This window comes from Ursus americanus, chromosome X, assembly GCF_024610735.1.
Source record: "Ursus americanus isolate L20-20 chromosome X, mUrsAme1.1.p, whole genome shotgun sequence".
In the NCBI taxonomy this organism is placed as follows: domain Eukaryota; kingdom Metazoa; phylum Chordata; class Mammalia; order Carnivora; family Ursidae; genus Ursus; species Ursus americanus.
In genome coordinates, this window is record NC_142164.1 from 16,317,572 (window position 1) to 16,389,660 (window position 72,089).

At 43.3% G+C, this 72,089-nt stretch overlaps 2 pseudogenes; one reads left to right on the forward strand and one right to left on the reverse strand.

Annotated features, from left to right (window-relative positions):
* The first annotated feature begins 20,338 nt into the window (after positions 1 to 20,338).
* Positions 20,339 to 20,592, forward strand: LOC123787080 (small ribosomal subunit protein eS27-like pseudogene; annotated as a pseudogene).
* Positions 20,593 to 38,526: 17,934 nt separating this feature from the next.
* LOC123787079 (large ribosomal subunit protein eL32 pseudogene) lies at positions 38,527 to 38,973 on the reverse strand (annotated as a pseudogene).
* Between the last annotated feature and the right edge of the window lie 33,116 nt (positions 38,974 to 72,089).

The window sequence follows — 72,089 nt, forward strand, 5'->3', positions numbered from 1 at the left end:
AAATCCCAACAAATAGACCACACTGAGTCTCCAGGCAGATGGTGGCAATCTCTCTGCTCCGCCCTGGCGGTGGTAGAGAGCATTTATGAAGGACCAGATGGCACGTGTGCTGGTGCAAGTGGAGGTAGACGAGAAGGCTGAACGCTTTACCCAGTGTTTCTAAAGCTTGATTTGGCTTTCATTTGATTTAAATGTCTCAAAAGTAGAGAAAGGAGCCAATCTTCTGCTGATACAGAAACACACATTTGGGAATCAAATCCGACCGTTGCTCATTTATTCACTTTTTAAAAGCACATACTGAGTGCTCAGTATGTGCCAGGCGCAGGGCTTAATATAGGACAGGCAAGTATGATTATATCCCCATTTTACAGACCAGGAGACTGAGGCTCAGGTACATCAATCCAGGTCCCACAGCTCTGAGGTGTGGTCCTGGAATTAAAACATGGCGCCGCAAAGAGCACGGGTTCTGCAGTCAGACTGCAGGGAACATCCTTTTTTTTTTTTTTTTGAAGATTTTATTTATTCATTTGACAGAGAGAGACAGCCAGTGAGAGAGGGAACACAAGCAGGGGGAGTGGGAGAGGAAGAAGCAGGCTCCCAGCAGAGGAGCCTGACGTGGGGCTCGATCCCCAAACGCCGGGATCACGCCCCGAACCGAAGGCAGACGCTTAACGACTGCGCCACCCAGGCGCCCCTGCAGGGAACATTCTTTGTCTTATAGATGGATGTATGAAATTAAGGGATGTTTATTTTTGCGAGTGTTCTCTGGAGGGGACCCCAGCCCACCGTGGACAACAGCTCTAGCTCAGTGGGGAGGTTTAGTGTAAGGATGTAGGGATGGGAGCCATCAGCATATAGAAGGCAAGTGAGGGCCGGGAGAGAAAGCACCAGCCAGAATGACTTGTTCAAGGTCATACAGCCATCAAGGGCAGAGCCAAGCCCACGGAAGTGCACTCCTCCCCCGCCCCCGCCCGCCATTCCCTGCAGCTGGGTGGAAAAGCATAGGTCTTGGCTGCCACCTCCATAGCAGGAGTTCCTTCCCCCAAACTGTTCCTCAGCCCCCTTCCTCTTGCTTTCAGACAGGCGTTGCTTCCCAGGTAGCGGTAACCGTATGAGCATCCAAGCAACTTGGGTGAGTAGTATCTCAGAGCTAACTGAGGGAATTTCAGGCCAAAGAGACAACCCTGGGGTTTTCATCACCACTTCCCCTGAAGAACCTTGCTGCAAAGGCTCCCACATGAAACTTTCCTTCTCAGAAACTCAGTGCTGTCTGGGAGGATGTTTGCAGAGCAGTGACTGTCATTTGACAAAGGCTGGTCCTCTCCAGAACAGTAACATTTGTCTGTTGCTGGTCTCTACCTTGTTCCTTTCTCTCCCATGGAGCCTCAGGCCCTCATGCTGTTGTGTTTTTCCCTTCTGTGGACATGATAGCATCTTGTGTTGACTGTCTACATGTGCACAATAAAAGCATCTCTCCAGAAAGAATATTACAGTGGCTTATGGGCCCGTTCCTAGGCCTTTGTTTCAGGGGACAGGAACTTCAGCCAAAGGAATAAATCTCTATCAGTGGAATTTCAGGCATTGGCCAGCAAGTTGAGAGAAGGCACCTTTCTGGCATTTCTGAAATCATACTACTGGCTCTGGATGTCAACTCATTTGGGAACTAGTGTCTATAGCTGGAAAATTCGCAGAACACATGTGGTCAAGTGGAGAGGGCATAGGCTCTGGAGTTGGACTGTCTGAAGTCACATTCTGGCTCTGGCATTTACCAGCTGTGGGATCGTGCTTAAATTCTTTAAATGCTTGGTGCCTCAGTTTTCTCATTCTATAAAACAAGATAGTCCTAGCACCTAATCACAGGGTTCTTACATGGATGTAACTAAATAACTTGAATGCATATGAACACTTAGCGTAGTGCCCGGCACGATGGGAAGCACTTAGTGAATGATACTTAGTCTTGCCCTTCCCTCACTAAAGCTGCCTTGTCCTTAGGTCCCTGAACTATGTAGATCACTCTGGGTGATCTCAGTTCAACTGGGATTATGGAGTATCTGCTGAGTGCCTAGCCCTGTGCTGGGGGCACTGTGAGGACTACAATAGAAATCTATGAAGGAGGAGCTATTTTCAAGGACCTTCTTTGGTGGGATGTTTTGAGCTTCTTCCAAAGAGCCCCCTCTGGCAGCTAGGTGGAGAGGCCCAGGGCTCTTCCTTACACAGCGTAGCGAGGGCTTTAAACTCGTGGACTCTGCTAGCAGGAAGGCATGTGTTCAATTTTTGCCTCCGCCTCTGGACAGTGGTATGACCTTGGCAAGGCTCACTATGTCCCCATGCCTCCATTTGGGCATGCCTCGGCTCTTTATCTGTAAAATGAGCATCATAACTCCCTTCTTTTTTTTTTTTTAATGATTTTTTATTATATTATGTTAGTCACCATACAGTACATCCCCGGTTTCCGATGTAAGGCTCGATGATTCATTAGTTGTGTATAACACCCAGTGCACCATGCAATACGTGCCCTCCTTACTACCCATCACTGGTCTATCCCATTCCCCCACCCCCCCTCCCCTCTAAAGTCCTCAGTTTGTTTCTCATAGTCCATAGTCTCTCATGTTTCATTCCCCCTTCTGATTACCCCCCCTTTCTTTATCCCTTTCTTCCCCTACTGATCTTCCTAGTTCTTATGTTCCATAGATGAGAGAAATCATATGATAGTTGTCTTTCTCTGCTTGACTTATTTCACTTAGCATTATCTCCTCCAGTGCTGTCCATGTTGTAGCAAATGTTGAGAACTCGTTCTTTCTGATAGCTGAGTAATATTCCATTGTATATATGGACCACAACTTCTTAATCCAGTCATCTGTTGAAGGGCATCTCGGCTCCTTCCACAATTTAGCTATTGTGGACATTGCTGCTATGAACATTGGGGTGCATATGGCCCTTCTCTTCACTACGTCTGTATCTTTGGGGTAAATACCCAGTAGTGCAATGGCTGGATCATAGGGTAGCTCAATTTTTAACTTTTTAAGGGACCTCCACACTGTTTTCCAGAGTGGCTGTACCAACTTGCATTCCCACCAACAATGTAGGAGGGATCCCCTTTCTCCACATCCTCTCCAACAATTGTTGTTTCTTGCCTTGTCTATTTTTGCCATTCTAACTGGCGTAAGGTGGTATCTCAGTGTGGTTTTGATTTGAATTTCCTTGATGGCTAATGATTTTGAACATTTTTTCATGTGTCTGTTAGCCATTTGTATGTCTTCATTGGAAAAGTGTCTGTTCATATCTTCTGCCCATTTTTTGATTTGTTTATTTGTTTCTCGTGTATTGAGTTTGAGAAGTTCTTTGTAGATCTTGGATACCAGTCCTTTATCTGTAGTGTCATTTGCAAATATATTCTCCCATTCCGTGGGCTGCCTCTTAGTTTTTCTGACTGTTTCCTTGGATGTGCAGAAACTTTTAATCTTGATGAAGTCCCATAAATTCATTTTATCTTTTGTTTCTCTTGCCTTTGGGGATGTGTCATGAAAAAGGTTGCTTTGGCCGATGTCGTAGAGGTTGTTGCCTATGTTCTCCTCTAGAATTTTGATGGATTCCTGTCTCACATCGAGGTCTTTCATCCATTTGGAGTTTATTTTTGTGTATGGTGTGAGATAGTGGTCAAGTTTCATTCTCTTGCATGTAGCTGTCCAATTTTCCCAGCACCATTTATTGAAGAGACTGTCTTTTTCCCACCGGATGTTTTTTCCTGCTTTATCAAATATTAGTTGCCCAAAGAGCCGAGGGTCCATTTCTGGGCTCTCTATTCTGTTCCATTGGTCTATGTGTCTGTTTTTGTGCCAGTACCATGCTGTCTTTGTGATCACAGCTTTGTAGTACAGCTCGAAATCCGGCATTGTGATGCCCCCAGCTTTGTTTTTCCTTTTCAACAGTTCCTTGGCGATTCGGGGCCTTTTCTGTTTCCATACAAATTTAAGGACTGTTTGTTCCAGTTCTTTGAAAAATGTCCTTGGTATTTTGATCGGGATAGCATTGAAAGTGTAGATTGCTCTGGGTAGCATGGACATTTTAACTATGTTAATTCTTCCGATCCATGAGCATGGAATATCTTTCCATCTTTTTATGTCTTCCTCAATGTCTTTTAAGAGTGATTTATAGTTTCTAGAATATAGGTCCTTTACGTCTCTGGTTAAGTTAATTCCAAGGTAACGTATGGTTTTTGGTGCTATTGTAAATGGGATGGATTCCCTAATTTCTCTTTCTTCGGTCTCGTTATTCGTGTATAGAAATGCAACTGATTTCTGAGCATTTATTTTGTATCCTGCCACGTTACTGAATTGCTCTATAACTTCTAATAGTTTGGGAGTGGCTTCTTTTGGGTTTTCCATATAGAGTATCATGTCATCTGCAAAGAGAGACATTTTGACTTCTTCTTTGCCATTTTGAATACCTTTGATCCCTTCTTATCGTCTGATTGCTGTTGCAAGGACTTCTAGTACTATGTTGAATAATAGTGGCGAGAGTGGGCATCCTTGTCGAGTTCCTGATCTTAAGGGAAAGGCTTCCAGCTTTTCCCCATTGAGAATAATATTTGCAGTAGGCTTTTCATAGATGGCTTTTATGAGACTGAGAAATGTACCTTCTATTCCTACACTCTGAAGGGTTTTAATCAGGAAAGGATGCTGTATTTTGTCAAATGCTTTTTCGGCATCGATTGAGAGGATCATATGGTTCCTGAGTCTTTTCTTGTTGATATGATGTATCACGCTGATTGATTTGCGAATATTGAACCACACTTGCATCCCAGGTATGAATCCCACTTGATCGTGATGGATAATCCTTTTAATGTACTGTTGGATTCTATTAGCAAGTATCTTGTTGAGGATTTTGGCGTCCATATTCATTAGGGAAATCGGTCTGTAATTCTCCTTTTTGAGGGGGTCTTTGCCTGGTTTGGGGATCAAGGTAATATTGGCCTCATAGAATGAGTTTGGTAGCTTTCCTTCTGTTTCTATTTTTTGAAATAGCTTTAGGAGAAATAACTCCCTTCTTTTACATGATATGGTCATCAACATAGATCCATACTTACTGCTTTGTTACTGCAGTTACCTTTTCAATCAGATGGAAAAAAAAGGAGTTACAAAAATACATTACGATCTTTAATATTTACCTATAAATATTAATATTATGTGTACTGGTGCTCTTTATTTCTTTGTGTGGATTTGAGTTACTATCTAGTGTCCTTTCATTTCAGCCTGAAGGGACTCCCTTTGCCATTTTCCCCTCTTTTTTTTTTTTTAAGATTTAACTATTTATTTATTTATTTTGAGAGAGAGAGTGCAAAAGGTGGGGAGGGACAGAAGCAGAGGGAGAGAGAGACTCTCCAGCAGGTGCCACGCTGAGTGCAGAGCCCACTGTGGGGCTTGATCCCATGACCCTGAGATCATGACATGAGCCGAAACCAAGAGTTGGACGCTTAACCTACTGAGCCACCCAGGCCCCTCCCCTCTTTTTTTAATTGAGACATAATTGACATATAATATTGTGTTAGTTTCTGGTGTATGTGATGATTCAATATTTGCATGTATTGCAAAATGATCACCACAGTAAGTCTAGTTAACATCTGTCACCGTACATACTTATAAAAAACGTTTTTTCTTGTGACGAAGAATTTTGACATCTGCTCTCTTAGCAACTTTCAAATATGCAATACAGTATTATGAACTATAGTCACCATGCTATACATTCCACCCCCATGACTTACTTATTTTATAACTGGAGGTTTGTATCTTTTGACCCCTTCACCCATCTTGCCCACCCCCAACACCCCCCATCTCTGGCAACCACTAGTCTGTTAGTCTGTTCTCCGTAGATTCAAAGCTTGGGTTAGTGTTTTTGGTTCTACATATAAGTGAGATGATATGATATTTGTCTTTCTCTGACTTAGTTCACTTGGCATAATGCCCTCAAGGTCCATTCACGTTGTTGCAGATGGCAGGATTTCATTCTTTTTTGGTGGCTGAATAATATTTTCCTTCATTTTTAAGGGTAGTTTTGCTGGGTACAGAATTCTCAGCTGACAGCTTCTGCCTTTCAACACGTTAAATATATCATCCCACTGCCTTCATGCCTCCCTAGTTTCTGATAAGAAATCAACCGTTCTTGAGGATCATTTGTGATGAGTGACTTGTCTCTTGCTGTTTTCAAGATTATCTCCTTGCCTTTGGCTTTTGACAGTTTGTTTATGATGTGTCTAGGTGCATACCTTTTTGAGTTTATCCTCCTTGGAGCTAGTTGAACTTTTTGATGTGTAGATTAATATTTTTCATCAGATTTGGGGAGGTTTTTGCTATTATTTCTTCAAATATTCTTCCTGCCTCTTTCTTTCTCTCCTCTCCTTCCGAGACTTCCCTTATGTTAATGTTGTACATTTGAGGATGTCCCATGGGTCTCTCATGCTCTGGTCGTTTTTCTTTATTCTTTTTTCTTTCTCTTTCTCACATTGGATATCAATATCTTCAAATTTGCTGATTTTTTTCTTCTGTCTGTTCAAATCTGCTGTAAATTTTTCTCTAATAAATTTTTCACATCAGTTATTGTACTTTTCAACTCCAGAATTTCTATTTGGTTCTTTTCTTTTTTTATGATTTTATTTATTTATTTGACAGAGAGAGACAGCCAGCGAGTGAGGGAACACAAGCAGGGGGAGTGGGAGAGGAAGAAGCAGGCTCATAGCGGAGGAGCCTGATGCGGGGCTCGATCCCATAACGCCGGGATCACGCCCTGAGCCGAAGGCAGACGCTCAACCGCTGTGCCACCCAGGTGCCCCTCTATTTGGTTCTTTTAAAAAATAATTTCTACCTCTTTTTGATATTCTCTATTTATTGAGACTGCATTCTCACACTTTCCTTTAGTTCTTTAGACATGGTATCCTTTAGCTCTTTGGACATATTTTAAATAGCTGATTTGAGTCTTTGTCTAAAAGTCCAACATTTTGGCTTCCTCAGGGACAGTTTCTAGTGGTTGTTTTGTTTTTTTCCTGGGTATGGTCTACTTTGCAGGTCTCATAATTTTTTGTTAGAAACTGGTCATTCTGAATATTATAAATGTAACTCTGGAAATCAGAATCTTTCTCCTTCCCAGTGTTTGTCATTGCTGCTGCTTGTTGTAGTTGTTGTTTGTTTGTTAAGTGAATCTATTTGAACTTCCACCAGAGCTGGTTGGTCCTACCTCATAGTTACACTTTACAAAGTATAACTCCCCCTATTTTTTGCCTTGGCTGACCCACAACTCTTTTGATGAGACTTGAGGCCAGTCATTGGGAGGAGCAAATTATAAATATTAAACTTGTCTTATGCTTCTTAGATCTCAGCTGAGCTTACGCTTCTTAGATCTTCTCATTTCAAGGAACTCGTAAATCATAGGGCCAACCAGCATTCATTATCTGCCCTCATGTCAGAAAGAGAAAAAAACAATCATGAGAAATGATCCCATTCCATTCTCCTAAGAGGGTGTAAATGACTCCCCTAAAAAGAATCAGCCACAATCTGGAAGGAGAGTTGAGATCCATGTCACCCAGATATATGCCCCCAGCCCTCTCCTTCCATTCCTGATTTTCCCTACGTTTGAGGGGAGAGGAGCGCGCCCCTGCAGACTGGAGTTGGCTAAGTCCTACAGTGTTGCCAGAGATAGGTTCTCTCCCCACAGCAAATGGGGGCAGCCATCATGGCAATCTGGAGGCAATCAGAGACTGGGGCAGAGGGACTGGAAATGTAGGCTGAGGAGCATGGGGCAGAGTATGTCCAATGTTGGATGTGGAGTTGGGGAGGAAGGGAAAGGGTGAAAGGAGACAGGCAATGGGAAAAAGAATGGTTGATCAGTTCTGTGTGACTGGGACAGGTTTACAGCAAGAGGCAGTTTGCTTTTTCTGTTTCTATATTTTCACCAGTTTGTATTATTTATTTATTTTTTAAACTTTTTTTAAGAATCTATTTTTAAGAAATCTCTACACCCAGTGTGGGGCTTGAACTTACAACCCAGAGATCAGGAGTTGCATGTTGTACTGACTGAGCCAGCCAGATGCCCCTCACCAGACAGTTTTTAATATTGTTACTTGGGTTCTGGTGACGTTCCCCAACTATCAACCTTTTACATTCATTTAACAAGCGGTTACCATGTATCAGGTACTGGGAATACTAATATGAATAAAATAGGTCCCTCGGGGTTTATAGGGGAAACCACTGTATAGAAAATTACAGGATAGGGAGAGCAGGAAGGAAGGCCAGAGAACTGGGGGCCCCAAAGAGGCCCCTCACTCCAGCTTGGAGAGGGGCTAGGAAATGGGATTCTGTTAGGTTTCTGGAAGGAGGTAATACTTCAGCTGAATCTCTAACCTTAAAGTCCATGAAGTTAGTTAGGTGTTGGTGGGAGGAGCATGTGAGAGTGCAGGCATCCTAGACAGAAGAAATAGCAAATGCAGACAGAAGCCAGAGAGAGCCTCTGGTACATTCTGAAATGGAAAATAGCTTTGGAGGATGGACATGGGGTGAATGGAGGGTACCAGAAGGAGATGAGATTAGAAAGCTAAAAAAGGCCAGATCACAAAATGCCCTGTGTGTTTTAAGGAGGCATCTGTGTTTTATCTTAAGGTTATGGAGGAGTCAATGAAGGATTTTGCAAGAGGATGACCTGGGTAGTGTAATAAGGTGGTTGACTGCAGAATCATATACTATTGATGTTCAAAACTGTGACCCTTTTACCAACAGCAGCAGTCTCACCGGGAAACTCATTAGAAATAGAAATTCTTGGGCCCCAACCCAGACCTGCTTGATCAGACATTCTGAAGGTGGGACCCAGTCATCTGTGTTTGAACGAGCTCTCCCAGTGATTCCAATGCTTGCTCAGGTCGGAGAACCACTGCCCGAGACAGATCACCTAGGTTGGAATCCTAGCTCTCCCTGTGTATAACCATGGGCAAGTGCAAAATTTTCTGAGCCCATTTCCTCACCTGTAAAATGGGGATTATAAAGCTATTGTGAAGATTAAGTACATTAATATGTGAAAAGTCCCTAGAGTGATACGTGGTCCATAGAATGTGAGCCATTATCACGAATGTTATTGTCACCCAAATTCTTTCTAGATGGCTCAATGTTTTTATCTGACCTGTGGGCCTTAGTTTAGTGTCATGGCTCTTCTCCCTTCCCTTTCCTCCCCTCACGTGTAGAAAAATAACTATTAAATGTCTATTACAAGCGAAGGGGTGCTTAGGGGAATTCACCTGGAGCTAATGTTAGCACCCTAATGAGAATCCAGGTTTGCTGACTATAGAAGAGGTGGAGCTCAGGGTGCGGCCTTGGACAACCCCCCTTCCCGGCTCTTGTCCTCAGTATGCTCATCTGTGGAGTTGAGGGGGTTGGAACAGATGATTTTGGAGGACTTTGACATTCGGTACTTCTACTTACCTTTAAATGTCAGGTTCGGCAAACGTTCATTAAGTGTTATTCTAGTAACTTTTCACAAGCCTGTGAGATAGGTGGTATTATTATCCCCCAATTGAAAATGAGAACATGGAAGCTGAGAGAAGATAAGCTTACCCCAGACTGCGCAGCACCCCGTACACAGGGCTGAGATTTGAGCCAAGCCTGGCTGGTTCTAGGGCGTATGTCTCTTCTGCTTCTCACATTGCCCCCCCCCCCCCGCCGTGGCACACTGTGGCTTCCTTCAGAGAGATAAATGGACTTGCCCAAGGTCACACAACGAAGCAAGGGGCAGAGAAAGGACCAAAACCCAGGTTTTCTGACTCCGGGCCCGTGTTTGGTCTACAAATCACAGCGGCCTCTAACAATGGAGGCTAACAGCGTGCTAAGTGCCGGACAGATTAATGGCCCGCCTCTTGCCTACAGGCTCCAACAATCTAAAGTCAATAGACTGAAACACACCAGCAGTGTAACGAACGACCCTGTGGCACAGAGGTCAGCAGTGTCTGCAGGAGCCAATCTGAAATGCCTAGAGGGGCCCAAGAGGGTTTGAGGTGCACTTCCTGTCTGAGGACGTTTTCAGGAGCTATTTGAAGGTGTTATGACAAGTGACATGCTGTCTTTTTCTGAGCAAATGATGGGTAAAGTTGGAGATCCCTCCATTCACCCCACTCCATCTCCAGAGCGGAGTGTGGACATTGTGGGGCAGGAAGAAAATGTTAGAACTTCTATTCCCATTGCCTCTTTATTTTATCACTTTTAAATTTCTAGGTTCTATATATACTTTATGATGTAAAACAGACACACTAAAATTTAGGGGTGCTTGATTAGAATTTACAAATTTCTCATCCGTAATTTATAAATTTGTGTGTTTGTGTATATTATATAATGTCCATAATTATTTTTTAGTGTGCAGTATATTAATATAATTTGTAAATGAGCAATATATATATATGTACTTAAGTACATGTGCATAAATTAAATATATAAATAAATATATTAAAATTATATGATATTTGGGGATATACTCAAACATTTTTCTGAACAGGGGTTCAGGGAGATAGGCACCACACCTCACCATCATGCACTAGGAAGCAATATTCTGAGGCTTGCAGAAACCCTAGCTTCTTTGGCATTTATTAGCCACAAATGTCTGTCGGTCCACTTGCTTGGTCTAAGTGCCTACCTGGCATGCAGAGAGTCTGGCAGAGGCAGAGCCCCTGGCCCTGTAGGGTTGTAGAGCACAAGATCGGTGATAGGGGGTCAGTAACATCAATTTTGGTGTATCCACACAAAGGAATTTTATCTTGTGATCTAAAAAAAATTTTTATTTAAATTTTACTTAATTAACATTCGTGATTTATTTTTTATTTTATTTTTTATTTTTTAATAATTTTTATTTTGTTATATTAGTATCTTTTAAAAAATAAAATAATATTTTTTATTTTTTTAAAAGATGTTATTTGAGAGAGAGAGTGAGTGAGAGAGAGAGAGAGCACAGCTGGGGGATGGGGGGAGAGGCAGAGGGAGAAGCAGACTCCTTGCTGAGCAGGGAGCTCGATGTGGGGCTCCATCCCAGGACCCCAAGATCATGACCTGAGCTGAAGGCAGATGCTTCACCGACTGAGCCACCCAGGTGCCCCAACGTTCATGATTTAAAATGTAGGAGAAAAATGTCATAATGTGGAGAGATGGTCTTATACTGTAATTGTAAAGAAAAGTAGTTTGCAGTTACATTGGGAATGATTGGTGTTTTTATTAAAAGACCCCGCCCATCCTGTATATGTGCATGGAAAAAGACTAGGAGGAAACAGCCCAAAATACTCACCGTAGTGTGCAATTGCAGGCATTTTTATTTTCTTCTTTGTAGCTATTTTTGTTTTCCAAAATTTCTATAGGAAGTTTATTATTTTTTTTGAGAGAGAGAGAGATTGAGAACGCACGCGAGCAGGGGTGGGTGGGATGGGGAGGGACAGAGGAAGAGGGAGAGTGAATCTTAAGCAGGCTCCGCACTCAGCACAGAGCCCAAGGCGGGGCTCGATCTCACAACCCTAAGATCATGACCTGAGCTGAAATCAAGAGTCGGACACTTAACCGACTGAGCCACCCAGGCGCCCCTCTGTGAGAAGTTTATGTTGCTTTTGTAATCAGGAAGAACACTCTTTTTTAAAAAAAATAAATAGAGCACCTGCACTCGAGAGAGCTTTAAGCATCCTTTCAGTGCACAATGCAGACTTGCAGGAAGAAAAATGAGCCCTGCTTGTTGCTGTTTCCTGTAAAGAGGATGCTAAGGACCTTATCACATCAGTGCGAGATGAGGATACAGGGGGAGAAGTTTCTCTCGGATCTCAGAACCAGGAAGAGTTGCACTGGTTTGCTTTTGTTTCATGGATGTTGTGACTCATGTGACTCAATAATCATCAAACATTTTTGCCTGAGAATCCCCTGTGATTTTCTTAAACGTTTTATTCCGAGGTAATTTTAGATTTATGTGAAAGTTGAAAAAAATAGTACAGGAGAGTTCCAGTATGCCCTTTACCCCGTCTTCTCTGATGTTAACTGACTTAACCCATAGTACAGTGATCCAACCCAGGAAATTAACACTGGTACAATAATACTGACTTAATGTCTTAGTTCAGGCTGCCGTAACTAAGTACCACGGAGCGGGTGGCTGACAAACAACAGAAATTGATTTCTCACAGGACTAGAGGCTGGAAGTCTGAGAAATGGGTGCTAGCATGGTTGCATGAGGGCCTTTTTCTGGGCTGTGGACTGCCATCACATGGCAGAAAGAGGGAGAGAAAGCTCTCTGGGGTCCCCCCCCCTTTTTTTAAAGATTTTATTTCTTTGACAGAGAAAGAGAGAGAATGAAAACAAGCAGGGGGAGCAGCAGGCAGAGGGAGAGGGAGAAGCAGGCTCCCCGCTGAGCAGGGAGCCCGATGCGGGGCTCGATCCCAGGACCCTGGGTTCATGACCTGAGCCAAAGGCAGACATTTAACCGACTGAGCCACCCAGGTGTCCCTGGGGTCCCCTTTATAATGGCACTCATTCCATTCATGAGAGCTCCACCCTTGTGACCTAATTATCCCCCAAAGTCCCTACCTCCTAATGACATTACATTAAGGGTTAGGTTTCAACATAAGAATTTGGGGGGACACATTCAGTCTGTTGCCCTAAACCACAGAGTTTATACACATTTCCCTAGTCCTTCCACTGATTTTTTTTTTTCCTGTCCCGGGATCCAATCCAGGATCCCACGTCGCATTGAGTTGTCATGTTCCCTCAGTCCCTTTAAATCTTTAACAGTCTTTCTCTGCTTTCATGACCTTGATGCTTTTTTAAAGATATTGACCAGCTACTTTGTAGACTGCTCCTCAATGGAGGGTTTTCTGATGTTTTTTCATGATTAGATTGACGTTATCCATTTTTGACAAGAATACCACATAAATGATACTGTGCTATTCTCAGTGTTCTGACCTTTGGTAACTAAGTGTTGCCTTGCACATTTTTATCATACAGTTTTACAGTCTTGAGTGTAAACAGTTGCAAAGATGTTCTTTCCAATCTATTGTAAATATCAGCATTTAAAATAAAAGGGTTCTTCTTTCTTTTAAATGTATTAATGGAATCTAAACACCAAAGTGATTTTACTCACCATCATTTTATTTGAAAACATATAAGCAAGTCTTTTTAAGCACTTAACATTGTACTCCTTCAATCTGTATTTCTAGTTCACTTCCCCCAGAGAATTTTATCTTAAGGTAGTACATTTTTATACACAAAAGTCTAAGGCGCCCCCTCAGACTTTTCTGTAACAAAAATATACTCATAAATTGAAATTAACTTTTACTTTCTGTGTCCACAAAACACTAATTATTTAAAAATATTACAATTACTGTATATAAATGTTAAGAACAGAATAAATATATTAAAAGTTTTTGAAAATAGGGGTGCCTGGGTGGCTCATTCGGTTAAGCATCTGACTCTTGGATTTGGCTCAGCTCATGGTCTCAGGGTTGTGGGATCAAGCCCTGCTTGGGCTCTGCGATCAGTGGGAGTCTGCTTGGATATTCTCTCCCTCTGTCCCTCCCTTCCTTGAGCTCACTCTTTCTCTCTCAAATAAATAAATCTTAAAAAATAAATATAATTATTAGCTACATGAATTTTTATTTAAGTGCATCTCTTAATGAAATGGATGGGATTTTTTTAAGGTATCCATGGATAAATATTACTTATTGCTAGAAAACCAGTATTCAGCATCAATTCCATTTCTAATTTTCTTTATATACATAAGGACTGAGAAATCTTGTTCATAGAAATAGAAGATGAGAGTTGACATAACTCCATGAGTTCCTTCTGAGTTACATACCAAAAATCAGTGATCTCCCTGAAAAAAACTTTTTCCCATTTTTTTTATTGCAGTGTAATTCACATGCCATAAAATGTACTCTCTTAAAGTATAAAATTCAGTGGTTTTAGTATATTCAAAAAGTGGTACGATTATTACCACTATCCAATTCCAGAATATTTTCATCACACCAGAAAGACATTTCTTACACATTAGCAGTCACTTCCCATTCCTTCCCCCTTCAGCCTTTGGCAACCACTAACCTTTCCGTCTGTATGGATTTTGCTATTCTGGGCATTTCATATAAATGGAATCATATAATATGAGCCTTTTTTTGGTCTGGCTTCTTTCACTTTGCTTAATGTTTTTAAGGTTTATTCTTTTTATGGCTGAATAAGAGTCCATGGTATAGACATACTACATTTTCTTTATCCGTTTATCTGTTGGTGGACATTTCAATTGTTTCCACCTTTTGGCTATTGTCAGTAGTGTTCTTATGAACATTTGTATACAAGTTTTCAGGTGGACATGTTTCATTTCTCTTGGGTATATATACCTCAGAGTGGAATTGTTAGGTCACATGATAACTATGTTTAACCTTTTAAGGAAGTGCTGGACTGTTTTCCAAAGTGGCAGTGACATTATACATTCTTTTTCTTTAAAGATTTTATTTATTTATTTGACAGAGAGAGACAGCCAGCGAAAGAGGGAACACAAGCAGGGGGAGTGGGAGAGGAAGAAGCAGGCTCCCAGCAGAAGAGCCTGATGTGGGGCTCGATCCCAGAACGCTGGGATCACGCCCTGAGCCAAAGGCAGACGCTTAACAACTGCGCCACCCAGGTGCCGTGACATTATACATTTCTATCACTAGTGTGTAAGCATTCCAACTTCTCCACATCCTTGCCAACACTTGTTATTATTTGTCTTTTTTATTATAGCCATTCTAGTGGATGTGAAGCAGTATTTCTTTATAGTTTTTTTTTTAAAGATTTTATTTCAGAGAGAGAGCGCAAGCACAGGCATGAGTGGGGGAGGGGCTGAGGGAGAAGCAGACACCCTGCTGAACAGGCAGCCCAATGCGGGGCTCCATTCTAGGACCCTGGGATCATGACCTGAGCCGAAGGCAGACATTTAACCAACTGAGCCACCCAGGTGCCCTTCTCTTACATCCCATGACCCTGAGCTCATGACCTGAGCTGAAACCAAGAATCAGATGCTCAACCGACTGAGCCACCCAGGCAGCCCTCTCTCATGATGTCCTTAATAACATTTTCTTTTCTCTAGCGTATGTTATTGTAAGAATATAGTGTTTGATACATATAACATACAAAATATGTGTTAATTGACTGTTTATGTTATTGGTGAGACTTTCAGTCAACAGTAGGCTATTAGTAGTTAAGTTCTTGGGGAATCAAAAGTTACGTGTGGATTTTTGACTGCATGGGAGGATTGGTGCCCCTAACCCCTGCATTCTTCAAGGGTCAACTATATTTTGTTGAAGATTTTTTTATTATTGTGGTAAAATACACATAACATAAAATTCACCATTTCAACCATTTGAAAGTGCCAACTCAGTAGCATTTAGTACATTCACACTGTTGTGCAATCATCACTGCTATGTAGTTCCAGAACATTTTCATCACCCCAGAAGGAAACCCCATACACATTAAACAGTCACTCCTCATTCTCCCCTCTTCCTGGCCCTTGGCAACCACTAATCTACTTTTGTCTCCATGGATTCACCTATTCTGAATTTTTTTGAGGATTTTTACATCTATATTCATAAAGAATATTTATCCATAGTTTTGCCCAGGTGTGAGGTGAAAATGGCTTGGGTGAAATTCTTTCTGTTTAGAGAATGACTATTACAAATTCTTTATCAGTAAGCAGCCCACAAAGCCCATAAAGAGGGGGCCTACCCTTTCTGCCAAACACAATCATTCACAGGCCCCTTTGTACCCAGTTCATTTGGCAAGGGAGGGAGGTGTGCAGAGAAAAGGAGACGAGCAATCTTTCAGCTTTGTCTCCCTTCTGTTTGGTGAGAAAGAAGGACTCTGAAAGAAGTGCTGCCCAGCATGGCTCCAGGCAAAATGTAAACATTTGTTTTCTTTGCCCTCAAATTTCCCTTTTCTGCTGCTCTGTCCAGCCCCTGGTGGCCTCAAGTAGCCAGGTCCTGGGATTCAATCTCTGAGGTCTCTGCCCCCACAGCTAGGACCTTAGGCCCTGAGAACACTCTCGTAATTGGTTCCCTGTTGAGTGCCCCTTACCCACAAGCCTTTCTAACTGACCAGACGGCATCCACTTGCTTGAGTCACGTGTTTTTGTTTGCTAAGGCCTCCCTAAGTTACCCTGTCCAAATTCTCTGGTCATGAGGAATGTCAAGCCCTAAAGCTGTTAAAAGAAGAAAAGGTGACTTGCGAGAGGCCAAGAAGGAGGTATTTCTGGAGGGCAGGGTGTTCGTTAGGTACTTTTCAAGTAATGTACAAAGGCAAGTTCGTTATTTGGTGAAGCTGGTTCAGGGAATGGGGAGTGAAAGGTTATACTCCTACCCTCACAGTGCCCCTCAGAACCCAAGTCCACCCTACTGCTTTGTTGAGAGCCAGAAGTCTCTGGAGAGACTTTGTGACAGGGAACATTTTGTTTTCTCCATGGAGGCTTCCTGGCTCACACTTCTCCAGACCCCGAAGATACTCCCAGGCTCAGGATGACGTCACTGGAGTGTTTTCAGATAGAGAATTTAAGACTTTCTCTGACTTCATGTGCTTTGTGTTTACAGCTGAACTCAAACTTTACAAGACTTAGGTTCATTTACCTTTAGTCAAAAATTCCCTTTCTTGGCTCCATTTCTAAATACACATGGGCCTCTAAGTCTTCTTGGCCATCAGGTACCTGTTGATCGAAGGCGCCGCATACTTAGGTGGAACTAATGTGGCTGACATGTCCTTTGAAGTTCAAGTAGGGTTGGAAATGAGTGCGGCATTGCTCACATGATGTCAACTCGCATGTTTGAAATATAGTGTGTGATATTTGACAGACTCAAGCACATGGAAAGACAGTCATTCTCCTTATAGAACCAAAGACTCCACTCAAGAATAGGGGAGTGACTTCCCATCAGGGTCTGCTTCTTTGATGAAGAATGCTATTTCTGGGGCGCCTGGGTGGCTCAGTCTGTTGAGCATCTGACTCTTGATTTTGGCTCAGGTCATGATCTCAGGGTCCTGGGATTGAACCCTGTGTGGGTTCCATGCTCAGTAGGGGGTCTGCTTGAGGATTCTCTCCCTCTCCCTCAGCCCTCTCTCCCCCAGCTCATGCTCTCTCTCTCAAATAAATAAATACATCTTTAAAAAAAAAAGAATGCTGGGGCGCCTGGGTGGCACAGCGGTTAAGCGTCTGCCTTTGGCTCAGGGCGTGATCCCGGCGATCTGGGATCGAGCCCCACATCAGGCTCCTCCGCTGGGAGCCTGCTTCTTCCTCTCCCACTCCCCCTGCTTGTGTTCCCTCTCTCGCTGGCTGTCTCTATCTCTGTCGAATAAATAAATAAAATCTTTAAAAAAAATAAATAAAAAAATAAAAAAAAGAATGCTATTTCTAACCCTTAGGCAAGGAGTGGGATATTTGAATAGTTTCAGAATTTTAGTAGGCAGGCCTACCGTCCACCCTTGCCTTTACTGTGACAGGCAGTACCCACTGAAGTCCTAAGCTTTTTTCTTACACCTGCATGGCTGATAAAAGCAATTTGCCATATGTACGCAATGTACTTCTTCCTGAAGTGTATTCCAGATGGTTCACGGTTGGCCATTTTCATGGCCAAAACAGAGAAGGCAAATCCCCTGTAAGTAAGCCCCACTTCTCCTATCTTCACTCATAGCAGGCCTTAGAGCAGTCTTTTCCATCGAGTTGGGTTGAGACCACAGAATCCTCAATTCAGCACCCCCAGCAATCTAGACCAGTTGCCTGGAGTTGATATACAAAATAATAATATCAACTAACATTTTACTGAGGACTTACGGGTCACACATTGGCTCAGTGTAGTACATGCATTATTTTTCTAATTTACACATTACTCTTTTTATGATACTATTATTTTATAGATAAGAAAACCAAGGCCAAGGGAAGTTATCTTTCCCAAGGTCAAACTGGCAGAACCTGGGCTGAAATTCTGGTCTGACTTCAGAGACTGACCCCTCAATCATTACATTATGCCAATTCATTCATTCACTCAATAAGTATTTAATCAGCACCAATGAGATGTTAGCACTGTTCTAGGCACTGGGGGTACAGCCGTCACAAGAGCTTTACCCAGTAGAATAGGACACTATTTGGGCCTCCTGGAGGAAGAAGCCCTCTGTGGATCAATGACCCAACAGTGGGTGATATATCCATTTACTAGCAGAATGAGGGATCTCCAAAATGTGAGAGCTCCAAATTTGAGCACAGGGAGTGCATGAAAAAAACACAAGCCACAAGGCAAAGGAGCAGTGGTGGAGTTTGAGCTCAGCTCTGGTCCCATCAGGGCTCTGTGTGCTTAATATAGGCAGTAGCTCATGCTTGAGGTGGAGAACAGGCCCATTCATCTCTATAACTCTCTAAAGGTCAACCACCCAGGGTGCCTCTAACCATAGGCCAACCTTAAGCTTCTCAAACACCCCATGTCTACTTCTCTCTTTTGCCATTAGCAGCTGGATGTGTGAAGCTCACAGCTCCCTGCAAGGAACCCTGGGGCAGGTCACAGATGGGGCTGAGCTCACCCTTCCTATAGATACGTTTCTCCCTTGTGAAGGGCAAGGAGATAGATCAAAGGACACCTGGGCCCATTTGCTTGATAGGGAGACCCGGGGGAGCTGGAAAGGAAGAGGGAGGAGGGGACTGGAGCAGTCTAGAGCCGTGCCGTGATTTATTGGCTTGTTTTGCTCCTGTACTTCTGTTTACCCAGCTGGGCCTGCTGCTGCCCAGGGTACCGGCATGTACAGAGCCACTCTGGCCAGCCTTTGGGGTAGTGTCAGAGAGAGCTGTAGACTTGGCCAGCTCCTGGCAAAATTGAGGCAATTGAGTTCGTGTTTTCTGTTTGCAAGTTCCTAGCCCCACTAGGCTTTTTCTCACTTCCATGGGGTCACCCCTCCACACACACCCCAGTCTCAGCCACAAAGCCCCTCAACCCTTCTTTTCCTTGGTAGAAAGTGGTGTCACTAGGGCTTCTAAGGCACACTTACACGAACAGGTAAACATCTGCCAACAGCCTCAAGCCTAATTCTTCTAGCATTTTCAAATGCTGGGACCTCTTTAATTAATCCATTCAAGAGCAGATGGCCTCTGGAGAGGAAATGAAACAAATAACTTATGGAAGAGTAGCAGATCCAAGAACATGAACCAAGTCCTTAGTCTAGGCCAGGCTTCTTTCAGCTAATTGATGAACAAAGTTAAAACAAATTCCAGCATCTCAATAATGCTTGCTGCCTGGTTTAAACAGCAATAGAGAAGTCTTGACAGCCCCCAGAGTAGAATGATTTCAGAACTCTGTGCGTGTGCGCACACACGCACGCTCATGCATGTGTGTGTGCAAGAGAGGGGTGACCAGGATTTCAGGATCCAAAGGGCCCTTCCAGGCACATGTGGTCAGCAGTCTGCCAGTGCGTAGAGTCAGCTCTACTTTTCTCACAAACCAACCCAATATGAAACCAAACAGAAGGAACTGGTAGCAAGGGGCCTCTGGGCCTTGTGTAGGCACTAGGAGTGGTACTTCCGAGTAGGGGCTTCACGGTCAGACAAACCTGACTGGGAGTTTCAAATTCAAGCTCTGCTACTTATTAACTGGCCTAGGCAAGTCATTTAGCTTTTCTACATCTCAGTAGAAGACTCTGTTATACGGGAGTAACACTCACCTCACTGCATTGTTGTGAAGATTAAACACAATAGAGTGTGCCAACCACTGAGCAGCTGGTATGCATGCTAATAATACCTGGGGCTGTGGGGGTCCAAGATGAGGATTCTGGAGAGCAGAGGATGGGGCACTGGAGAGCTTCAGCATTTTGGGTATTCATGCCTAATGTTTCCACAGTTCAAAGGAAAGTTTGGAAGGTGAAAGCAACCCAAGTCTTGATCAACGGATGAATGTAAGGAAAAGGTGGTACGTCCATACAGTGGAGTATTATTCAGCCTTAAAAAAGGGAGGAAATTCTGACACCTGCTGCACTCGATAGGTGAAACTTGAAGACATTAGGCTAAATGAAATCAGCCTGTCACAGAAAAATACCACAGGATTCCACTTGTGTGGGGGGACCTAGAGTAGTCACATTCCTAGTGACAGAAAGTAGAATGGTGGTTGCCAAGGGCTTGAGGTAGGGGCAAAAGGAGAGTTGTTTAATATGTACAGTTTCAGTCTGGGAAGACGAAAAGAGTTCTGGAGAAAGATGGCGCACAACAGTGTGAAAGTGCTTAATGCCACTGAACTGGACACTTAAAAATGGTTAACTTGTCAATTTTATGGCCTTTCTGGTGGTGACGAGTGCCCCACAAGAATATGCCCCTCACAAAGGACCTCCTTCACCCATCCCTGGAAGAGGAGAAGAGGAAGCACAAGAAGAAGCGTCTGGTGCAGAGCCCCAACTCCCACTTCACGGATGTGACGTGCCCGGGATACTACAGAATCACTACTGTCTTTAGCCACGCACAAACTGTAGTTTTGTGCGTTGGCTGCTCCACTGTCCTCTGCAGCCTACAGGAGGACAAGCAAGGCTTACAGAAGGATGTTCCTTCAGACAGAAGCAGCACTAAAAGCACCCAAAATGAAGTTGAGTGGAAAACTATCCCAATGAACACATTTTGGATTTTAAAAAAATGTCAGGGCGCCTGGGTGGCTCAGTTGGTTAAGCATCCGACTCTTGATTTCAGCTCACGTCACAATCTCGGAGTCCTGAGATCGAGCCCCGCATCGAGCCCCCCATTGGACTCCATTCTCTGCAGGGAGTCTGCTTGTCCCTCTTCTCTCCCTTACTCTCAGCTCTCTGTCTTCCTCCTTCTCTCTCTCTATCTCCCTCTCTCTCAAATAAATAAATAAATAAAATCTTTTTTAAAAAATACCAATTTTATGTTCTGTGTGTGTTGCTGCAATTAAAAAGCAAAAGGTGGAGAATTATTGGGATTCAGGGCATACTATATGTGAGGAATGAGAGAAAAAAAGAAAATCTCTGGCAAAGGGCTGAACACCCCAGGGAAAGCCTTGCTGGGATTCTACTATATTCTACCCTACTATGAGAGGGCAACCGATTTCCATAAAGGGACAGAGAGAGACAGACAGACAGAAACAGAGAAGCAAGGAAGGAGGGGGGCCTCAGGCTGTCAGTGTCAAACAAAAGCTACAAAGGAACGGAGCTTTCTGAGCTCTGAAAATGCAGAAAGGTAAAAATGGAAGATTCACAAATATGATGGGCTCAGGTCCCCACCACTTCCCAGGCAGAGTGGCTGGGACCAGCTTCTCCTCTCTCCCCAGTCTCACTCCCTCTAGGTTCCACAGGGCCTGTGGAGGCTGCCTTCTCCTTTGGTTCAGCTGCCCGATTTCCCTGAAGAGGAGGTAGCAGAGGGGGGCTGCCAGCTGTCCCATCCCTAGGCGCCTATTTCCTCACGAGGCCACACTGCCCCTGCACACGTGGCCCCTGGCCGTGTGGACACACCTGAGTCCAGGAACGACCCACGCTGCAGGGAATCCAGCCCAGGCACGGAGGTAATTAGGCACGTCTTCTCTGCTCCTGAAGTAATGTTTGTCTTTCAAATTCTGCCAACCAAAATGGCTCGGGCTGTGATTTACCATCACAACGTTATGTCATACTTCCTTACTGCTTTTATGACCAAGAAAGACTCCAGGCACAGTAGCCATATTATGTCCTAGCAAACTCCTGCCTAAATTAAGTCACTATTTCTGGTCCCTGTCGCTGGTCAAAAATGACATCCAAGGATAATTGCTCTTTTAGGGGCACATTTTAAGGCAAATGCAAAAAATAATGAATGTACCTATTTTCTGACTGAAATTCACATCCGTCTTTTTACCCTCTCCTGGCAAACATGTTTTATGTTTATTTAAACGGTCCTTAATAAAAATGTACAGCTGCAAAGCATCTTACTACTCAATGCTTTCTGGTTAAGAAAATTGCCCATAATCACAGTTAACTTTCCTATTCGTAACAGAATATTATTTTCATCAGAGCGTGGCTGTGGCCCAATGTGCGAACGTTATAAACGCAGTGGGAGGCTTATCTGAGGTCGCAAGCACTTCATTCGTTCATTCCTTTGGTCAATCAACAAACTTGTTTTGTGGACTTATTAGGTGGGGTATTAGACCTTTTGGAGCAGAGGGAAAAGCATGTGCAGAGGCGTGAGAGAGTGTGGCAGGTCACTGATAGGACAAGAGGAGCCATTGTTAGCCACAGCTGATGTGTTGTGATTGGCCGTAAAGTGTTAATGTAATAATTTGTTACTAATAGGCGTGAACATACCAACATTGCCAAATGATTTACTGTAGTTATAAGTTGGAATGGATTCAAGGTTATCCTTCTAATAACAGCATCACTCATGCCTGCTTGCATTTCAGTATGTTTTAATGAGAATTAGAGAAAAGGGCCCAATTAAGAGCTGGCATGCCAAGAATTGTGTAGTCCCCAAGTACACCCGTGGGAGTATGTCGCACACGTGAACATCATCTGTCAGTTGTATCGCAGTTGAGAATTGGAGCAGCCCACAAGATGTGTGTTATCTGGGAGAGTGGAGAGAGATGAACTTGGGGAGATGGGATGGGTAGGTGCAGCTTTTCAGAGCTGTAGTACACACATTTTCATTTAGATTGCCCCCAAATTTTACATAGCAAATTGTCATTGATATCACAGAGCTACTGCTCATCTGTGACTTTCCAGTATTTTCCCCGATACGGAGATAGGATCTTAAAGTACTGACTATCAACCCATTCTCACAAATTTAGCTTGTCTTGGAGAACCCATAATTATACTTCTTGCAATCAACTACTTCTAACACCGGCTGCATTGCATGTTGAGCTCCTTAGAAATGAGAATTGATCCAACAGGCAGTTTCCAGGGTAGGTTTCATGGAGTGATTGTATTGGGGACCTCATATGTCTTGGAAAACAGATGGAAATTGTCAGTAATGAGTCAAACTAGAAAAAGGAACTTACTAATAATGAACTTGATACACTCTCTTTCTTAAGCACATGGAGGGCTGTTGGGGTACAGAGAAAGGATGCCTATGTTTTCTTACCTTTCCAATATAAAATGGATTTCTGGACTTGACCAGAAAATATTAAGAATGATACCTCATGTGATGTGCCAATAGAATAACTGATTGGCTTGGTGTTCTGATTGGAAGGGTACTCAAAGTGTTTCCCTGCCCCTGAAAACCCCCTCCCACTGGTGCTTGATTTTCTAATATTAGAAATTGTGGTGGAATCATTCGTTCTAAAATTATGCTTTAGGGGTGCCTGGGTGGCTCAGGTGGTTAAGCGTCTGGCTTTGGCTCAGGTCATGATCCCAGAGCCCCAGGATTGAGCCCCACATCGGGTTCTCCACTCAGTGAGGAGTCTGCTTCTCCCTCTGACCCTCCCCATTCTCATGTTCTCTCTCTCTCTGACTCTCTCTCTCTCTCTCAAATAAATAAATACAATCTTTAAAAAAATTATGCTTTGTTCTTTGAACTACTTTTCTATTTTCTATTTCAATGCTTTGGGAAAGGAGGGTAGTTCTTTTAAAAATAAGAAGCACATTCAGGAATGAACTGGAAGGATTGTTGTTAAGAAAACCAGTTGTGTGTAGATGCGACCTCAGTAATTAATCAGTGCGCATCTAGCCGCCAAATATCTGATGGGAGGGAGGAGGCCCTCTCCTTCGGGAGGGGGAAAATGACTCCCTTCTGATTGAAAAAGCACCATCCCAGACCTTCTTGCCGCTGACATGCAGATGCACATCTGGCTGTAATCTCTCACTCCCTGCTAGCTTTTGCCAAGCTGTGCGGAACAGAAATCCAGTTTCTCCCCCATGTAAAGAGACAGAGAGAAATTGAATAGTTAGATAGTTAAAATTCTGAGCACTGGCTAGGAGAAGGAACATGCCCAAAGCAATAAAAAGACTCTCACTTAAAAGCCGTGGCTGCAGAAAGATTCGAGCCGTTTAAACAACTGGCAGAGTTGATTGGGGTGAAGGGAGTAGGAGTCTCCGAGCTCTGGACAAGACCTGATACTCTGCAGACAAACCAAGAAGTGTTTAAATTGTGTTAAGTCTACTTCAGATGATGAGCAGGATAGAATCAATGCTTGATAAAATTTGAGGGGTTTTATTTGCACAGAGGTGTCCATGTTTCTATAAACCTGGCTCTACATTTTATTCCATGTGGAGTTGTTTTAAATGCAGTTTTATTTATAAAGAATGAAAGCATCACTGAAGGGGAAAATGTTCTGTTCTCTCTGAACTGTCCAACCTAACGGGAGCCTATCTTTCAGTCAAAAGGGTGGCAACTTACTCAAATTGCGAGACTAGCACATGGGAGGAAGATAACTCCCTTTGAAGTTGTGTCCCACAGTTCATAAGTGACAGCAAATCCCACAGTGCCTCAAGCTTCTTTAAAAATGAAAGTGTTCCTGGGAAGGTTAACATTTAAAGTTACTACTACTGTAATACGATGGTTCTCTAAACGGAGTATTTATTGGAAGCATCTCACACCACATCTTTCACTTATTCCGAGAGCTTTCAAAATACAGGAAAGTTCAGAGAAGAATATAGCAAGCACTTGTGTTCTTCCCATGCAGAGTGGAAATACACCACCATATTTATTTTGTCTTCCATTTTTTAAAGATTTTTTTTAAAATTTATTTGAGAGAGAGAAACAAGACAGAGAAAATCTTCAGGCAGACTCCCCACTGAGCAAGGAGCCCAATGGCGGGCTCGATCCCATCGACCCTGAGATCACACCCTGAGCCAAAACCAAGAGTTGGACGCTTAACCGACTGAGCCACCCGGATACCCCGACTTCCTTTTTTTTTTTTAAGATAAAAAGAGTAAAATACTTAAGGAAAAGTTGAAGTTCCCTTTATTTCCCACTTCCCGTCAACCCATTCTCAGCATTATTTCCTGAGATCGGTCCGTGCAGGTACATTTTGATCTAGGCTGTCTCACTGCTGAGCAGCAAACCTAATAGTACAACCATTGACACATTTAATTTACTCATTACCCAGTTGATGGATATTTAGGTTGTTCCCAGTTTTTACTAATAGTCTTACCAGTGGTCTATGTGTTCCCATGACACCCTACCACCGGCAACTTTTAAGTTTCAATTTTTGTCCATCTGGCAAGTATTTCCCTGAATACTAGTGATGTTGAACATCTTTTCATATATTTGTAGATCATTCCAGTTCCTTCTGTTCGTTGCCTGTTGGTATTCTTTGCCCATTTTTCTTTTGGGTTGGTTGCCTTTTCAAAATGTATTTATTATATATCTTTTGGATGCTGTTTCTTTTTCAATTTTGTGTGTGGTAAATGTCTTCTCCCGCTGTATGACTTGTCTCTCACTTTATAGTGTCATTTTTTTTCTATAGACATTTTAATATTTAATGCAGTCACGTTTATCCGTCTTTTCTATTAAAATTTGTGAGTTTGGATGCGTGTGTGATTAAGAAATTCTGGGGCTCCTGGGTGGCACAGCGGTTAAGCGTCTGCCTTCCGCTCAGAGCGTGATCCCAGCGTTATGGGATCGAGCCCCGCATCAGGCTCCTCCACTGGGAAGCCTGCTTCTTCCTCTCCCACTCCCCCTGCTTGTGTTCCCTCTCTCGCTGGCTGTCTCTATCTCTGTCGAATAAAAATAAAAAATAAAAAAAAAAGAAATTCTTCCTTACTCCAAGATCATAAACGTATTCTACATTTGCATCAAAATGTTATAAAATTTTGCTTTTAACGTTTAGAGCTTTGGGGTACCTGGCTTCTTCCAACTGAGAAGAACGTATGACTCCTGATCTCAGGGTCATGAGCTCGAGCCGCACGTTGGTGTAGAGATTACTTAAATGAATAAACTTAAAAAAAATAACATTTAGATCTTTAATTCATTTTGAATTAATTCTTAGGTAGGATTTGAAGATGTTATCTAATTTTATCTTTTCTCACATGGATAATTTTAATAGTATTTATTGAATAGTCTATATCATATCTTCCATGATTTATATATTTTTTAAAATATTTTATTTATTTGAGAGAGAGAGAGCACACACAAGCAGGGGAGGGTACAGAGGGAGAAGGAGAAACAGACTCCCCACTGAGCAGGGAGCTTGATGATGGGCTTGATCCCAGGACCCTGAGATCATGACCTGAGCTGAAGGCAGACACTTACCCAACTGAGCCACCCAGGTGCCCCTCTTCCATGATTTATTTATTTATTTATTTTTAAAGATTGTATTTATTTGACAGAGAGGGAGAGCACAAGCAGGGGGAGTGGCAGGCAGAGGGAGAAGCAGGCGCCCTGCTGAGCAAGGAGCACGATGTGAGGCTCAATCCCAGGACCCTGGGATCATAACCTGAGCCGAACGCAGATGCTTAACTGACTGAGCCACCCAGGCGCCCCTCTTCCATGAGGTATAATCAATGAATGTCATATACCTACTTCCCACAGATTTATAGGAGTTATTTTTAGGCTCTTTTTTCTGTTCCACTGATCTATTTATCCATTTGCCAATACCACACTGTCTTAATTGCTATATTGTGATAATTCTTGATAATCTGCTTTCCATTGCTCTTCTTCAAAATTGTTTCATCTATTCTTGGTGCCTTACTCTTCAGCATAAACTTTATGATCATCTTGTTAAGATCCATTAAAAATCCTGGTGCAATTTTGATTGAACCTGAATTAAATTTACAGAACAATTTGAAGACAATTGACATCTTGATGTTGAGTCTTCTCCTACATGATCACTGGATATCTCTGCATTTTGAGGTTACCTTTTTCAAAAGTTTTTATTTCAATGTAGTTATGGATTCACAGGAAGATGGAAATGTAGTACAGAGACATCCCTGTACTGTTCACCCGTTTTCTCACAGTGGTTACATTTTGGGGTTTTTTTACACAGCTTTATTGAGCAACAAGTGATATACTGAAAGCTGGACATATTTAATGTTTACACTTTGATGAGTCTGAAGATATGCATGTACTTGTGACTATCACCACAATCAGGTGATAAGCATATCTGTCACCTCTCAAAGTTTCCTTCTGCCCCTTTTTGTGTTTGTTGTTTTATGGTAAGAAACTTCACATGAGATCTACCCCTTAACAAATGTTTAGGTGTAAAATGCTGAATTGTTGACTATAGACACAATGTTGTACTGCAGATTTCTAGAACTTATTTGTCTTGCCTAACTGAAACTTTATATCAGCAATTACATCTTATATAAATAGAGTACAGCGTCAAAACCAGGAATTTGGCAGTGACGCAATGTTTGTGTATAGTTCTAAGCCATTTTATCATCTGTAGATTTGTATAGCCACCATTGCAATCAAGTAACAGAACTAGTCTATCGCCACAAAGATATCCCTCATGCTACCCCTTTATAGTTACACCCACCCCGTGTCTAACCCGCAGAAACCACTAATCTGTTCATCTCTACAATTTTGTCATTTTAAGAATGTTATAGACATGGAATTATACAGGGGCACCTGGGTAGCCCAGTCGGTGAAGCATCTGCCTTCGGCTCAGGTCATGACCCCAGGGTCCTAGGATAGAGCCCCACGTCAGGCTCCCCGCTGAGTGGGGAGCCTGCTTGTCCCTCTCCCTCTGCCAGACCCCCTGCTTGTGCTCTCTCTCTCTGTCAAATAAATAAAATCTTAAAAAAAATAAATGGAATCATACAGTATGTGACCTTTTAAGAGTGTCTTCTTTTTATTCATGATAATTCCCTGGATATTCATCCAAGTTGTTATGTATATCAATAGTTTTCTCCTTTTTATGGCTGAACATGAGTCCATGGTATGAACGTAGCACAGTTTTTTGAACCATTCACCTGTTGAATGACATTTTGGACATCTCCATTTTTGGTGTTTTCTGTTTGTTCTATCTTTTGTTTCTCTGTTTTTATCTTTCTAAATCTTCCTGTGGGATTCTTGAGCTTTTTATAGAATTTCGTTTTGATTTACCTACAGGTTTCCAAGAGTGTCTCTTTGCGTAGGTATATATATAACTCCTCACAGCTAACTGGTGTCATCATTATATGTAGGAGAGTAAAGTGTGAAAACTTTGCTTTCCTTTATGTCCCTTTACTTCCTCCCCAGTTTATAATATAATCGTCTTAAATATTTCCTCTACAGGTGCACCTGGGTGGCTCAGTTGGTTAAGAGTCTGACTTCAGCTCAGGTCATGATCTCAGGGTCCTGGGATTGAGCCCCACATCGGGCTGTGTGCTCAGTGGGGAGTGTGCTTCTCCCTCTCCCTCTGACCGTCCCTGTGCTCATTCTCTCTCTCTCTCATATAAATAAATCTTTAAAAAATATTTCCTCTACATACATTGATAAACATATTAGACAATGTTTTATTTGTTGATTCAACCAGCAAACATAATTTAGAAAACTCAAGAGAAGAAGGAAAACCTATTGTATTTACCCTTATTTTTTGCTCTTTGTTCCTCCTTACTTCCTGATGTTCTAAGATCCCCGTTTTTTTAATCCTTTCTTTCTTCTTGGAGAACTTCCTTTAGCCATTCTTTAAGTGTTGGTGTACTAGTGACAAATTATTTTAATTTTCCTTCATCTGAGAATGTCTTGATTTCCCCTTCATTGCTGAAGGATACTGTTGCTGGATGGAGAAGTCTGTGCTGACAGTTCTTTTTTTTGTGTGTGTGTGGATTTCTTTCTCTTTTTTTGTGGATTTCTTTATTTTTTAATTTTTTTAATTTAATTTAATTTAATTTAATTTTTTTGATGTAAAGTTCGATGATTCATTAGTTGTGTATAACACCCAGTGCACCATGCAATACGTGCCCTCCTTACTACCCATCACCGGTCTATCCCATTCCCCCACCCCCCTCCCCTCTGAGGCCCTCAGTTTGTTTCTCATAGTCCATAGTCTCTCATGCTTCATTCCCCCTTCTGATTACCCCCCCTTTCTTTATCCCTTTCTTCCCCTACCGATCTTCCTAGTTCTTATGTTCCATAGATGAGAGAACCATATGATAATTGTCTTTCTCTGTTTGACTTATTTCACTTAGCATTATCTCCTCCAGTGCTGTCCATGTTGCAGCAAATGTTGAGAAATCGTTCTTTTTGACGGTTCTTTTCTTTCAACACTTGAAAAATATGATGCCACTTCCCTGTGACCTCCACAGGTTCTGATGAGAAACCTACTGTCATTGGAATTGTTTTTCCTTGGTAAGTAAAGGTATAATTTCTCTCTGGGTCTTTCAAGATTTTTTCTTTGTTTTTAGTTTTTAGAAGTTCGGCTATGTATCTCAGCCTGGATTTCTTTGGGTTTATCCCTTTGGGATCCACTAAGCTTCTTGAATCTGTAAGTTTATGTCTTTTGCCAAATTTGAGAAATTTTCAGCCAGTATTCCTTTGACTACATTTCCAGCCCTGTTTTCTTTCTCCTCTCCTTCTGGGATTCTGATGCCACAAATATATCTTTTGATATGATCCCATAGGGTCCTAAGGCTCTGTTCATATTTTTTGGTCTACTTTCCCTCTGTTGTTCATCCTGAGTAATTTCTATTTTTTTTATCTTCAAGTTTACTACTTCTTTTTTCTGTCTTTTCCATTCTGCTATTGAGCTCTTCCATAATTTTTTTATTTTGGTTATTTTGCTTTCTCAGGTCTGAAATTTCCATTTGATTCTTCTTCATATCTTCTTTTTCTTTGCTAAGAGTGTTTTACCCTTTGTCTTTATATTTGTAAATACTGCCTCAAATGTTTTTATGATGGCTGCTTTAAAATCTTTGTCAGGTAATTCTAATACCTGTGTCATATCAGTCTTGGCATCTGTTGATTATTTTTTTTTAAAGATTGTATTTATTTATGTGACAGAGAGACAGCCAGCGAGAGAGGGAACACAGCAGGGGAGTGGGAGAGGAAGAAGCAGGCTCCCAGCGGAGGAGCCAGATGTGGGACTCGATCCCAGAACGCTGGGATCACGCCCTGAGCCAAAGGCAGACGCTTAATGACTGCGCTACCCAGGCGCCCCTGATTATTTTTTCTCATTCATGTTGAAATTTTCCTGGTTCTTGACAATGATTTTGATATTTCGATATTTTGGGTGTATATTATCGTGGGTATATATTGTTGAAATCTTTGGTTTTAGCAGAACTTCTCTGGCAATGCTCCAGTGGAGGAAGAAGTGGTATAGCCTCATTACTCCCAGCTGGAGGTGGAAGTATAGGCTCCCCATATAGTTGCCACTTTCACCATGTGAGGAGGGACCTCATTACAGTCCTGGCTTCCCACTCAACCCTCTCTGACAACACCCCACGTGAGTGGTTGACGTACATCTTTATAGTCTGGGGAGGGTGAAGTCCAGGCTCTCCACTCTGCCTTTGCTGGCATAAGTCAGAGTGGAATCACGTTTTTTTCCCCTGTGTGTATTTACCTGGAGTAGAGAACAGTTATTGTTAAAAGTTTTCTGTCCTTAAAAAAAAAAAAAAAGCTTTCTGTCCTACTGTATTGCTCCTTTCCTGGTACTTTGGCTAGAGAGAGCAGGCTTTTGCTGGGGCTTTTTTTGGTCTGTCCTTGTTGGTGTTTTGGGGTTGCCAGTTTCTCCAGCACCCAGTCTGGGATAGATGAGGCCAAAAGAAAACAGAAGGAACTTACTGACATGTCTTTTCAGTTCCCAAGGTCCTTAGCCAGTCTGTCTGAGTCTTCTCTCCACCTATCAGAGTCTTCTGATGTTTGTTCTCTACATACCACGAAGTTTTTACCTATGCTTAGTGGGACAAATAAGGAAAAGTACTTCTACATCATCTTGTCTTGCAAACGGAAGTACAAGGTCATCTTTTATGACTTCCAAAATTTTTCATAAAGGTCTTACACAAATTTTGTGTATATGTATTTCTAGATCCTTGCTAAGAATCTATATTTTGATTAGTATCATTCCTTTTTAAAAAATTACATATCCTGATTGGTTGTTTCTGGTATATTGAATTGATGCTGATTTATCCTATTACTATATACAGCACCCTTGTTGAATTCTCTCAGTTTTAATGGCTTTTGTACATCCTATTGTATTTTATATGTCAGCAACTATATCATCTGCAAGTATGATCGTTTTCTCTTTCTTTCCAATCCTTATATATCTTATTTCTTTTTCCTATACTATTATGTTTTCTGGGTCTTCAATTACAATGTCAAATGCAAGCAGTAATGACAGGCATCCTCGTCTTCTTTGCTCTGAGTTTTCAAGTAAATACTTGTATTCTTTTATCATTAAGAATGATTATTTTTTTAAAGATTTATTTATTTTTGAGAGAGATGGCGGTGGGGGGACACAGGGGGGAGAGGCAAAAGGAGAGACAGAGAGAGAGAATCCTGAGTAGACTCCCTGCTGAGCGTGGAGCCCAACACAGGGCTGGATCTCACGGCCCTGAGATCATGGCCTAAGCTGAAATCAAGAGTTGGATGCTCAACAGACTGAGCCACCCAGATGCCCCATTAAGTATGATTACTGTAGATCTTTGGCTACTATGTAAAGAAAGGACCATAGAAGGGCAACAGGGGGAACTGAAAGACCAGTTAGGATGCTAATGCAGTAGCCTGGGTGAGAGGCTGGAGTGGCCTGGATTAAGACGGTAACGAATGAATGTAGCAAATATACAGAGAAAGGGACAGATTTGAACTATATTTTGGAGACAGACTTGAAAACATTTGATCGGGGCTGAGGGCAAAGAAAAGAGGAGAAATCAGATTGATGCCTTATTTGGGGCCCAAATAATGGCATGGATGGTGATGCCATTTTCTGAAGTATAGAACACCGAGGTAGGAATATATTTTGGGGACAAAATTAAGGGTTTTCTTTGGGTTACATTAAATTTGAGATTCAATGCCAGACATACGAGTGGATATTCTAAAAGGACCTTGGATAAGAGTCTAGAGCTTAAGAGGAGATGTCAAAATGGTAGATATAAACTGCATATAGACAGTGTTTAAAGCCATGGCATTGTATGAGATAATCTAGGGTGTAGTGAAGCTAGAAAACAGGACTAAGGACCAACATTTAGAGGTTAAGCGGAGAAGGGGAAGGCAGCAAAAGAGACAGAAGAAACAGCCAGCAAGGTAGGAGTAAAACTAGGAATTTATCCGAATAAGATAATTGGACAAGCATGTAGAGATATACATGTACAAATATACTCTTCACATTATTTTTTATAATAGCGGAAATTGGAAATAAATGTCTGTAGGGAGATGATTAAATAAATTATGGTGCATATATACTCTAGAATACACAGGCAGACATTAAAAGGATACCATAAATCAATACTTATTGACCTATAGGGAGGTCCATGACACGTTATTCCACACTAGAGCAGGTTACAAAATAGCACAGATAGTACGTGCCCATTAATGTAAAATTGTATGTGTGAATGTGTTTGTGTGTGTGTGCGTAAATAGGGCCACGTGGGTAGTTTTATTTTTCTACTTTATTGACCATCCCGTGTGTCTATAACAGTGTTTTTGGCACATAGCAGGCACTGATAAATGTTTTTTTGAAAGAATGAACAAATGAATATTGAAAAATGCTCCCCAAAATGTTCAGAGTGGTTATCTTTAGGTCTTGTGATTAAGGGTATTTTATTTTCCTTTCTTTTACATTTTGTTAGGATTCTTTTACAATGAGCATACATTCTTTTTATCAGGAAGAAAATTCTTATAATTTTTGAAACCACCTCCACCCTCGCCGGTTACCTATGACCTTGAAGTACCCCTGTTTGGCTGAATTCAGAGCAAAGCAGTTGCTTTGCCATTGTAAATCCATATTTGGGCAGGAAGATCAGAATGATAGCAGAGAGATATGTTGGCTCTTGGAGAGCTGGAGGCAGGAAAAGTGAACTAGGAGGTGAAGACTGACAGGAGCCTCAGGGAAGAAAGACTTGCGCCTTGCAGGAAAGAAAGGAGCAAAGCTGGGTATTGCAGAGCAGAGCAGCATAGCACTCGAAGCTGGGAACCCCTTGCAAAACCTGGCCTGGGGGGAAAGGAGCCCGTGGAACCAGAGAGCACAGTGAGTTTTGCAATCTAAATTCTTGACTCACAATTGTGGATAGATATAGGAGTTAATAAAAAAGCCACACTGTGGTTCCAAGATTGTGCTACTTGGTATAGAAATGCCTCATTCCCTTTGGTAGTGGCAGTGGAAAATGACGAAAGCCTTATGTTTGAAGAAGTCCTCGGTTCTTTATTTTTTTCTGAGGCTGCAGGAGAAGCAAGTTGGATTATGTTCCTTGAGTAACTGATTGGACCTACTTTGGAATTCCATGTGTGTCCTTGCCCAACCATGCTCTGTCCTCCCCTCCATTTCCCCACGTTAGCCTCTTGCTCCCCATCACCAGAATATACCTAGATTTCTCCAGCATGGAAGTTTAATCTCCTGCTAGCATTTCTCCTGTACTGTATTATGCTAAATGAGTGCTCATTTCCTTCCTGGCCTTGAGTTACAAAACGCTCTCTTCTGTTGCCCAAGTCTTGGAAAGTGCAGGCTCCAGGAAAAGGGTGGTGGTAGAGATAGGGTTGCCAGATAAAATACAGCATGCCCAGTTAAGTCTGAATTTCAGATAACCAATGAATTTCCAGGATAAGTATATCCCAGATAGTGCACGGGACAGACTTATGCCAAAAAATTACTCATCCTTTATCTGTAATTCAATTTTTTTTTTTGCAAAATCTGGCAACCCTAGGTACAGAAAAAACTCATCTTGTGATACAAGCATTTCCTCAGTGCTTTTCATCCAAAATTTACCAGATGTTTCTTAGATGGACTTTCAATTTACAAGAGGGGAAATAACTAACTTATTAAGTCAAAATTAGACTGCAAATTAATACTGGAGCTGAAATTTTAAGTTTTCAATTTCTCCAACATATGATTTAATTCAGTGATCTCTACATCAGTAATTTATTGGCTAGAAGGAAGCAGGAATAGAGTTATCAGAAAGGCACACATTCCCATGAAAAGCAAAATTTGAAAAAGATTAAAGGCAATGGCTCTTAAGATTTTAATTTCCTTTGGACCGTGGACATGACTATGTTTAGTCTCTAAGGTAGTGTTTCTCAAAGCGTGGTCCCTGGACCATTTCCATCAGAATCACCTGGGAAGCAGTCTGTAAATACAGGCAGCAAGTAAAGCTAATTGATCCCTTCAAGGGTTGAGCCTATGGTCTTTCTCTCACTGGCACCACAATCACTTCCTCCTTCGTCTTCAGAGCTTTTATTTCATTCCACTAATAGCTTTTATCTGGAGGATCTCAATGACAGAGGGTTTGTGAGTTACTTTTAAGGTTTTGTTTTTTCCATTGGACACTGCCAAAGCAAAATTGTGAAAAGGCAAAATTCTTAAAAGGCAAAATTTATGATGGATTTGACACCTCCCCTGACACACCTTTGGATTAAGGAATCAAAATAACTGTAAATTGTATGAGAGGAGATGATTGTCCTAGCCTATATTAAATCACCACATTTAACTTGATCTTGGAAGCTGAAGAGATCTCTATCACCTTCATCTTGCCTTGGTACCTAGCCATTCCATAAAATCGACTCCCTACTTCTCCTGGGCCTCACTCCAAGAGAACTAATCATATCTTAATAATTTGGTACAGAATCACAGTGTCATTGCTCCAGGTCAGTATTGCACTCTATCAGATTGGAGAGCAGAAATTATTATCACAAATTAAAAAGAATGAGGTCAAGAGGTACAACTTGACTCTCAAAGCATCCCTAGGACATATGTATAACAGAATGACTTTTTAAATTGAGGAATTACAATTATTCTCTGGTAGAGCAAAGCAAAGCAAAGCAAATGTGTTCCGTCAGTCTGTCATTTCACATTTATAGCAAACAGTCTCACATTTGGTCAATTCCTTAATCACATGCTAATAAAAATAACAGGAATAGTTTGGTAACTCACCCCACGCTACTAAAATGCAAGTAACCCAAGATGGCTTGGCTGTTGTTCTCATCTCATTTTATCACCAGGGACTCTATTCTTCTTAGTTAGCCTTATGTGCTGCCAGTTGATACTTGCCTAAATATTTCCTTCATACTCAGAACATTATAGTTCCTTTTTCAGGCTTCAAATATTTCCACCTAATTCTAGAAATACGTGAGGTACGCCTGAAACGCTGACAGCTGTATCTCAGACCCAAAATAGTCAGGCCTGCTCTAGAAGACACATTGAGCAAACAGAACCAGGAGTTTGAAGGTGACAGCTGACCAGGCATCAGTAGGAAACTGCCAGGTGCTCAGTTGATCCAGCTAGGGATGGGAACAGACAGATTCTATTTCTAGAAATAGTACAGAGGATGCCAACAAGTCATGGGATATACATGATAGTACAAATCTTCCTTCCATTTTGTGGGTAGCTTGGGACGATGTCTCAGTAACCTTAAACTTGCTGTGAAAATTAACATGTCTGATGAATAACCTTTGACATTGGCTTGTTTAACTCCTATTATTTTCAAGTGACTTTGCTAGGCACTTTGAAGGAATATTAAAAAGTTTAGGACACAGACTCTACTCACATGGAGTTTTTACACCAGTTGGGGAATCAAGACAAATATGGGAAAGTCCTATCTTATGAGGGGTTAGGTTCCTGGTGAGCAAAAACATAATAATTTATAGACAAAATATCCCTCAAAAGTTCCTTTGAAAGGTGCTCCACTGAAGACAGAAGTACCACTTTTCAGTAAGTCCAACACAGGTTTGTTTTTATTGTTTCTTCCAGCATTATACCAGACCACTCTTTAGTTGAGAACCAAGCCAATTGGCTTGCATTTAGGAGCTGTGTTGAATTTGTAGACCGCATACATGTAAGCATGAGAGTCACTAGGGAGAGGCTCATAGGAACCAACACCATGTGAGGGAACAGCAGGTTCACATCTCCCAGTTTAAGTTAACTCCAGGGCAAAGCAAAATGGAATGATGGATAGAATTACCCATATGATTTCAACTGCGTTCTCCCTCTCTCCAGCTCTCCCTCTTTCCTTCTCCCCACCATCTCTTTCAAAGTTTCTAAATATAAATGGAGTCATATAAGAATGGTTTGCTTATATTATACCTCTCTATACCCATGTACTCAGATAGGAGAGGCCATGAGATGGTAAGCTTCACCACTTACTGATTGTGTGACCTTGGCCAAATGAACCCCACCAAGTATCCAGTCCCTCATCCATAAAATGAAGACAATAATTGCATCTTCCTGGCAGGATCATTCTGCTGATCAAATGCAATGCTTACAAAAACATTCCACCTAGTACCTAGTAACATAAAAGCCTTAATAATGCTGTGTGTGTGTGTGTGTGTGTGTGTATGTATGTGTGTAATTGCTTTTATTTTTTTCAGCTCTATTGAGGTGTAACTGACAAGTAAAATCATAAGATATTTACTTATTTATTTTAGAAAGAGGAAGAACAGGGGTGGGGTGAGGGACAGGGGGGGAGAGAGGGAACAAATCTCAAGCAGACTCGATGCTGAGTGCGGAGCCCGATGCGGGGCTCCATCTCATGACCCTGAGATCACAACTTGAGCCGAGACCAAGAGTCAGACACTTAACCGACTGAGCCACCCAAGGGCCCCAAATTGTAAGATATTTGAAGTATACATCACAGTGATTTGATATACATATACAGTGTGAAAGAATTCCCATCATCTAGTTAATCAACACATCTATCACCTCAGATATTCATTTTTTTTGGTAGAACATTTAAGTTCTACTATCTTAGCCAATTTCAGTTATATAGCACAGTGTTATCAACCATAGTCACCATGTTTTACATTACCTCCTCAGCCCTTATTCATCTTATAGTTGAAACTTGATAACCTTTTGCCAACCTCTCCCTATTTTTCCCACTGCCCCCACCTCCTGGCAACCACTTTTCTACTCTTTGTTTCTAGGAGTTTGACTTTCTTTTTAAGATTCCACATATAAGTGATACCGTGCAGTATTTGTCTTTATTTGGTTTATTTCACTTAATGTAATAGCCTCAAGGTCCATCCATGTTGTCACAAATGGCAGGATTTTTCTCCTTTCTCATGGATGAATAATATTCCATTGTGTGTATCACATTGTGTGTGTGTGTGTGTGTGTGTGTATATATATATATAAAATTTCTTTGTATATATATGTATATACATTTACATATATACATATACATTATGTGTATGTATATACATTGTGTATATATACATATATGCAATATGTGTGTATGAAGAAATATATATATACACGATATATGTATATAAAGAAAATGTGATTATATAATTTTTTTTTCTTTATTTGTTCATCCACAAGTGGATGCTCAGGCTGTTTTCATGTCTTGGCTATTGTGTATAGTGCTGCAGTGAACATGGGAGTACAGATACCTCTTTGATACCCTGTTTCTGTTTCCTTTAACTATATGCCCAGAAGTGGGATTGCTGGGTCATATGGTGGTTCTGTTTATAATTTTTTGAGGAAGCTGAATACTATTTTCCAGAGTGGCTGTATCAATTTACATTCCTTTTCTTTTTAAGATTTTATTTATTTATTTGACAGAGAGAGAGACAGCCAGTGAGAGAGGGAACACAAGCAGGGGGAGTGGGAGAGGAAGAAGCAGGCTCCCAGCGGAGAAGCCTGATGCGGGGCTGGATCCCAGAACGACGGATCACGCGCTGAGCTGGAAGGCAGATGCTTAACGACTGAGCCACCCAGGCGCTGCTCAATTTACATTCCTATCAACAGTGCACAAGGGTTCCCTTTGCTTTATACCCTTGCCAACGCTTGTTATCTCTTATCTTTTTGATAATAGCTATTCTAACAGATGTGAGGTGATATCTGATTATGGTTTCGATTTGCATTTCCCTGATGATTAGTGATGTTGAGCACCTTTTCATGTACCTATTGGGCCATTTGTATGTCTTCTTTGGGAAAATGTCTATTCAGTTGCTCTGCCTGTTTTTTAAATCAGATTGGGGTTTTTTTTGCTGTAGAGTTGTATGAGTTCTTTTTATATATTGGTTACTAACCCTTATCAGATATGATTTACAAACTTTTTCTCTCATTCAGTAGGTTGCACTTTCATTTTGTTGAGGGTTTCCTTTGCTATGCAAAAGCTTTTTGGTTTGATGTAGTCCCACTTATTTATTTTTGCTCTTGTTGCCTTTGCTTTTTGTGTCAAATCCAAAAAATCATTACCAAGGGCGTTGTCAAGGAACTTTTTCTGTTTTCTTCTAGGAGTTTTAGGGTTTTAGGTCTTATGTTCAAGTCTTTAATTTATTTTAGGTTGATTCTTGTGTATGGTGTAAGGGTCCAGTTTCATTCTTTTGCATGTGGCTGTCCAGTTTTCCCAACACCATTTATTGAAGAGAATATCCTTTCCCCACTGTGTATTTTGGCTCCTTTGTCATAAATTAATTGACCATATATGTATGAGTTTATTATTGGGCTCTCTATTCTGTTCCACTGATCTGTATGTCTGTTTTAATGCCAATACCATACTGGGTTTTTTTTCTGTAATTTTATGGTTTTATTAACACAAATGCAGTGTGTGCATAAGCTGTCTGTCTGTTCATTTTCTTCACTGCACAGTCTGGCATTGGGTTTGGTGACTCTGATGGCCAGCTGGGCTGCTCTTTCCACAATGGCTTTGTGATTCTTAGAGGAGACACTGTGAGATAAGTAAGATTTGTTGCACATTAGCAGCACTTCAAACTCCTTGACGTTGTGGACTAGGAACTTCCGGAAGCCACTAGGCAGCATATGTTTTGTTTTCTTGTTGCTCTGGTAACCAAATGTTGGGTGTCAAGATCTGGCCCTTGAATCTTCTGCTCACCCTATTGTCAGTGCCTCTGAGTTTCCACCAGTTGTGCTTTATTTTGACATAATCGATCTGACTGGTGCCGGATGAATTTCTTGGTCTTCTTTTTAATGATCTTGGGCTTCACCAGAGGTCTGAGGGCAGCCATGATGCCATGTAGGAGATGGCTGCCATCTCTGCAGGTGGCACCGAGGAAGAGCCCATACTGTCTTGATAACTATAGCTATGTCACATGATTTGGAATCAGGAAGTATGATGACTCCAACTTTATTCTTTTTTTCTGAAACTTGCTTTGGCTGTTCAAGGTCTTTTGTGGCTCCATACGAATTTTAAGATTATTTTATTTTATTTCTGTGAAAAATGCCAGTAGAATTGTGATAGGGATTGCATTGAATCTGTAGATTGCTTTGTGTAGTATGGACATTTTAACAGTATTAATTTTTCTTATCTGTGAGCACAGAATATCTTTTTATTTATTTGTGTCTTCTTCAATTTCTTTCATCAGTATCATAGTTTTCAGTATACAGATCTTTCACCTCCTTGGTTAAATTTATTCCTATGTATTTTATTCTTTTTGATGCAATTGCAAACAGGATTCTTTTCTCAATTTCTCTTTCTGATAGTTCATTATTAGTATGTAGAAATGCAACTGATTTTTGAATATTGATTTTGTATCTTGCAATTTCACTGAATTTGTTTATTAGTTCTAACAGTTTCCTTGGTTGAGTCTTTGGGTCTTCCATGTATAATATTATGTCATCTGCAAATAGAGACAGTCTGACTTCCTCTTTTCCAATTTGGATGTCTTTTATTTCTTTTTCTTGTTTAATTGGTGTGGCTAGGACTTCCAGTACAATGATGAATAAAAGTGGTGAGAGTGGGAATCTTTGTCTTGTTCCTGATCTTAGAGGAAAACTTTTCAGCATTTTACATTGAATATGATGTTAGCTGTGGGCTTGTCATATATGGCCTTTATTATGTTGAGGTACATTCCCTCTATGCCTGTCTTTTTGGCTTGGGTTTTTTTTTTAAAGATTTTATTGATTTGTCAGAGAGAGAGAGAGCGAGCACAAGTAGGGGGAGCAGCAGGCGGAGGGAGAAGCAGGCTACCTGCTGAGCAAGAAGCCTGATGTGGGACTTGATCCCAGGACCCCGGGATCATGACCTGAGCCAAAGACAGATGCTTAACTGACTGAGCTACCCAGGTGTCCCTATACCTGTTTTTTTTTGAGAGTTTTTATCATGAATGGATGTTAAGTCTTGTCAAGTGCTTTTTCTACATCTATTGAGATTATCATATGATTTTTATCCTTCATTTTGTTAATGTGGTATATTGCATTGATTTATTTGTGGATGTTGAGCCATCCTTGTATCCCTGGAATAAACCCCACTTGATCATGGTGTAGTATTCTTTTAATGTGTTGTTGAATTCAGTTTTCTAATGCTTTGTTGAGGATTTTTACATTTATGTTCATCAGGAATATTGGCCTGTAATTTTGTCCCTCTAGTGTCTTTCTGATTTTGGTATCAGGATAACGCTGAGCTCATAAAATGAGGTTAGAAGTGTTCCTTCTTCTCTTGTTTTTTGGAAGAGTTTGAGAAGGATTGATAGTAATTCTTTAAACTTTGATAGAATTCACCCCTGACAGTATTTGGTCCTGGAGTTTTCTTTGTTGAGAGGTTTTTGATTATTGATTCCTTAACTAGTTAATTGGTCTCTTCAGATTTTCTCTTTCCTTATGATTCAGTCTTTGTGGGTTGTATATTTCTAGGAATTTATTTCTTCTAGGTTGTCCAGTTTGTTGTCAAATAGTTATCCATTGTAGTCTTTTATGATCCTTTGCATTTCTGTGTATCATTTCTAACGTCTCCTCTTTCATCTATAATTTTATTTATTAATGAGTCCTCTCCCCTTTTTCTTGGTAAGTCTAGCTAAAGGTTTGTCTGTTTTATTTATCTTTTTAAGAAACAGCTCTTAATTTCATAGATCTTTTCTATTGTCTTTTTAGTCTTTATTTCATTTATTTCTGCTCTGAACTTTGTTATTTCCTTCCTCCTGTTAACTTAGCACTAGTTTTTTCTTCTTTTTCTAGTTCCTTGAGGTGTAAAGTTATGTAGTTTATTTGAGCTTTGCTTTTTCCTTAATGTGGGAATAAATCGCCATGAATTCCCTTAGAATTACTTTTGCTGCATCCCATAATGTACTACTGTTAACTATTATAGCAAGTGGTTTATATGTGGTATATGAGATGAGAGAGACATGCCTTCTGTGTTGAGGAATTTCAGGGGAGGGAGACGTAACTGGATGTGTGTTGGCAGGGATGGGTCAAGGGTAAAGTGATTTTTGAATTTGACGAGGAATGGGTGACATTGGAGAACCGGAAGGGAGGGAAGGAGTGAAGGTGGAGTACAGAGAAAGCCAAGGTGTGGACAAGGGAGGATGCTCAAGAGACCAGATGTGAATGGAGGTAGGTAAGGAATCCTGCGTAGTAGAACATCAGGAGTTACTGTTGGAGAGGGAAGGGGCGGGGGGCATATGACTGAAGGCCTTGAATGCCAGGCTGTGATTCTGGAGGAATTGTTTGAGATTTTTCTTGCAAGAGTGATAGGATGATAAAACTTACCTACATATACTTTCCAAATGTAGCTCATCTGTCAAAGTCCAGCTCACAGCCACTTCCTGTTGGAAGCCTTACTGGACCACTTCCCCTCCTGGATTTCACTCTTCCTTTTCCAAATTCTGTTGACACTGATTGCTTTTCCCTTGCAGTAATTTTGACCTTAACCTTCTACTGTCTCATCTTGGGAGCTCGCTATGTTTTGTGTATGTGGGTTGTGTACGGAGAAGATATCTTTTCTCTGAAGATAGAGCCTTACCTTTCACTTCCTCTTTCCCACACAGAGCTTAGCACAATGTGGGCTCTGAAGGAATAATTTGAATTAACTCAGTGATTGATTATGGACATACCTAACTGGAGTAGGAAAAACAAAGTGTCCCACAGGCAGGATGTGTACTGGCTCCGTGAGGAAAGTAGTAAAATTAAAGAAAGGTGGATAGGCTTCAATGTCCGAGGCTCATTCCTGAAGTCCCAAGTTCAGGTTTTTTAAACATTTTTCTAAATACCTTTGCCTAAGTTAGTTGGGACCTTCCAAGCCAAACAAAGGCTAGCTGACTGGATGGACAAACTGGTGTAATGGCTTCAGAGAATGGAGGGCTGTCCAGGAAGAGATGCCCCAAGTGCTGCCCTATGGGGGAGACCAGCTTCCTCACAGCCCAGAGAAGGAAGAAAAAGAACCTCTGTCTTTAATCACAGCCATTCAAGAAACCAGCTCTGCTGAGAGCAGCAGACTCTGGGAGGAAAAAAAATATATAGTCTTTGCAAAGGAAACTTTTTTCCAACCTGAGGTCAAGCCCAGGAGTCAAACTGTAAAGGGACTGGGAGGGAGAGCCTGGGTCTGAAACGAAACAAGAGAGCCTGTCACAGGCCCGTTTCCAAAGAACCACATCTCCATGCCTGTCACAGTCCATCTTCCCAAACACCCATAAAATGAAAGAACCCATCTGTACAGGTCCTCATTTGTTCAGTGTGGAAGCTCGATGCTTTTCTAATAGAAATCTGCATGTTATCCTGGTTTGCAGAAGCCTCTAAACACATCAACAGAAGAAGTTATTTGAAATGGATTCTGGTTAGGACTTGTCTCCTTCCTCGTGTTCTCTGTGATATCATCATTGACCGTTTAGAGTCCTGATACCTGCTGCCCTCTCTGGCCCCCATGCTGCTTTCTGGATTCCCAGCTGAAACTGTTTCCGGGGCTCCAAAATGACCCTTTCCTGGGCTTCCGCCAATCAGAACCCCATCCCTCAGCCCACCCATCTTGTCCAGATGTTGAGGAGAAAGCATTCTGATTTAACTAATGCACACTAAGGTGTAAGTGAGGTCATATACAAGCTAGCCCAGGTGTGTTTGCATTTCCAGAAGGGCCATCATAAGGAACAGAATTCTAAACAGTCAAATTTCCAGTGTTATTTTGGGGCGTTGTGTGATGAGACAAGTCTTATTGGGCCAACTCAAATATACCACATGGGTAACCGCCTCAGCCATGTCTGATGCCATTCCCTTCTCTTGGAATGTTCTGGCCTCTTCTCTCTCTCTCTCTCTCAGCCCTGTTTTTCCTTCAGGGCTCAGCTGAAGTCTTACCCATGAAAGCCTGCCCAGAGTGCACCTGGCTTGAATTTCTGCCCCACTCGGAAGTCATTGCTCCTCACTTGTTCCATCTGGGTTAGTTTGGTTTCCTCGAGCAGATCCTGAGCTCTGTGAGAACAGGAATCATGTTTTAAGCTTCTTGTCTATTCTCCCTTGGCATGATGCAGGGCTCATAAGAAGTGGACAAGCAATTTTTTAATAACAGTTATTGCTTTCCCACATGTTAATCCAATTTGAGTCACAGTTACCCTCATAAGGTTAGGTGTCATTATTCCTGTTTTACAGAGGGACTTGTTGCAGGGAGGACACTACTGAAAAGGAAAAAGAGAATTTAAAATCTTATCTCTTTTCTATTTCTGGAAATTCTCTCAATTTATTAGTCGATACGATATTTTTGAGTTTGACTTCTGTGACCAGCACTGTGCTATTGGAAATGTAAAAGAAGGATAGGCCTGGCACCCTGCCTTCTAGTCACTCATGGAATAATGCCTCCAAACCTGGTTGACCATCGAATGCCTTGGGAGCTTGTTAACATACAGACTCGTGGGCCATCCCCAGAGATTCTGATTTAATGGGTCTGGGACAGGGCCCAGGTCTTTTCTCGAAGCCACTTGAAGACTTCTGATAATCAGCCATGTTTGAAAGCTACTGCTGCAGTGAACCATATATTTTTAGTGCTTGACAAACCTGTGGAGATGATTGAGTCAGGTGTTCGTGAGGAGTGGGGAACATGCTACTGATGGGACCAAGGCACACAAACTTTATTTTTATTGTTAGAGATTTATTTTAATGTACATTAGAAAAAATATAGCCATTCCATAAATCCATGATTTCACAGATATGATCATTTCCTTTTATTAAAAATGTACTTAATTCTGATGCATGCTACAACATGGATGAACCCTAAAGACATTATGCTAAATGAAATAAGCCAGACACACAAAAAAACAATTACTATATGATTCCACTTATTTGAGATGCCTAGAGTAGTCTCAGAGAGACAGAAAGTAGAATGGTGGTTGCTAGGGGCTGTGTTGCTAGGGTGGGAAAGGGGAAATGGGGAATTACTGTTTAATGTGTTTGGACTTTGAGTTTTGCAAGATTTGGGAGAGGGTTCTGGAGGTGAATGATGGTGATGATTGCATGGCAGTGCGAACGTACTTAATGTCGCTGAACTGTACACTTAAAGGTGATTAAGTTGGTAACTTTTAGGTTATATATGTTTTACCACAATGAAAGATGTATTTCAATGGAAAAGCAGTGTAGAAAAAATTTAATTACGTAAAAGTAGAGACAGATTACAGATACAGCAAACGTGAGGGTGCTGTGAGGATGACCAGTATTTGAGACACATTGTTGTAAGTTTACCTGTCTAATTTTACTTAGAAGGACACCAACACCCAAAGAAGGGGAGTGACTGCACAATGTCCAATGTCGCCTATTGAGTCAAAGGCTAGGCCAGGACTAGCCCCCAGGTTTCCTGACTCCGTCAGTATTTTTTCATTTATATCATCTGATGAGTTGCTAAAATATCATGGTGAAGGCAACAGACACAGAAGGTGCTCCGTGATGCTAGATCAGTCAGGGAGAGCTTGAGGAAGGAACTGGGCCTTGTCATAGGCCCTCAAAGATAGAAGGATGTGTCAAGTAGAGGAGATGGAAGTGGGGCACAAAAACACAGGCCTGGAAACAAGAATGCATGTGGTTTGCAGTTCATATTGACACGATGATGCTGGAACCCTGGCTAGAGCAGTGGGTTTATGTTCTCAAATAATCGAACGCTCTTGAATGGTAGGTTAATTTAGACTCAATACAATAAGCAATAGGCAACCCCTGTAGAACTTTGAGCAGAGGTGTGACATGCCAAAGCCAGGTTTGTAGGAAGACTCATCTGCTAGTGGCCAACAGGATGGATAGAATGAAATCAGACCAATGAGTAGACTCTTCTAGGAATCCTGCCAGAGAAGAACCAGAGCTGAGATGGTGGCAGTGGGAACACAGAGGGAGAGGTGAATCAGAAGCTGATGTAAAGGCAAGTCATAAAGCAGAACAACCAGAACTTAATCATCTGCGAAAGGCAGATGAAGGAAAGAGAGAAATCTAGGATGACTCCAAGGTTTCTAGGCCTGGTTGATGGGGTCATGGTAGTGCCCTCGACGGAAATGAACAAAGGAGGGAGAGGAGATGCTTTGGAGCAAAGGTGAAACATTTGGTTTGGGACACAGGGAGTTGGAGGTGACAGTGGAACATCTGAGTAGAGATGGTCTCCAAGTAGCTTGAAACATGAGATACGAGATCGGAGTGAGGTTAGAGGTTAGAGGTCATTAAACTCTTTTTTAATTTTGGATACTTTACACAAGGATGATCTTCCAGTGACATACTCACTTTTATTTAGCATTAGTTTAAAAGACATATTGTTTTCATAAAGAAATTGTGGTGTAAGACTTTGAACGCAAGGGAGCAAGCATTTAAGTGCCTTCAAAGCCAGAAAACATCAAGGAGAGGGTGGGAATGGCCCAAGTGAGTAATTATATTTTCTCTTCTGGAAAGAAAAGAGAGAAAAACCGTGGTGTAATTTCCAGTTGTCCTTTCTTGGAGCTCGAGTGCATAGAAGGATTTAGTGTCCTTGTCACCCAATGCAACCTTTCAAAGAACTGCTGGATGAGTATTTAGTAATGAACCTTTGGGAACACCTTGTATGGAATCCAGCTTCTCTGCAGTTAATGCAGTATGGCAGCTGCCTGCATGATTCATATCAGAGCATCACGCAACCCCACATCACTTGACAAAGTGGGAACAGGAGGATTGACAATACTTGCTGCGTTGTCTGTTACGCACTTGCTCAGCGTATGAAAGACTATACCCCCTTAAGCATGACTGACAAAACTCTTGGATTTACTAACCCCCCCCCAATCTCATCTCTGATTTCTGTGAGTCAAATGAATGGAAAATGTCCGAATTGGGGAAAACAGCAGGGTTAGCAGATGTTCTCGTGCACTCTCACAGAGAGCAAGAGGGAAAAAGGTTTGCTCTGGCCATATTTACAGAGAGGACTGTGGGAGCCTTTTCTTCTAAACTTGTTCCCTGGGGTCAGGGCTGGTCATCAGGGAGACAAGCGAAGTTTCTCTTTAGTCCCTTCACCTCTCTTCCTGTCTTCTGTTTCTCTCCTCATAGCACCTTTCAGTAGTCCACAGGCTTACCTCCAAGTGCCCAGACCTACCACACAGCCCCCTGGTGAGGCCTCTGTAAAACTAATAATAACTACTGTGGATTGAGAATTGACAGTGTGCCAGACGGACACTGTGCTAGGTGCTTTATATATGCATTATCTCATTTAGTCCTCAAACAGACTTGTGAGGTAAATAACTATTGCCCTCCTTGTACAGCTCAGGAAAGTGAAACTTAATGAGGTTCAATAAATTCCACTAAGGCACAAACCCAAGTCCAGTGCTCATTCCACTACATCACTCTTGGTCAAAGAGTAGGAGGAAAGAAAGGGGCATAACATAGCCAATCAAAGCAGCCACATCAACCGTAGCAACCAGTAGACTCTCATCTCACATCATGTATTGAGCTGTGAACTTCCCAGAAGACTTTAAATCTACCCCCTAAGACAGACTCCACGGATGGTCTAAAAGAAACTAGAAAGACATTTCCTACCCTTGACATGGGTAAAGGCAGAGTTTTGATTTGACAAGAAATTTGTGGTCATTCTTCAGATGAGTTCAGATGAGAAAAGCATAACACACATTTTCTTTGGGCTTTGCAAATGATTTTGAATTTGTACTTTGTTTCTATCTAGCTCCTCCCATGACTGATCTGTGACAGAACCTTAATGCCAATATCCCTCTCATAATCTCTTTCTGCTGATAAGTCCCTCTTTTTTCTTATTTTTTAAATTTTTTATATTAACATATTTATTTGTTTCAGGGGTACAGGTCTGTGATTCATCAGTCTTACACAATACCCAGTGCTCACCACAACACATACCCTCCCCAGTGTCCATCACTCAGCCACCCCATCCCCCCAGCTCCTACCCCTCCAGCAACCCTCAGTTTGTTTCCTAAGATTAAGAGTATTTTATGGTTTGTCTCCCTCTCTGGTTTTGTCTTGTTTCATTTTTTCTTCTCTTCCCCTATGATCCTCTGCCTTGTTTCTTAAATTCCACAAATCAGTGAGATCGTATGATAATTGTCTTTCTCAGATTGACTTATTTTGCTTAGCATAATACCATCTAGTTCCAGCCACGTCATTGCAAATGGCAATATTTCATTTTTGATGGCTGCATAATATTCCATTGTATATATACATACCACATCTTCATTATCCATTCATATGTCAATGAACATCTAGGCTCTTTCCATAGTTTGGCTATTGTGGACATTGCTGCTATAAACATTGGGGTGCAGGTGCCCCTTCAGATCACTCTATTTGTATCTGCAGGGTAAATACCCAGTAGTGCAATTCCTGGGTCATAGGGTAGCTCTATTTTCAACTTTGTGAGGAACCTCCATACTGTTTTCCAGAGTGGCTGCACCAGCTTGCATTCCCACCAACAGTGTAGGAGGGTTCCCCTTTCTCCACATCCTCTCCAACATCTGTTGTTTCCTGACTAGTTGATTTTAGCCATTCTAATTGTGTGAGGTGGTATCTCATTGTGGTTTTGATTTGTATTTCCCTGATGCCGAGTGATGTTGAGCACTTTTTCATGTGTCTGTTGGGCATCTGGATGTGATACGTCACTCTTAAGAGTGGCATAAAATCAGAGGGTCACTGGGAAAGCTTTATGATTTGCACTTATCCCCTGTTAGCCTGTAAGTCCTCTGAAAGAGTAGACTATCATTTCTTCTTGAATTACTTCCCAATTCCTTATTGGGATAAATTCATCCCATTGGTTTCCAAGGTGAAGGCTAAACACCATGATTCTTGGTCATGCTGAAGAAGAAAAGGGGCAAGGGCCACACTGCAGCTGGGGCTCGGGAAGGGGGCAACCAAGAGAAGCCTAGCTCCTTTCCAAATTCATGAAGGGTCAGCACTGGCCCTGAGCCCATGGCTGTCCATATGGTGGACCAATGCAGAGCTCAGACCAAGATCCTTTGTCTTCTGCCTATGATTTGCAGGAGGCTGAAGGAGGGTTTAAAAAAAATTATAGTAATAATGGAAGTGCTGGCCTACCTTGGGGAAGAGGACCACTGCTGACCCACCTTGAGTAGGGCTGCGTTTCAAGGCAATTTGTCCAGCAGCAGACAGGGCTCATCCTGAATACGTCACACTCTCTCACCTAGTCCTCCCTGTGCCCAACAAGATGGCTGGCTGAGATGAAAGGAGCTCTTTAGCCAGAGAAAGACATTTTTCTTTGTTTATTTACTTTTCAGTAAAAAGTTAAACCGGCAATTTTGCCCACCTTGGTATATCCTGAGTTTGGCATTATACCCTGCAAGAGATACGCTTGACCACCAGCTTTCCTATTTTCAAACCATAGAAAGACAGGGCCGGAAAGGAACTCCTAACTCATCTAGTTCTACACTTAGTTGCACAGATGTGGGACAGAGAGGCTCAGAGAAGGAGACGGATTTGCTCAAGGTCATGCAGTGAGTTAGTTGTGGGCTAGAACCCAGATGTCCTGACTCCTGGCTGAGCATTCTTCCACTCCACCGCATTGTAACCTCATCAGCAGCAGACCTCCGATTAAGGACCTCTTGGCCTACATCCATTTCAGGTTCCAAAGTATTCTCCTAGCTGGCTTTTGAGACTCACTTGGTAATCCAAGGCCGTTTGGATAGTGCCTAAGTGTCATCCTGGATTGTTCTTCCCAGATCAGCTGCGATCCAGGCCAGGATGGAACACTGCCACAAAATCAGTCCTCCCTGGCCTCTGCACTATGAGTAAAGGAAAATGAATGTCTCCGTCTTCTGTCTGGGGCTTTTAGATTGCTGAACAGATGTCTGTCTCAAAATGACTCCTTAGCTACCAGGCAGGGAAAAATATCGGCTACAAGCCCTGATAAGGGACACAAACTTTTCAAGTGCAAGAGAGCTGCTGTCGTCTACCTCCCACTCCCCCAAAGGACCAAATGTACAACATGTTGAATTTCCCTTGTTGAAGGGGATGTGTACAGACTCCCCTAACTTGAAACGGCCTAGTGAGCGCCATGTTTTGGAAAATTGGTTTTTAAGCTCAAGTTTGATTTCCTCTCAGAGGACCTTACCTGTTCTTCTACCAGTTGCTAGACTCCAGTTTTTCCCATTCACATGAAATAATCAGTATTTTCCAGTCCTGACCAAAAAAGGGAAAGATTCCACTTCATCCAGCCTGCCATATTCCATATATTTCTGTGCTTCTCCTCCCCTTTTCCACCAGCCTGTGGCCCCACATGGGCACTATTTTTGGACCTAACCGAAGAGAAAGGATGGTGGCATGGGGGTGAGGAATTTGAGAAGAGATTCCTGTGTCTAGTGCTAGGCCTGGTACAAGTAACACTCTGGGGTTACCACTCAAGGCTGCAGGTGTTTAGTTTCTGCTGGGGCTACTTTCAATAGCCCAGATATAGCAGGGGACACAAGTCGGAGCATGTTCCTCAGGAAGGGCACATGTCACGTGTCCACTCACTCAGCAGGGCCGAAGTTACTCCTCTGTAGAGAATGGCAGCTGCTCTGCTGAGGCCCTCTGGAGGGGCTAGGCAGCCTTCCAAGATACGAAAAGCCATTTAATCTCCACCACACCTTCTGCCATCAATAGAAAAGCTCTGGTGAAACTGTCTTTCTCCTACATGGTCCACGTCAGAAAGGGCCCTGCATCGACTCTGTAGGATTTGAGGAATATGACTTGGACCGGCTTTAGGCAAAGCAATAGGTGGCCATCTCACATTCTGATGCAAGGGGTGTCCCACAGGGCCTTAATTATCTCTCCTCTCCAGCCATTATGCTGTCAGAAATCTTAGACCAGACATGCCGGTTAGAGTCTGCCTCTCCACCATTTCCTTCTAAGGGAAACTACATGGTACACAGTCCCTTGCTGAAGAAAATGGCCCTAGAATATTCTTTGAAAACAGAGTGGTGACTTCTTAGGTCATGAGTGGGCACCTGACCCAAGGACAGTTAATCTATCAGCTGGTGGATGACCTTTATATGAAGTGGCCTAGCAAGAAAAAATGTACTCAGTAGGGCAATAGCAAGTAGCTAGGACATAAAACTTGTCTCCCTAGAAATTAAGTGGGGAAAATACTGAGGTTTTCAGTTTGTTGGCAGCAAGAGTATAAGTGAGAAGACACTAGATCAAAGCGGAGACCAATTACAGTGTCTTTTGTTAATGGCAGGGCATTGGATAATATTCTGGCTATTGAGGAGGTAATGAAATTTAATCCTGAGGACTCTTAGTTCCTGAATAATGCCAAATCCTGAGTTCCCATGAGAAGTTTTGGAGGGACATTCATTTGCCTTCATGTAGTTGGGGATCAGGCTGAAGTATGCAAAATGGGATCCTTCTTCTGTTGAGGGTGATGGGGGAAAGTTCTTAGCACCAGGTGGGCTCCTTTCCCTTGGAACTCACTTTACGCTATTGATAAGCCCTGGTAAATGGACCCAATGTCTTATGTGTTGTATAGAAGTCCCATTTTTGTCCTTTTCTCCCATTCCACCCCTCTGCCCAATTCTAGTCCAAGTCTAATTCTAGTCCATCATTTGATGTGGCCAGCTTCTCAGCATGATGGCAAAAGGTCGCTGTTTCTCTTTCTGACTGGGCATTTCAACCAAGGCAGTCCAGACAGGCAACGCACAAGGGGCTTCTGCCACCTTGCTCATAATGGGCATGCCAAATTAGCTTTCTCTTCAGCTCTCGGCCAACATTATTGCAGATACCCAACTCAATTTTCAGACCCTAAACATGGTACCCACACAGACTGATGTGGGCCCCAAGAGGGCACAAAGTTGACTTGTGGCAGCTCCAGAAGCAGGAGGCCCTTCTTGGGAGAATAAGCATCCTTCCAATCCTCTTGCCACAATAGCTACCATACGTGGTTTTCAAAACTTTACAAGTCACATAGACACTCTATGTTTGGGCTCAGTGTTATGGACAGGACTCTGGAAGAACCCTATCCTTGACTTTGCCAAAAGCCAGCCCTATCATCTGTTTTTAATCTGGGCTGAATTCGTCTGTGATGGGAAGCAGAGAAAGATAAATGATACAAGGCCACTGTTTGCAAACCTCTGGCAATCCTTGGTGGAAAAGATTTGTGACACTCAGATCTTTGTGCCATCGTGTGATGAGAACAGACAAGAAACTCTTCTAGAAAAGGAACCTAGATTCTAGACTCCTCTGAGTGGGTCCATTTGAACCAACTTGTGAAACTAACCTCCCCATTTTTGCTGTTTACGATGGCAGGGAGAGTGGGTAGGTCCACAATGATGGGGAAAGGGTGCTGTAGCTGACATCTCTAGGATCTCTGCAGATGGTGTGAGAAATGACCATGGAAGTTCTGGGATGATTTAAGGGCCTACTGAACTAAGCCAAATCCCATTTTAGCACTGAACCCACACCCCAAAAATCAATTTTTCAGCTTCAATCAGAAGAATGAAAACTTTGAAGTTAACATACCCCTTGATTTTTCTTAGTGTACTAGGATGTCATGGAAAATTCTAGAAATGTAGGAAAAGAAGAAGAAAGCATAGAAACTGAACAAGTAAATCACACACAAAATAATACTGGACATATTTCCTGGGCTTTTCTCTACCACTTGTGAACTGAACTCAGATGAAAATGACATCTTGTTGTCACAACTGAAGAGTTCATATGCCCTTTTACTTTATCTTCACTTACTGTCTGAGTTTGGCTTTAAAGGGATATATGTTACACTTCTTTTGGGCCATCTGAGTAGCTTGCATCCTGGAGTCAGGAGCGAATAGGGAAGCACTTGAGTCACCTGTGGTAAGGCCAGGCTTCAGTAACTCTGATCAAGACAAGAGGAGCCATTTGACCAAATGGTTCTTCCTTCCTCCTTGAGCCCCTCAGAATGCATCTGAGCTTGCTTGCCTCCCTTATTGGCTCAGCAGCCTGGGCTCTGTGCCCCATCCAGCTGTTCTATGAAGAGCTTCATTAGTCAATGGACTGCCTTTCCAACATCCCTGCTACCAGATAAGTGAAATCAGGTTTAATGATAGAAGCACAGAACACCTGAGTCAGAAAGGACCTTAAAAATCACTTTGCCCAGAAGAATGCCAACAAATACAGAAGAAATCACAGAATTAGCAGATTACCATTTTGCAACCGTCATCTTACTAATGGATTCAGGCAATGGTCATCGATATGTGCTGAAACGCTAGGGTGTGTTCATTTGGTTTCTTGTTTATGTTGCTGTCTGCCTGATTTCTCCATTGTTAAATCATCTCTTCCCCTTTGAAATTACAAACCTAACATCCACAATCGATCAAACTTGCTTAATGTGCCTCCTGATACAATGCAATGGTAAGGACACAACGTCATTTATGTAATATTTTTGGAATAAAAATCCAAGGGAAAAAAACACCCTTTTGCACACCTTCGGAAATTAATAACCCAAAAGGAGAAGGAACTAAGCCAAAAACTGGGATTGGAGTCCTTCCTCCATGACCTTTTGGTAAGCCACCTAGCTCTAACCGTGATGATGTTGTCGCTGCTGTTGTTATGTTCATTCACTTCTTGGCAAATGCTGTTATGACTTCCTGCTGTGTCCTAAGTACTGTGCTTGGCACACGGGGGTCGTCAGGGAACGAAACATCTCTGCATTCATGGGCCTCCATTCATTGTCGTATTATTTCATCTTTGCCTTCTTCATTCCCATTCTCATTATGGTCATTTCATTGCATTTGCTTTCTTTTATTTTTATTTGTTTTTGACTTCATAAGGCCATTTCATCTAGTCCTCTGCCCCCAGTGGGTTCAGTGCAATGGGTTTATTAAGGAGGGCACTTGATGTCATGAGCGCTGGATGTTGTGTGCCACTGATGAATCACTGATCTCTTCCTCTGAAACTGGTAATACCCTATATGTTGATGAATTGAAGTTAAATATAAATAAATAAATGCAGTGGGTTAAACGCTCGCCTTCTTTTAACTCTGTGGTCCTGTGCGGAGAGACTCCTAAATGGATATATCTCTGGAGCCTGGCACAGACTAGGAGCTTTATAAATATTGAATTAATAAATGTGTGCACGTGTGTGCATGCATGTTGAGACTGTGTGTATATTACCACTCTACGTCTGTCCTTTAGCTCAATCTATCCCCTGTGGACCAGCATCTCCCTTCTCACCTATTATCCTTTAAGGCAGCCTCATTTCCTCACTGACATCTTCCCAAGAGGATGTCCTCCTCTTAACAACCAAAGCAGTTACCACTCATTTGATTCTCATCACACTGGTAGCTTCCTTCAAGGTAGAATAATTTCCAGTTTCCCAGGGAGCCTGTGGAAACAACGCGTGGCTGATAGAGTTTTAGGCCCTGCGAAGAGGAAGTGACCCCTTGACATGCAGAATTTTTCTGGCCTGGTCACAGGACACTGATTGCAATTCTTTCCCCAGCCTGCTCTTATGACTCTGGGCAAGTCTTAGGCCCTTGAAACTCAGTACGTTCACCTGTACAATGAAGGACTTGACCTCTGGCCACTGGAATCCTTTGTACTTTTCTATCTATTAGGCTTGATTCCTCCTGATTTCAAGAAGGGAAGAAATAGTTGTGACCAAAGGTCCAGTGACTTCTCAAATGGCCTTTCGCATCACCACGTCTGTGCCCTGTTCTAATTAAAAGTGCAGTGCCAGACACTTGGCTATTGGCCTTAATTAAGGCATCCAAATGAAAAGTCTAGAATTACAGCCCATGCCCCACATATAGAACAGATATTCCAAGCCTTGAACTGCATCATTTTCTCGAGAGGCCACAAACAAGTGATGTAGGCGTAGGGGAAGGCATTTTCCCTTTTTAGAATACTGGCTCATACAGAAGCTCTGCCAGAGACCAGGAAATGGCTAACCTTTGAGGTGAGACTTGTTTCTCCTTTTATCTCCCCCCTGTTCGACAGCTCCAAGGCGTATTGGAATGTGATGTGACAAGCCAGGTGACAGAGTAGCTAAGATGGTACACTCTGGCATCAGGCAGACCTGGGTCTTTATTTCAGCTCGATCATTTGCTGGCTGTGTGACCTTAGCCAAGTTACTCAACCTCTGAGCCCTAGTTTCCTTACCAGTGAAAGGGAATGAGAGTGATGCTACCTCATAGGGTCATCGTGCAGATTCAATTACATGGTGCACTTAGACTAGTGCCTGGCACTTAGTGGGTGCTCTGTCAGGGTTAAAAAATAAATTCCAGATCAAAATATTGGGACACAAAGGTACCCATGTATGTGCTTCTAGGGATTCGGGGTGATAGATGTTTGAAATTGGGGCTGTCCTAGAAAATTCAGTATTTCATTCGTGCCCATATTCATTTATTCATTCCCACGTTATACAGAATTGCACCCCTACTGCATGAGTTTCTTGTGGCTGCTGTAACAAATTTCCACAAACTCAGTAAGGCTTAGAGCAACAGCAGTGTATTTTCTGCAGTTCTAGAGGCCAGAGTCCTAAATCAAGGTGGCAGCAGGACCATACTCTCCCCAAAGGCTCTGGGAGGGAACCCTTCCTTGCCTCTTCTGCCTTCCAGTAGCTCTGGGCCTTCCTTGGCTTGTGGGCTGCATCCCTCCAGCATCTGCCTCTGTCTTCACATGGCCTCCTCTTCTCCGTGTCTCCCCTCTGTGTGTCTCTTGTAAGGACACTTGTCACTGGATTTCAAACCCACCCATATAATCCAGGATGCTCTTGTCTCAAGATCTTTAACTTCACTACATCTGCAAAGACCCTTTTCCCAAAGAATATCGCATCCACACGTTCCTGGGGTTAGGGTATAGACATCTACTTTTTAGGGTGCCACTGTTCTCATTCAACCCACCATCCCTGCAATGTACCAGGGGTGCCCCAGGCACCGGGGACACTGTGGAGAACAATGTCCCTGATCTCATGGGAATGATACTAGATTGTAGGCAGTTGCATAATAAAGGCATGGAAAGGTATGGGGGGAGGTGCTAGAAGCGCAAAGGCCTTTAGAAATGCCCCTTCTTGGCATGTTTGAGAAAGAGGCTAGGGGGACTGTTGCATAGGGAGTGACCAGAAGCGTGGCTAGAAATGTTTGGAGAGGCTAGTGGGAACCAGAGCACCCAGGAAATTGCGGGCCTCTCCATGGTGTGATGGGAAACCATTGGACTGAGGTCTAGAGATCAGAGGGGTAACCCGGCCTGATCAGCGTTTCGAGAAGGTCAGCCTGGCTGCCGTGTGGAGAGTGAAGTGTGGCAGCAGAGTGTGCACATAGGGACAGGTGGGGACTCCAGCCAGTGGAAAGGGAGAGAGGGCGTTGCCATCCAGTTGCTCAGGCCAAAAGCCTCGGAAGTGTTCTGGATTTCCCTCTCTCCCTCTCCCCCACATCTGTTCCATTGGCAGATCCCGTTGGCTTCATGCTCAAAACATATCCAGGGGCTGACCACTTCTCAGTACCCACAGCACTACCATCCTTGTCCAAGCCACGGCCATCTCTTGCCTGGCCCACCACCACAGCATCCTACCTGGTCTCCCCACATCGAACCTTGCCTCCCTAGTCTAGCTCCAACACAGGAGCCAAATCTATCTTTTAAAAGCAGGAATCAGAACACCCCCACCACCCTCAGCTTAAACACTCAATGGTTTTCCAGTGCACTTAAAATCCAAACACTCTACCGTGGTCCCCTTATCTGGCTTCCCCCTACCCCTCCAACCTCATTTTCTACCCTCACTTGCCACATTCCAACTACTCTGGTCTTCTTTCTGTTTCTTGAACCCTTTCAACTTCTCCCTACCTCAGGGCCTTTGCACTAGCTCTTCCCCTAGAGAGTAATATAGGTGTTCTCAGCTGCTATCACCTCCTCTAAGAGGCCTCCCTGATTACCTTCATTAAAGTAGGACCCCAACAGTCACCCAGTTTTCTTTTGTTTCCCTCAGAGCATTTATTACTCCCTGAAATTATATTAGGTATTTAATGAATTCTGTTTTTATATGGTTACTTGTTTACAATCTGTCTCTCTCTGCTAGAAGGTGAGTTTCTGGAGGCAGGGTTCACATCTGACTTGTTCACTGGTGTATCCCCAACACCTAGCACAATGCCCGGCACAGGATGGTCCCTCTGTTAATATTAGGGACCATCTAGTGTCTGGGCTTCAGAATCACCTGGAGGGCCTTTAAAAAACTCATATTGCCAAGGCCCCTTCCAGACCCACGCAATCAAAATCTCTCAGGGTGGGGTCCGGAAATCTTCATTTTGAACAAGTTTATTTACGTGACAAATGCTTACTGTTGCCCTTACTACTGTTCTCAGTACTTTAGCAATATTAACTCATCTGACCCTCCCAGTATAATTTTAATATCCCCATTTTACTGATGGGGGAGCTGAGGCACCCAGAGAGGTTAGTACTTTGCCCAAGGTCAGCCAGGTAGGAAGAAGTAGAGTCAGAATTCAAACCCAGGCTGTCCGCACTTGCTGCCCCTGCACAGTAGATTCTCTGAACAGCTCCATCCGGGACCCACAGATACATTTTCTCCAAGGAGGACACCGAGGCCCAGACCAGAGAATGAGCCTCTTTAAAGCCACAGGCAGGGATGAGCCAGGTTTTGTGTCTCCCCATCTAAAGAGCGTTCCATTCTGTCCAGTCATTCTGTGTTCTGCAAGGAGCAAGGCCCAGGAGCATGCTTCTTATAAAAACCCAGTCACAAGATGTTATCTAGACATGTTTTCGCTATCAGTGCTTGTTGTCAGGGAATGCAGGAACGCACCCTGGCACTGGGTTCTCTAACCATCTCTCTGGGAATACAAGCTTAAAGTCAGAGATCCCCTTTGGTCAGGATGCAGTGAGCAAAGCCAAAGGCGCCAAAGCCTCGAAAGCCTGGATCAGCGGGGCGTGGACTTGTCTGAGATGACATGCACGGCATGTGGGGGGGGTAGTATGTACCCTTGGGCTTATCTGCTCCAGGCACCGAAAGTGCACCAGGCCTAGGCCGTCCCCCTCTTCCCCCGCCCCCAAGTCCCTGCTGAGGGAGCAGAGGATGGCCTGGCCAGATGACATGCATCAATTACTCTGCAGGGAGGCCCTGGGCCAAACAGGCTTTTCAATTTCCAGATGCTTTTCAATTAAAATAAAGGCCACTCTGTAACCTGCCTTTGAATGGACAAAGTTTCCATAGTAGAATAACTCTACGAGTTCACCCTTTTTCCATTACTTTTCATTGAGCAACTGAAACGTTTGTAACCAATAAATTATGACTCGAGTCCCATGGCAGCAAGGGGCATGGAAGGGTTAAGTGACTTATGGAAGGTCACTCTGCTAAAGAAAGGCTCCTTTGTTTGGCCTCCCCTTTTGCTCCTGCCTCCGCTAGCCTGCATTCTACCTTTGGGGGAGACAGAGAGGCTAGGCTGCCTCGCTCTGAACAACAGAGGGTTGAGCAATGATGTGGTGACCTTGTCCATCTGGGAATTCAGGCTCTCCATCTCTGCTCCAAAAGGAATCTTGTGAGCTCAGATTTTCTGCATTGGCCGGCCAGGCTGTCAGTTCTGACTGTGCTTCATCCTCTGGGGACCGAAGCGGCAGGGGAGGGAGAAAAGGCCACTTTCCTTTCTCTCCAGGCCACAGCGAGAAGAAGTATTTGGAGAAGCCGATGGGGAGACAAGCAAGCCTCACCAGTTTTTGTCTTGGACTTGCCTTTTTCTCAAATTGCAGCATCGTCAAGGAGGAAGGGGCCAGGCAGTAGTGGTGGCTGTGGGCTCTGTCGAGATAGGACAGCTTACTTGTTCTTCTTGATGATAAATCGGCTCAGCCATGAGCAGAGTTCAGAGACAGAGGCTGAGCATGGGCCGAGAACCAAGCCTGCTGGTCCAAGATGGCAGAGCTGGCTGTGATCTCAAGTGATTCACCTTCCCTGCCTCAGATGAATGGATGTCACTCCACATACCATGGGTTGGACAGCTGAGATCTGTGTGGTTCCATGATATGTCCAAAGACCCTCTGCTAAGAACTGAGGAAACCAAAGAGTAGGTGTTTCCTTGTTCCTTTTTTCCCCTTACTAAACCTCCCCAAACTCCCATCCTGTGGATCTTTTTTTTTTTATGGGAGCAGAGCTTTTCCCATGTTCTCTTTTCCCCGTCCTGCCGAAAGAGTGGGTCTAATCTGTATGATCTAATCTGTATCGCCAGCTATAGAGACAGGAAGAGGAAGGAATGAGAAACCAGTGAGGGGAAAAAAAACCAATTTCAAGTTTTCCTTGGATGCACCAAAATAGTTTCTTCCACCACGTGGAAGTGTCAAAGCCCTTAGTGTGGTCCTCCTGGGGCCATGTGGACCTGAAATTAACAGAGCCTGTAGGCAAGGGGAGAACCCAGTCACCCCCTGCTTGAGAGGCCGGTGATGTTTGTTTTTTTTACAAGTCTCAATTACTCATTTCAGGGAACCACAGAAACTTGGGGGTTATGGTGCTTGCAACTGAGGTTAGGGGAAGAATATTCTAGAAACCAAGCTGATTTTGTCTTGGGCCTTCTTTTATTGCGTGTGTGAGCTTTCCTTGTTGGGATCTACCAAAGACTCAGGAACTCCCCCCGCCCTTCCACCCCAGCCCTACCCATTTCTCTCCTGAGGGGCCTCCGGGATGGAGGTTCTCTGGACTGTGCAAAGATGGAGGGTGTCTCCACGAGTCCTTTTTAAGCTTCCCAAGGGACTTTGAGGTGTGAGGCTGCGCACATGCTATTTCGGATTTAGCGCTTAGAATATTTTTCCACGTGTCATCCTGAAGCTAGAATTTCCAGGGAAGATCCATGATATCAGATCCCTTTGGACAGCCCCAGTGTCTTCCCATATCCATTAAACTTATGAAATATCGCAAAAAGGCCATATCCTCGATGACTCCCAAGTGGGCTGTTGGGCCACGATTTTGGTGTCCGAGGCAAGCTTCTTGTGTTTCACCCCGTAGGGGATTGTTGTAATCATATCCAGCAGATGTGTAGCTTCAAAAACAGCAAAGGATGGTAGCCTTTAGAAATACCCATCTGTTGAACATTTTCCCTTTCATCTCCAGCATAGATAGAAACTGTGTGAACAATGCTGCCCAGCTCTGCACTAGATTACAGTCACATTTTTTCTCATTAACGGAAGAGTAAAGACAAGGAAGGAACATTTGGGGATTGGCCAGCAGTACCTAGGTCACATCGTGAGAAGCTCTTCAGGCCTTCAATCTGAGATTAAGTTATATCAGAACAAGGTGAGCCAAATTCCTCCCTCTACAGATGGAGATCAAAAGGCTGCGTCAGCCTCGCCGACCACAAATCTGTCTGGTGTTTGACACTCGCTGTCGATAAAGCCATCTCTGCTAGCAAGGTGGCAGTCTGGAACAGCCTCCTTCGCCAGAGGGCTTGGGGACAGCGGTGGGCTCTGCTTCCTCTGCCATTTCTCACTTGAGATCATTTGGCCAACTAAATCTCTCTGTAGAACTTAATTTTTAGGCCTATGAGGAGGCTTTCACGTGATAGAGTTTCTAGGTGGAAAGGAAATGACCACGGAATAATGGGACATTTCCTTTCTCACATCCTGTCATAAATCCACTCAGCTATCTTTTCCTTCCCCCTTCCTTCCTTCCTTCCTCCCTTCCCTTCCTTCCTCCCTTCGCTCCATTCCCTCCCTCCCTCCCTCCCTCCCTCCCTCCCTCCCTTCCCTCCCTCCCTCCCTTCCTCCCTCCCTCCCTCTTTCCCCCCTACTCTTTCTCTCTCTCTAAACAAACAAACCTGCAGAGGTTTACACAGTATAATTCCAGCAAGTTCACAAACCCTGGATGTTTCTCTCTCTCTCTCTCTCTCTCTCTCTCTCTCTCTCTCTCTCTCTCATCTTTGCTTCTGTCGGCACTAAATTGGACTCCCCAAAAGGACCATTTTGGCTTAAACAGTTACAGAGGAGGAAAGATCCATCTTCTCATGACTTACACAAGGAATTTGAGCCTCCCCACGTCCCCCAGTAAGTCTTGAGTTTCCCTCGAGCAGCAGGGCTGAAGGAGCCTCTGAGATTATAGGAGGTGTGCGCATAAGCCGGCAGGGCAGTCGATGGAGAGGGCTGAGCCACTCTGGTCTCGGTCTCGGAGACCTGGAGCCTGACCCCGCTCCTCACTGCCAGCCAGTCGCCTGCTACAGGGCCCGGGGTGGGGGGCATAGCTGCTGTTCACTAGTATGTTGTGAATTGGGTTTTTTTTTTTTCAAAGAAGCCCCCTTTGGGGGTAATGCTCGTGACTTCTGAAAGAGTCCCTTGCTCTGTTTCATCAGAATCATGACTTTCTAAAGGCTGGTATTTATTAAAGGTATTTTCTTCCGAGAGAGAGGTACCTCCAAGCAGCTGGTGAGATTAGCAATACCATCATTGTCGGCCATTGAGGAAGAGAACAGAGTGTTGCCGACGTTAGTACAGCCTCTGCAAGACACTCTTGAGACTGCATTTTAAAATAAGATTTTATTTATTTATTTGGGGGGGGAAGCACAGAGGGAGAGGGAGAAGCTGACTCCCCGCTGAGCAGAGAGCCCGATGCGGGGCTTGATCCCATGACCCTGAGATCATGACCTGAGCGGAAGGCAGACACTGCACGCACTGAGCCACCCAGATGCCCCTTGAGACCCCGTTAACAGCAAAATGGAAGGGAAGGGGGAGCAAGAGAGAGGGAGCGAGTGAGTACACGAGAGAACTCATGCTTCATATGTCTCTGAGCCCACAGCCAGCTAGGGTATTGGGATCGCCCAGAGGCACCTGGTCAGCCTCTGCTTCTCCCACAGGGGATGTTATTAGTCCCCTCGGGACTTGTGGGGAGGTGTGCTTCAAGGTCATCTAGTGACCGTGAACCCCCCACTACGGTCCCCAGGCCAGGGGCTCTCTGGCCTCTCCTTGCACTCCTCCAGGGGCGGGGATGTCACCTCCAGAGCTGAGTGGGCACTCTTGAGTGGCTCCAACTGAAAAAGATTTTTCCTTTCGTTTATTCAGCCTTTCACTTCTGTTTACTGAGCACGTGCTTTGGGACAGGCACCACGCTGTGTCCTGGGGATACAATAGCGGATAAAACAAGTATGGTCCCCACTCACAGTCTAGTGGGGTGATAGGTAATAAAAGAACACAACTCTCTCCACCCAGCTCAACACTCTAACCCCCCTACCCACCAGTTTGCAGTGGCCAAAATGCCACCCAATGACTTGGGAGATTTTTGTTTGATCTATGGGGCCAGAGCAGAACTCCTTTATTCTGAAGAGTAGACTTTTATGATGCAACCACTTTTCTTTTCGGTGTACTGGCCATATCACATGCTGACTTACATTGGGCCAACTCACCAGAAACCCCTAAGCACCTCCCCCCACCTTTTCCCCTACATACTATACCATTAAGCCAGTTTTCACCCATCCTGTATTTGTGCAATTGATTTATTTTGGACCAGGTTACAGGGCTTTACGTTGATTTCTATTCACTTTTCTTTTCCTAAAATACCCTGTCATAGTTTGCGATTCAGCAGGATAGGAAGTCCTGTGCAAAATTTACTCAGGGGCCTGTATATTAAACTAATAACCCTGGATTATCACAGGGAGAAACTGGGCCTTCGCCAAAAGTCAGAGGCCTGACAAAAACCAACGTGTAATAGGAGTTTCACCCCGTGGGGTTACTTGTTTCTTTTGTTGGTTTGTTTGTTTTTTGTTTGTTTGAAACAAGGAAGCATAGCATAGATCACAGTCTTCTCAGAAAAATCCCCAACTGTTCACCATGTGGTTGATACTCGACTGGGTCCGTGAACTTCAAACCCAGCAGCGTCTCTGTTAGGTGACAGTGGGGGGGGGGGGGGGAAGGTTGGGCAATGGGACACGATCGGAAAAGGTGCCCACGGCTACTAGCTCTTGGTACGAGCTAGGGCATCTCCTTGTCTTGTTTACATGGCAGGGCTGGCGACTACACTGTGACTTGGGGTTTTGTGGGACAAAAGTAAAGAGTAGCCGGTGACCCTCTGTCCCGTGGAGGTCAGACAGAGTAGGTTCCTGGAAGGGTGCGCTCGGGGGGCTAGGTGTGTGCTCAGAGACTGGGATTCAGGGGCTAGCAAACTCAGCCAGCTAGGCAGGCTGGCAAGCCTCACTTAGGCAAACACCCCTAACCTCCTCCACCACCACCCCCACCCAGCTCCACATTCTTGAGGTTTTCGTTCACCAGACCTGAGTGAAAGACTGGCTGCCTAACTGCTAATTATTCCTGGAAGTGGCATGCTATGAAGTCTGCAAACACTTTCTGCAAACATTGGCCCATAAGAGGCGAGCTGTTGAGTTCTGGAAGCCAGGAGGATGGAGGTGGGAGGGAGCATTCCTCAAGCATGAGGCAGTAGGGTCCCTTTGCCTGCTGGATCTCTGCTGTATGGTCAGTGGGAAACAGATGCATCTAGGACAGTCCCCAGGTAGAACGGGACCACCCTGGGGACTTGGGCTTTTCAGACTTGCTTTTCAGATGAGCATCTGAGGCCAGTTGGGGGCTCTCCATGTAGCTGGACTGTTGATGGCTTTCTGTTGTCAAAAAAAAGTTTCATCTGCCACCCAGCCAAACTTTGCTTGCACACATGTTTTCCAGAGACAGAGACAAAAATGTGTTTCGGGGGGTAAAGGGGGGGGAGCCTGGAGTGACAGTTACATTAGCCGTATGCAGGGCCATCCTCATCACCTCGGCATTTCCTGGAGATCATTGCAGCCTCCTGTGAACCCCGGCCAAGGTTCTATCGAGATCCAGGGCAAGCCCCATGGCCAAAAGCAGGCTGGCCTGGCTCAGAGGGAGGAAAGGGAGACTTCAAGGAGAGTAGTCAGGTTTTGAAGGCCCTCTGCCATCAAAGCCAATTCCACCAGCCTCTTCAGCTTCCTATACCGCTGTTCTGTGCCTCCAGCTCTAGTAATAGCAGACTGCACCCCAGCACCCCGCCAGTGCCGAGCAGTTCCCAGCCTCTCTGCTACAGTTCGTGCTCTTCCCTCTGTGCACAACATTCTCTCCCCACTGCCTCTCCATCCTAAGTCCTGCTCACCCTTCAAGACTCACTTTGGTGTCACCGCCTTTGGGAAGTCTTCCCTGATTCCCTCTGTCTGGGTTTGACCTTCTCCTCTGTGCTCCCACAAAATGCTCACCTTATCACCGGAACATAGGAATAATTATCTTGGACTTAGGATGCCTAAGTCACTGTTCTAAATCCTTCACACATATTAACACTTCATCCCCACAGCCCGACAGTGCTATCGATAGCTTGACTTTATTGATGAGGAAACTAGGAACCCAAGAGGCTAAGGAACTTGACCAGTGTCCCACAGGTAGGGGGTGCGGAGATGGGGATTTGAACCCAAGCTGTCTTTCCCTGGAATCTGCCCCACTGGAAACTGAACTCTTGGAGGGAAGGTGGGTAAAATCATCCCTGAATTCTCCAAGTAGATACTCCAGAAATGTTGGATGAACTTAACCAAACCACATGTGACCGCTAAGCCCATGGGGAAGAACCTGAAAAAGTGGAAAGGGGTCAGAAGTAGAGGCAGCCCTTCATAACACACATCTCCCTGCTGACCCTGTGGACAGATGTCCAAGCCTAGCAGACCCCTCTGAAGGTGAGCTCCCTCCGCCCAGCCCATTGCACAAAAGCTAGAACCAGGCCGTGGGTCCCACCTTGGGAGGCCATTTCCCAAGACCAGACCCATTTCCACTGGGCCTGCCTTCCTCATTGACACCAGTGTAACCATGACTGCTCATTTGGTTTTGGTTAAGGGCAACAATGTACTTGCTCACTGGGGGAGTGGGTGGGGTGGGAGAAGGCTTTGTTTGGAGGATTCATGCTTAGCCCATCCTGCCCCAATCCCACCGAGGGATTTGGAGCAGCCAGGAGGAAATCTTTCTGAGTTCTAGAACTTTCTGTCTTCAGCCTCGAAGCCTTCATGTGAAGACTTCACCAATGTGCAATTTCTTTAGACAGGTGTGAGCTGGGCATTATGACTGGATTTAGACCTACCTCTAGTCCTTCCCAGGACTCTCAGAGGACCTTTTGAGGAAATAAATAGATTATCCCCATAAAAAAATTAAAAAATAGAGCATGATGCTAGGGACCCAGAACACTGGACCATGAGTCTGAGCATTCAACTCTGGGGAGAGTGGCTATGGGTGTGGGTGTGGGTGTTGGAGTAGGACTGCCTAGACTGGCATCTTGGCCCCGTCACTTGATAGCTATCTGGCCTTAGGTTCTGCGTCTGTAAAATGGGTATAATAACAATAGCCACTTGCCTCATAGGGTTAGTGCAAGCATTAAATCGCTTAACTAAAAACAGCTCCTGGCATATCATGGGTGTTCGAAGATGGCAAACTGTTAGCAGTTTTGGTTCTTATGCCAATTAGCTTATGGCCTTGGAAAAGCCTTGGATTTTTTTGGTTTCCTCATCTGTAAAAGAAGGGGTTGGACCTTCTCCCTATGGCCCCTTCCAGCTGTCACTTTCTGTAACAACACGGTTTGGCCACCTTAGTTAATATTTTCTATTTTTCTAGTTGAGGTACAATTTACCTTCAGTTAGGCATTCAGACTCACGGTACAGCTCTGTGAATTGTCACATACGTGTGGCCCCATGTATGCATCTCTATACACCACTCAGATCCAGATCTAGAAGGATTCCAGCAAATCGCAGGCTTCCTCATGGCCCCTTCTGGTCAACACCTGCCCCGGAAGGTAACTACCCTGCTGACCTTCATCACCAGAGATTGGTTCTGCCTCCTTTTGTATTTTCTATACACGAAACCATAAAATTACATAGTGTGCTTGGCGTTTGGCTTCTTTTTGCTCAACATTCTATCTCTGAGCTGCATCTTATTATGTGTACCAGTAGGTACACCTTATTATGTGTACCAGTAGGCTTTGTAAAAATTGCTGAGTGGGGTTCCATTGCATGGCTATGTTACATTTTATCCTTTATCCAGTTGACGGACATCTGCGTTGATTCTAGTTTGAAGCTCTTATGAATAGGAGTACTGTGTCCCTTCCGGCACATGCCTTCTTATGCCTTAGCGTTTGGTGTAGATGCAGGAGTTAAACTGCTGGGTCATAGGGCATGCATCTGTTTAACTGTAGTAGGTACTGCCAGACTGTTACAAAAACCACAAAAGTGGTTTTACTAATTTCCACTTCCATTAGCAAATGTACGAGAGCTCCATTTACTCTACGACTTTGCCAACGCTGAGTACTGTCAGTCCTTTTACTTTCCCCATTTTGGTGTGTGTGTGTTTGACTATAGCTTTATCTGAGTTGCTATGGGCACAGTAACATGTGAGTATCATTGCAGCTTCTTCAACTAGCCAGATGTGACTCTTCAAGGAGGAAACCATCCCAAGCATAGCCTCTGAGTAGGCACTACATTCAGGGTAAAAAATATCCGAGGGACATATGTCCAAATTGGCCTTCTGACAGGGGCTGCTTGGGAATAAAGGCTGCACTGTGCTAACATCATTGAGAAAAATGTTACTTGGGAGCAAAAGACAAAAGCAGCTCCAACCTTAATTCCTAACTTCTGACTGTGCAGCCCCAGGAATTTAGAATTGAATAAAACCGACCACCCATCCAGGACAGCTGGAAGAATCCAGGGGTGTGAGTACCAGGTGATTAGGCCTCCACAGGATTTTTTTTTATAGCAGCTTTGGGGAGATATAATTCACCTACCATATTATATTCACGGAGTTGTGCAACCGTCACCAGCGTTCTAGAACATTGTCATCACTCCGAAAAGAAACCCTGTAGCCATTAGCAGGCAATCTGGTTCTTTCCCCTTCCAGCTCTTCCCAACCCCTAATCTACTTCCTGTTTGTGGATTTGCATGTTCCGGACGTCTCCTATAGATGGAATCATACAGTATGTGGTCCTTTGTAGCTATACTCGTTCACTTAGCATAATGTTTTCAAGGTCCATCATGTTGTAACACATGTCAGTGCTCTATTCCTTTTACGGCTGAACAGTATTCCATTGTGTGGGTATATTCATTTGTTAAGTTGGACATTTAGGTGGTTTCCATTCTTGGGCTGTTGTGATTAACACTGCTATGAACATCCATGTTCAAATTTTCATGTGGATGTGTGTTTTTAATTCTCTTGAGTATATTCCTCAGGGGTGAAACTGCTGGCTCATAGGGTAACTAATTCTATGTTTAACTTTTTCAGGAACTGCCAAACTGTTTTTCTCTTTTTTAAAGACTTATTTATTTATTTTGAGAGAGAGAGAGTGAGAGAGAGTGCAGGGGGGAAGGGTGGAGGGAGAAGGGGAGAGAGAGAGCCCCGACACGGGGCTCGATCCTACAACCCTGAGATCATAACCTGAGCCGAAACCAAGAGTCGGCTGCTTAACCGACTGCACCCCCCCAGGTGTTCCTGCCAAAGGGTTTTCTCAAAGTGGCTGCACAATGTTATAATCCCACCCCGCAGTGTGGGGTTACCCAGCTCTCCCATCACTCCACCTCTCTATGGTGCCACTTTGGTTCGTGGAGAAAGGAAGTTCCATCATCGCTTCCACTCTCTAGGGAGTAGTGCTGGGAGGATTATATCTGGCTCACTTTCTAGCCCCTCTTTCACTCGTTCCCCAGAAAGAACCCAAAGCTAACTAGTGCCAGCATTTCAATGTCCTAACCTGCACATCCTCCCCACACTGCAGGGTGGCATTATAACATTCTGGTTACATGCGTATCTGTGCATCCTCCCCATCCTGCTAGAATCCCACAATGTGTGGCGGTTCCAATTTCTCCATATCCCCACTGACACTTCTTAGTTCGCTCCTTGTCTTTTATTCTAGCCATCCTAGTGGGTGTGAAGGGGAACCTCATTGTGGTTTGATTTGCATTTCCCCAGTGACTAGTGGAGCTGAGCATCATTTCATGTGCTTATTGGCCATTTGTATATCTTCTTTGGGGTCCTGTCTATTCAGATCCTTTGATCATTTTTTAGTTATTTGTGTTTTTATGATGGAGTTGTAAGTGTTCTGAATATCTTCTAGATACAAGTCTCTTATCAGGTACGTAATTTTGCAGAAAGTTTTCTCCCATTCTGTGGGTGGTCTCTTCCCTTTCTTGATTGTGTACTTTGAAGCACAAAAGCTCTTAATTTTGATGTGGTCCCATTTATCTATTTTTTTTCTTTGGTTGCTTGTACTTTTGGTGTCATAGCTAAGAAACCACTGCCTAATCCAAGGTCAGGAAGATTTATACCCGTGTTTATTTCTAAGAATTTTATAGTTTTAGCTCTTCTATGTAGACCTTTGATATGTTTCGATTAATTTTTATATATGGTACAAGGTAAGGGTCCAGCTTCATTCTTTTGCGTGTGGACATCCACTTGTCCCAACACCATTTATTTAAAGGACTATTCTTTCCCCCATTGGATTGTCTTGGCACCCTTGTTGAAAGTAAATTGACCATAAATGTGAGGGTTTGTTTCTGGTTCATGGCATTTTTAACTGACAGAAATGAATGGTCAGATATGAAGGGCCCACAATAGTCCCAATGTCTCAAGCTAGCACACCCAGAGGCCTCTTATCCCTCCATTGTGCAGAGAAAGGGCACAGCCTAGGGCAACAGTAGTCACTGAAATTAGGTCTAATGATTCCAACCTGGAAGCAAATCATGTTGGAAAGTTACACGTGTTTCCAGAACCAACCTTCCTTTCTCTGGAAAGTCACACTTCAATATAGATCCCATTCATCTTTCTGAGCACACTGCCCTGAGTTTAAGAGAAGTCTTTCCCTCTGACTGAGGCCTCTTTCCCCTTAGCTGGGCCCTTCATCCAATGTTCACCCTCTTAAGATTGCTTGCTCTGAGTTTAAGCCATAGTTGGAGCCCAAACTTTCAGAAAGAAGAAGAGCTTGCCTTCATTTTCTTTCTTTCAAAGGAAAATGCTCTTGCCTGCGACTTACTTGCCTCACATGTAGCCTCACACTCTGGGCAGCACCCCAGCACCCCAGCAATGGATTTATCTTGGACGTGTCCTTCCCACTTTTGCTGTCAAGACTCCAACCGATGGTAGGCACCTGAAAGTTGAGGCAAACTATCAAGGACAGAAAGAGAACCAGACCTGCCCCTAGCTTTGACCTTACCTAGCACCTGATGACCATGGCTCATGCTGTGAAGAGATTCTTTATCTCTTGACTGACAGGTTTCTTGACCTGGGGAAGGCAGCATGCCCGAGTGGCTCCAGGTGACTTGGGTTTGAATCCCTGATTCTGCATTTACTTGCTGTGGCGGACAGGGAGATGCGCTGCTCAGAGTCCCTGTTGAGAAAGAGCCCGCCACCCAGCTGTGAGTGCTGTGGTTAGTTGACAGCCTCCAGCTGTTAGCTTCTTCAGGGTCTGCGTCAGCTTTGGCGCCAAGGTCATCCCGCTCTTGGGGTGGCCCCCAGCCAATGACTGATCAAGGAGGTGATCCAAGGCCCATTTCTGCCACACAGAAGATTCCTCTAGAAAGCAGTCTTTGCTCCGGAGCTTTCCTTTGGGCTGGTAGACTTTGACAGGTCTGCACCGTGATCTGACAGACCCCTTGCCCCATCCTGCTCCTTCCTCTTTTCTTTCACAGGTATTCTTTCCCACTGAACCATTTGCACTTCTAGCTGTTGCAGCATCTGCTGTCCAGAGAACCCGATCTGTTTCTCTCGGAGTCAGTTTCCTCCCCTGTGAAAGAGGAATAACGACATGGTCTCGCCCAGGGCTGTTGGGACGATTAGAACTAAGCATAATACCTAGCACAAACTAGACATTCAATAAAAGCATGCTGTTACTGTTAAGGAAGCGATCATCCCCACTGCTACTTCCTAACTTTTGAGAGAGAGGAGGTATCCGCAGTAGCCCAAACCTGGAAATAACCTCAATGATCATCAACAGGAGAAGGGATAAAAAAAATGTGGTGTTTCTATACAGTGGAATTCCAGTTAGCAATAAAATGGAAGGAACTATTGTTCCAGGCAACAACCTGAGTAAATCTTTTTTTTTTAAAGATTTTTTAAATTTATTTATGAGATAGAGACAGCCAGCGAGAGAGGGAACACAAGTAGGGGGAGTGGGAGAGGAAGAAGCAGGCTTATAGCGGAGGAGCCTGATGTGGGGCTCAATCCCATAACGCTGGGATCACGCCCTGAGCCGAAGGCAGGCGCTTAACCGCTGTGCCACCCAGGCGCCCCAACCTGAGTAAATCTTACCAGCAGTAGATTGAGCTTAAGAGACTAGACACAAAAAATACATACTATATGATTCCATTTCTCTGAAGTTCAAGAATAGACGAAACTTCTTGGTGATGATAGAGGTCAATAACTCAGTGGTTACCCTTGGGGGATAATGACTGGGAGCATGAAGGAGACTTTTGGGGAACTAGAAATGTTTTCTGTCTTGACCTAGATTCTGGTTACATGGGTATACACACACACAATCATGAAGCTATATATTTAAGGTTAGGGGAATTTATGTACTTAATTATATATGCCATGCATTAATTTCTTTAAAAAGGGAAAAATAGGAATTTTTATTAATTAGTATATATACATGTTAAGTTTTTGTAACTTAGAAAATGCAGAGAAGTAGAAAGAAAAATATCACCTACAACCCCACCCCCCAAAGATAACCACCGGAGACATTTTGGATATTGCATTGCACTCTCCAGCTCTCCCATCACTCCACCTCTCTATGGTGCCACTTTGGTTCGTGGAGAAAGGAAGTTCCATCATCACTTCCACTCTCTAGGGAGTAGTGCTGGGAGGATTATTTCTAGGCTCACTTTCTAGCCCCTCTTTCATTCCTTCCCCAGACAGAACTCAAAGCTAACTAGTGCCAACATTTCCATGTCCTAACCTGCACATCCTCCCCACACTGCAGCCGGAATCTCCTGGGCCTCTGGATCCTTTCTAGAACAGCACATATCCAGGGCTCGGATTCACGGGGTCTTTTGCCTTAACAGGAGTTGAAACACTAACTCAGGCCCCAAAGGGCTTTCTGATGGGAATGGAGCTGACTTTCTCCAAGGCTGAAGTGATCCAGGTTGAGAGCAGCCAAGCCTTTCACCTATTTTTGTGTGAATTGTAGGAGAAAGGCATTTTCCAGCTTGCTTAGATGACCACAAACTGTCGAAGTGACCCTGCAGGGAACATCTCAAGAAAGATTTTAATCAAAACCAGACAGCTGGAACACAAGGGCTTTCTTCTTAGACACCCGGTTCTCAAAGTGTAGTCCCCAGACCAGCAGTGCCAGCATCACCATAACTGGGGACCTAGTTATAAAGGCAAATTCGGGGCCCCCACCATACACCTGGTGATACAGAGACTCTGGGGGTGGGACCTGGTCGTCTGTGTTTCAACAGCCCTCCAGGTGATTCTGATGCAGTCTCGAGTTGAATAAGCTTTGTTCTAGAAGTTTCTAAATTCCACTGCCAGAGAGAGCAAGAATTTACTCACGTGTGCTCTTCCGTGCCAAAACTGGTGCACTCTGTCTTTAGCATGACTTAGGGGCACGTGCCAGTTCCATATAACTTCAAAGTTTCTTGTTCTTTATATCCTGAACTCAAGGAAATGCATTCCTTTTTTTCTCTGTTAGCTGAGCAAAGATGAAATATAGCCCAATGTTCCCCCAACAAAAAGATTTATTAATTTGTACTAATGACTGTTTAGAGAAAACCATAAAAACCAATGTCCTTGTTGAGTGCTCCTTCTCGAGGGCAAAATGTGGATGTTATCTGTAAAATCAACAAATTTGTCACCAAAGTGAAATGTTATCTTTTCCCAAGGATTTTCCCAGGCAGCTCAAGGCCTCAAGGACTAGACAGCCTCCTCCCTCCCCATGATCAGATGAAGAGGGTTAGAATCTGCAGCCATAACTCAAATGCTTTAAGACAGCTCAGATGTAAGTTTGTTTTCAGGTTAGTAACTTTGCTCAGACCCAACTGAATAAAGGGGACTCTGAACCTGTTGAAAGCCTCAAAGAATCCCCACAGAACTTTACCTCCCTAAGGTATGACCAGTGTGATGATCTCTTGGCTCGGACAACAGAGGCACAGGCAACAAAAGCACAAATAGACAAACGTAATTGCATCAAACCAAAAAGCTTCTGCGTGGCAAAGAGAACTGTCAATGGAGTGAAAAGGCAATCTATGAAATGGGAGACTGTATTTGCTAACCATTTATCTGATAGGGTTTAATAGCCAGAATATATAAGAAACTCCCTTAACTCAGTAGCAACCCCCCCCCCGCCAATAATCCAATTTAGAAATGGGCGAAGAACCTGAATAGACCTTTCCCCAAAGAAGACATACAAATGGCCAAATGGTCTGTGGAAAGATGCTCAACACTACTAATCATCAGGGAAATGCACATCAAAACCATGATGAAATATCACTTCACACCTGTTCAAGTGACTATCATCAAAAATGGAAGGATAGCAAATGTTAGCAAGGATGGGAAGAAATTGGAACCCTTGTCAATTGTTGGAATGTAAAATGGTTCGGCCACTAAGGAAGACAGTATGGAAGTTCTTCACAAAAGTAAAAATGGAACTACCATATGATCCAACAGTCACACTTCTAGGTATTTATCCAAAAGAATTGAAATCAGGATCTCGAAGAGATACCTGCACTCGCATGTTCATTGCAGCATTATTCACGATAGCCAAGATGGGGAAACAGCCTAAATGTCCACTGATGGGTGAATGGATAAAGAAAATGTGGTATATACATATAATGGAATATTATTCAGCCATAAAAAGAAGGAAATCCTGTCATTTTGAACCTAGAGGGCATTATGCTAAGTAAAATAAGCCAGACACAGACTGACAAATACTGTGTGATTCCACTTACATGAGATATCAGAAATGGTCAAACTCAGAGAAGCAGAGAATAGAACGATGATTGCCAGGGGCTGGGATGGAGAAGGAAATGGGGAGCTGCTCATCAACAGTCGTGAATTTCAGTTATACA